This window comes from Heterocephalus glaber, unplaced genomic scaffold (assembly GCF_053883595.1).
Source record: "Heterocephalus glaber isolate CG9 unplaced genomic scaffold, H.glaber_assembly_v1.0 deba00001561, whole genome shotgun sequence".
In the NCBI taxonomy this organism is placed as follows: domain Eukaryota; kingdom Metazoa; phylum Chordata; class Mammalia; order Rodentia; family Bathyergidae; genus Heterocephalus; species Heterocephalus glaber.
The window spans coordinates 14,561,434-14,626,339 of record NW_028258349.1 but is presented as its reverse complement, the minus strand read 5'-3'; the positions used below and the strand labels follow the sequence as shown (position 1 = coordinate 14,626,339).

Here is a 64,906-nt window from a genome sequence, read left to right as displayed (position 1 = left end):
GCCCCTAGAACTTGTATTTGAATTTAGCAGGATTAGAAAACACAAGGTATATACAAAAATTCAGGTCTGTGTATACTTGCTATAAATGAAGAATTGGATATTGAAATTTAAAGGTTATGTAGGAGTACAAAGGACCTAGAAAAGCTAAAAAAAAAACAGTGTTGGAAGATATTTAGTACCTAATTTTAAGACTTCTTCTAAAGCTACAGTAATCAAGGCAGTGTTGGTGTAAGGAAAAACATATAGATCATTTGAATAAAACAGAGAATCTAAAAATAGAACCACACATATATGGTCCACTGGGTTTTGAAAGATTATTTAACATTAGCATTTTATAGAATATAAATTCAATTCAAGAGCTGAAGAAGAGATAGTGTTTTCAGCAAATGGCACTAGAACACCTGGTATCTGTATATAAAAAATTAACCTCAACCCTTTATTTCCATACCTGAAAATAACTTGAAGGGATCTATGAACCTAAATATGAAAGCCTAAAAGTATAAAACTTTAAGAAGAAATTATAAGGGAAAATATTTATGAATTCAGGGTGGGCAAGAACTACCTAGGATACAAAAGACATGATGTACAAAAGAAAAAAATTGATAAATGAGATTCCATCAAAATTTAGAACTTTAAATGACATCATTAAAATGAAAAGTAGTCCTTAAACAGACCATATTTACAATGCATATAACCTATGACCAGAATATATAAAGAATTCTTAGAGCTCATTAATAGACAACCCAATTAAAAAGTAGACATATGGCCAGGGATTTAGCCCAATGGTTCCATCTCCTGCCTCGCAAGCACAAGGACCTGAGTTCGATCCCCAGTACCAAAAAAAAAAAAAAAAAGTAGACATAAGAGGATGATAAATAGCCAGTATAGTGCAAGGAAAGGTATGCAGCTCTAGAATCAGAAAAATGCTAATCAGTACAATAACAAGATTGAATTATACACTCATTAGGGAGATGAAGTTAAAAGTTTTAAAAGGCTTGTCATGACTTTTTCTTTTTGCTGGATTCTCCCCCTTTGGGTTTAATTTGTCACGCCCAATGGATTCATTCTGCTGGGTTTCCTGGGGTTGTGATCCTCATTGTCTTTTCCTAGGGTATTGTCTAAAATTTTTTGGAGTGCCAGTTTGGTATTCATGAAGTTCCTGAGGTGCTCTTTATCATGAAAGTATCTTATTTCTCCATCAATTTTGAAAGATAGTTTTGCAGGGTACATCAATCTGGGTTGGAGGCTGTTTTCCTTTAGGGCTTGAAATACATCACTCCAAGCTCTTCTTGCCTTGAGGGTTTGCACTGAGAAGTCTGCTGTGATTCTGATGAGCTTTCCTTTGTATGTGATTTGTTTCTTTTCTCTAATTGCTTGTAGAATTTTGTTCTTCTGTTGGATTTCTGGAATTCTAACTATTATATGCCTGTGTGTAGATTTTTTTTGATCAAGGCTATTTGGAGTTCTATATGCCTCACTTATCTGTATGTCAAGTTCTTTTCCCCTCCTTGGGAAGTTTTCTGCCATCACTTCTGTGAACAGTTTTTTTATGTCATCTGCACACTCTCCTCTTTCTTCATTGACTCCAATCAGTCTTATGTTATTCTTCTTTGCATCATCCAGCAGCTGCTGGATTGATTTCTTGTGTTCTTTTACAATTTTAAAGCAATTTTTCTTTTCCTGGTCACTAATTGCAAACTTTTCTTCTATATCTGAAATTCTATTCTCACATTGGTTCATTCTGCTGCGCAGACTTTCGATGGAGTTTTTAATCTCCTGGAAATCTATTTGCATTTGTTTTATGGATTCCATTTGTTTCCTATGTTGGGATTCCATCATGTTCCTCAGATCCTCTATTTTTTTTATCTGAGTCCTCTCTAGATTTATTAATGATGTCTTGCACCATGAGCAAAATCTTTGCTGTTATCTGAGTAATTATTTCTGATTTCATTTTTCCCAGATCCTCTTTTGTTGCCAGTTCAGAGAATCCAGGTGGTTGAGTATCAGATTGTTCCATCTCATTTCCCTTTGGCGTTGCTGTAGGTGATCCAGAAGTCTGTTTTTGAGGCTTGTTTACATGTCTTCTCATTTCGACTGGGGGTGGGGGTGGGTGGGGTGGAGGTGGTGCTTCTGGCACCTGAGTGGCTCACCTTCTCTGCCCTAGGAGCTTGGGATGGCAGTGGGGGAGCTTCCTTCTGGGTGCTGGGACTGGCTCAGCTTCTCTCCGTGCACCTTTTATTTGGCATTTTGAATCAGGGTCTTGCCTGTGTAACCCAAACTGACCATAAATTTGTGATCTTCCTGCCTCAGCCTCCCCAGTATCTGTGATTATATCTGTGTGGCCCATGTCCAGCTTTTCCCATATCCTTTCAACAAAGGATGTACGGGTCCTCAGTGGCCAAGGCCTGGATATTGGAATGTAATAGACATGATTCCCATCCCCATTGGCTTGCACCCTGGTAGGGAGGATTGGCCTTTAGTCAACAGGTAACCAGTTAATGGGCAAACAGCACTGGGTGCTGTGAAGATGAAGAACAGGCTGTGAGGACCAAGAAGAGCAGGAGAAGCCTTCCCCACCTGGGGTGTCCAGGGAGGGTATCTTGGAGGAGGTAGCACTGGAGCAGAGACCTGAAGGGCTGGCCAGGGGATGCACCTGTCCAGGTGGAGGAAATAGCAAGGGCAAGGCCCTGAGGTAGGACCAAGCTTGGTATATTTGAGGGACAGCAGGAAGGTCAATGCGGAGCAGAGGGAATGAAGGGGGTGAGGTCACAGGCATCTGAAGGAAAGGTTCTCAGGAAATCAAATACTGCATGGCAGATGGGATTCCAGGACATTCATAGAGACAGTGCTGGGGGCAACAGTGTACAAGGTTGGAGGTCAGGGCTGAGACCCGAATCTAGGAAGCACCAGACTGTCATCAATTGAGTGACTGGATGGGAAAATACAAATGACACTGCTGGAGTGACACTTACTGTGTGCTAGGCCCTGTGCTAAGGGCTCTGCGGGTATTTCTCAGAGACACCCTCGAAGGCAGGAGTTATTATTAAACCTGCTGTACAGACGTAGAAATCAAGGCACAGAGAGGGGAGGGGAGGTGACTTGCCCAAGGTCACACAGCTTGGAAGTGGCAGAGCTAAGATTTGAGGGCCCAGTCTGTGCTTGTAGCTGAACGAGTGTCCCCTGGGAGGGTGGCTCAGGTTGGGGTTAAGTGCCTGGTGACAGTGCCTGCCACCCAGCATGATGCTCCTCACCAGCCATCAGACCGCAGCTCCCTCTCCTTCAGCTCTTCCCGCCACTGGCAGGCCGAGCTCTGGGGACAGTCAGGGAGGACCCTTCCTAGCCTCTCCCAACTTCTGTGGCTGCTCCCCCTTCAGCAGCTCCTGGCTGTGTCCCTCCCATTTGCCTCTGGTCACACTGCCTTCTCTCTCAAATTTCCCTCTGTCTCACTTGTTTTTAAATTTTGGTTCTGAGAATTGAACCCAGAGCCTTCACAATGAGTTACATCCCCACCACACCCCCTCCTTTCCATTTTTAAACATTTTTTGAGACAGGGTCTGGCTGAGTCACTAAGTTGCCCGGGTAAGCTTGAACTTTCAGTCCTCCTGCCTCAGGCTCCCAGGGTGCTGGGATCACGGCCATGTGCCACCATGCCCAGCAGTAATTACATTCCTAACAACCTCCCAGGTAGTGCCGGTGTCTGGTCTGGGACCCCACATGAACCACTGTGCTCAGAGGTCCTGAGTTCTATCCCCAGCACCACAAAACCAAACCAACCAAACAAACAAAAACTAAAGAGCGACTGGGTAGAAGCAGAAAGCTGCCTAGACTTAACAACCCTCACCCCTATCTGTGTCCTTGGCAAAGAACATTCTGTCTGCCAGCCTTAGTTTCCCTCAGGAGGGGGCCTGTTTGACCCTCACTCCTGCTCACAGTGCCCTATACACAGTGTTCTGCTGGTCCTCCAGTTCTCAACCTTCCTTCCCACTCCAGGGCCTTTGCATGTGCTGCTTTGTGTGTGCAAAAAGCCTCCCTTTCTGTGATTCCAGGGTCACCTTCAACTCCTCTCAAATGTTACCTGCTCATGATGTTCACACCCTTCTGGCTTTTTCCTACCTAACAATGCATCCTGTGTATTGTTCTCTATTGGTCCTTCCCACCCGGGTCATTTCCCACCCTGCTCTGCTGTCACCACACCCTGCTCCTGCTTTCTTGCACTTCCTGTGCTCTGAAAATATACATGAGTGTGGGAATACGTTTGCTTGGTCACCATCTGGCTCATCCTGCCAGAATGGCAGCCTCACCAGGGCAGGGTCATGGGCAGGTCTATTTCCTGTTTGTCTCCAGCTCTGGGCTGATAAAGACTGTGGCTCTGCTTGCTGGGCAGGGCCATCCCACCACTCCTGCCACAACCCCGGTGTTACTCCAGGAACCAGCGTGAGCCAGGGCCACGTCCTGCTAGAGAGGAGGTCGCACTTGACTTGGGGGAGCAGATCCTGGGGTTGCATGGGGCAACAAGTGCAACAGCTCAGGAGAAGGGTGAACTGGGTTCCCACTGTTTGGTGAGGAGGTGGGTGGCAAGCCAGCTTTGCCCTGCAGGGGGCGACAGAGAGATGGGAATGAGGTGGGGTAGGAGGAAGCCTGAGGAGGGAGGATTCAGTCAGAGCCATAGTTCAATGCAAAGACAGAGGGTAAAGAGAGAAAACATGAAGCCAGAAAACAGAAAGGTAGGGACTGAGAGGCCGAGGCATAGGAAGAGAGACTGGAGTGGAGTCGGCCAGAGCCAGAGAGGGACCTCACGTTTGGAGGTCCAGCCTCAGCAAGGGAGCAGAGCACATGCAGGTGTACTCGGTAAATTCGCCCATGTGTGAGCCCTTTGCTGTGGGACTGTTCAGAACAGCCAATGGTGCCGGGAATGGGGTTCGGTGGCAGAGTGCTCACTTTGCCTATGGGATGACATGTGGCCAGCATGGCAGAAACAAAGGCCAACAACACAAGCTCCTTGCAAGTCATTGATGGGACTGTGTCAGTCACGGTGAATCTGCTCAGTGGAATAATACATGGCCATTAACAGGAGCAAGTCACTTTTTCCTTAATAATACACTGCTGTTAACAGGGGTGGGCTGCACTTTTGGTACCAACAGGGAATGACCATCAAGGTATACTGTTAGCGAGCTGCACAAGGCTGGGTGCATTGTGCTAATTTGTGCAAGGCAGAGCATAGGTCTCCACGTGGGAGAGGGGAGATATTTGTTTATAGCAGTGGAGAACAGGGAGGCTGGGGGCAGGAAGGGAGGGACAGAGGTGGACTTTTCGATCTGTCCCCTTTGTAATCTTTTATGTCTTGCATCACAGACTGGGTTACCTGTTCAAACAATGAACCAGATTAAACCAGAATGAAAAAGTGACAGGGACAGAGAAAGTCAGAGAGGTATAGGAAAGAGGAGGGAGGGAAGGAGAGGGAGAGAGGGAGAAAGGAGTTTAACTTTTATTTTTCAGTACTGGTGATTGAACCTGGGGCCTTCGAACTGAGCTCCATCCCTGGTCCCCCTTTCTTTTTTGAGACAGGGTCTCACTAGGTCACTAAGTTCCCCAGGCTGGGCTCCGACTTGTGGTCCTCCTGCCTCAGCCTCCCAGAGTGCTGGGATTACAGAGTGCCTCCACACCCCCTGAATTTAACTTTGTTTAATGCAGCAGTCCCTAAACTTCTGAAGATGCTTCTGGTCCTCTGGGAAAAGGCTCTGAGTGGTCCCCACCTCGCAAACCTGCCCCATCTTGTCCCCCAGCCCCAAGGTCCCTCAACCCCAGTCTTCTTGTCGGGCTGCCCCGAACATCACCCCAACCCCTCTCCCCATCCTGGCTGAGGGACTGGCCTCTGGGGGAAGAGCAGGGTTGACAGTTTCCTGTCCAGATTTGACCCTTGGGTGGTATAGTGAAGGGAGCCCCCGGGCAGTTATTTAGTGTGGTATGGTGATTATGTGCAGGGACGCCCAGACCAAATGCCTGGGTTCAAATCCTGCCTCTATTGCTTTCTCGCCTCATGACATCTTGGGTTCTCAGTCTTTCATCTGTGAAATAGGACAGTGAAGGGGCTTCCTTGAAAGGCTGCTCAGAGGAAGGATTTGTTTTCTAGGGCTGCTGGAATAGCAGCAGTTTATTTTTGGTTTTGCTGCTGGGGACGTAACCCTGGGCTTCATGCATGCTAGGTAAGCACTCTACCACTCAGCTACAACCCTGGCTCTTTTTATATGTATATTGAGACAGGTCTCCCTAAGTTGCTAATTTGTCTAGGCTGACCTTGAACATGAAATCCTCTTGCTCAGCTTCCCCAGTACCTGGGATTACAGGAGGGCAACACCACATCTGGCATTATATACATATATATATCTCCATATCCCAGATGAGACTTGAACTTGTGATCCTCCTGCCTCAGCCTCCCCAATAGGTGGGACTACAGGTATGTACCCCATGCCCAGCTTTACCATCAGAGTTTTGACCCTTTTAGGGCCATGCTGTTCAGGAAAGCTGAGACCACGGGCACATGCTGTGTCTGTACTGTCGGCTGGTAGACTCTGGCTGCGGTAGAAATTGAGCTTGCAAATGTGCTAGTTCCCTTGTGGAGGTACTGCATGCTTAATTTTATTTCACTTTAAAATTAAATAGTCACACATGGCTGGTAGCTCCTGTCCTGAGCAGCACAAGCTAGGCTGGCTTTTTGTTTTATAGTATTAAGTAAAGACTCACTTTTCTTCTGTCCATAAAATGGGCCAGTTTCCCCAGCACTATTATTTACCAGCCATTTACCTGTGCTGACTTGTGGGGCCAGATATTTTGCACACGAAGCTCCTGCACACACCTGCTTGGCCTCTGGGCCTCTGGGCCCTCCGCGGGATCATTAAACCAGATGAAGCCAGCAAATCCGCAGGGAAGGAAAATCATGATTTCATTAGTGATGGCATTTTCCTGAGACCCATGGCTGCTCAGAATAAAGACTACATTTCCCAACCTGCCTTGCCTCTGGGCAGCTGTTTGCTGAAGCTAGCTGAGGAATGGTTGTCATCTCTCCCACAGTCCTAGGATGAAGGAACAAGGTGGAAGGACACTGGGGTCCTGAGAACTCAAATCCCGCTTGGCCTGGGTGTTTACACAGAGCCCTTGTGGACTCCACAGGTTCCCACCCTGGAGCGGGCATCAGAATTCCCTGCAGGTGCTAGGTGTGGTGGTGGATGGTGTAGCTCAGCACTCAGAAGGCTAAGAGGATAGTGAGTTCACAGCCAGCCTGGATGATATAGACTGTGAACAAAGAAAAGAAAAGAAAAGAAAAGAAGAGAGAGGAGGGGAGGGGAGGGGAGGGGAGGGGGGAGAGAAAAGAAGAGAAGAGAGAAAAGGAAAAGAAAAACGAAAAGAAAAGGAGGAAGAGAGAGGAGAGAGAGAGTGCTCGAGCGCCGGGGATTTAGCTCAGTGGTTCTGCCACCTGCCTTGGAAGCGCAAGGTCCCGAGTTCGATACCTGGTATCAAAAAAAAAAAAAGAGAGAGAGAGAGAATGAAAGACAGACCCCACCCCCAAGGTTTGCTAAAATGCAGGTTGCTGGGCCTTACCTGGTGTCTGATTCAGCCTGGGGCGGGGCCCAGGAATTTGTATTTCCAGCAAGTTCCCAGAGCAGCGGCTGGTTGGGAACCACTGGTCTGACCTGTTTACATCGATTGTTTTGGTTCTCCATAAACAGCCCTGTGGCCTACAAGATAGCACACCCAACTCCCCTGCCCAGACTTGAGCCTCGGGAAAGCCCGGTCTGGCCCTCACATCTGCATAGAGCGAGTCCCGGGTTCCAGGTGGTGGCCATGGCAGTTAGGCTGCAGCACAGCCCACTCCGCCCTGCAAAATGACCCATTCTGCTCAGCCAGGAAGACTGAGAGGTTACTTTTCAGGGCCTCCCTGGCAGCTGGGTCAGGAAGGCTCTGCCAGGAGACACCAAAGGGGGTGGGGCTGTGCTGCTCCGGCTCTGCAGGGGCAAGGGGGGTTTTCCTGGGTCTGGGCAGTGCCACTGACCCCTTGTCCCCCAGCCACGTGGGTGACCACAGCCTCCTGCCTCCACTGACTGCTGGGTAACTGGCCCTGCTTGGCTCCCCCAGCCTTGCTGCCACTGTGAAACTAACGAAGCCCTGCAGTTTTACCTCCCCTGCCCCCACCAAAACAGTCAGAGGGCTGTGTGTCCATTTCGGTGACCCTTCTGCACAGGTGACAGCAGCCGGAAGCAGTGCTAAGGGACAGCCCTGGAGCGCTCCCACCACACCACTTAGAACCACTCCTTCCAGTCGCAGTGTCAGTGACTGAAGGCTCCCAAACCAGCAGTCACCATGGAGTCAGACATGTGACTGGCAGGTGACTTCCTGTCCCGGAACTCGGGCACCACCCAGTGCCCAGCAGGACCAGAGGGCACTGGGGCTTCAGCTGCAGGGTGCTACACTGTCCTGCTGCTCAGTGGCCCTAGCAGCCTGGGGACAACTTGTACAGTGTAGGAATTACCTGTTCATGTTTGGTTGATCTCTTTATAAAAGTAATCAAACCGGGGGCTTTTTGTATTTATTTGGAGAGTATGTGTGGGGCATTTCTATTCTGCCTATATTGGCATATATGTATCTTTAGCTGGGGATGGAACCCGCGTCCTTACACATTAGGCAAGTGCTCTACTACAGAGGTACATCCCAGCCCTTTTTTATTTTTTATTTTGTATCAGTGTCTTGCTAAACTGCCCAGTCTGGGCTCAAACTTGAGGTCCTCTGTCCTCAGCATCCTGAGTAGCTAGGACTACAGGCGCGGGCCACCACAGCCAGCGATTTAGTCATATTTCTTTGCAGAAATGTATTCACTTGACCTGTGCATCAGACACAGTCTCCGAAATGCTGGGTTTGACCGTGTGTATCTGTCCCATCCTGGACACACCTGGCAGAGTGCTACCAGACAGCTCTGGCTCTGGGTGACACCAGGACCTGCAAAGGTGGGCTCTGTGGCAGTGGACAAGCGAGGGCTGGACCTCTCACTGCTCAGCAACGGCCAGACTGAGGTCCCAGTGCCAGGGTGTGCGGTGGGCCCTGGAGGAGGTTTGCTTCTCATCCTCTCACCTAACTCCGGGCTGCCGCCTCTGCCCACCTTCTGGGTGCCAAGGAGGATTCCAGGCAAATGTGGCCGCCTCCAAGCCAACCCACTCCTGCCTCGGCTTAGAGGGACATCTTCTGTGGACAGAGTGGCCTGAGCTGGCAGCTCCAGTCCTTCTGCCTCAGTCCCCCAAGAACCATCTATCTGTCCACTGACCAATCTGCTAAGTGGCCAATTTACCAATGCCAACTCATCAAGGGTCTGCTCTGACCAGTGAACAGGCTCAAGACAAGCTACCTTCCAGGAAATTGTAATCGGCAACTGTGGCTGTGGACTCTGGCAGGCTGGCTGCTCCCAGGCTGGGATCAGGCTGGCTGCATCCGAAGAGGAGTGGAATGGGGTAAATTCCCACCCCAAGATGGCCAGGCAGAGGCCTTTACGAAACACACGCACGCACGCGCCAAAAACAAGAAAATGTTTTAATTGTAAAACTAACTTGAGGGAGGGTTGGGTGGGGCAGGGATGTGCTGCCAGGGCAGAACCTGAGTTTTCAAGCAGTGGCTCTGCCCTGAGCCACCCCATAGGACAGGGGTTCCCTATCCCCAGGTGGGGGCAGGGCTAGTGTTATAAAATGACAATATAAATAGACTTCTAGAAAATGGAGGCTGTCCAGGTGCAGTAGTCATTGCTGCAGAGGCTGGGGTGGGGAAGCCCAACCCAGCTCCCTCCAGCCACAGAAGGGGTGTGCAGGGCTCCAGGAAAAGGCCACTCTTCAGACATTCATGAGGGACCCCCACATTGCCTCGGGGCCAGGGGCTGGATGCCCGGCAAGGCCCCAGGGACACACACCTACCGGCTGAGGACAGAGCATTCGGGCTTTTGGTGCGTACGCACACACTGCACACACGCACACCCTTTTCATAGTGTTCTCTCCACCTGTCGACCCAATTGCAGATTTCCAGTGATGTGTGGGCCGCCCTCTTTCCCGGGGACAGGAGTACCCAGGAGGGCCTGTCCCAGGGTGGGTCCCAGGAGTCTCAGTGCTCCCGTGAGTCTGTTTGTACAGTCACAAAATCAAAGCCAGAGTTCAGTAGTAGGGACCCGAGAAGACCCTGAGAGGAGGGCGGTGCTGCACGGAGTGTCTCGAAGGCTGGGAGGAGCGCGCCACATGCCCCTACTGGCATCTGGCAGGGCAGGCGACCAGGGGCTCTTTGGTGCAGGGCCAGTGCGCTGGCCTCATCTGGTGCGGTTCTGGCGCATGAGGGGCACGATGCTGGAGGGCGGCCCCGCCTTGGCCAGGAACGGGTGCTTCAGCAGCTCGGCCGCTGTGGCACGCTGGCCCGGGTCTCGAACCAGCAGGCGGTCCAGGAAGCCCTTCAGAGATGGTGACACCTGTGGGGTCACACGGGGTGAGGAGAGGGCCCACGGCACTGCGCTCTCACTCTCCTCCTGCCTAGGGGCATCTGCTGCCTTGGGAGGGCTGACATCACTAGTGTCTTCAGCCTGCACCCAGGGGCCATTTCCTCCCCATCTGCCAAGGAGAGGGCAGCCCTTCCCCACGACATGAGTCCCCCACCAGGCAGGCCCTAGCTGTCCTCTTCCTCTGAACAGGCAGCTTTTCCTGGGACAGGCCGGGGACAGGACATGGCCGTGCTGTGCGCCCTCCTCAGCCAGGCAAGCTGAGCCCCAGCCTCTGGATGACGAAGGTGCAGGGGACCCTGGGGCTCTGCCATCTCTGGGCTCGCCCCTAACAGGCTGTGTGGGGACACACAGGGCATGGGGCAGGGAGTCTGGGACATGTGACACCATCCTAGGACCCACCAAGGATGCAGCCCCAAGTACCAGGCCCCTGTCAGCAAGGACTCACTTTGTGTAGGTTCTTCAGTCGTGGTGGGAGGTTGTCCCGAATCATCTTCATGGCTTTGAGGGGTGGCTCATTGAAGTAGGGAGGCTCCCCATCCACCATCTCGATCACCATTACCCCCAGCGACCAGATGTCCACCTGGGGTAGAGGAGGGATGGCAGGATGGCTGCAGAGGGAGAACTAGGCCTCGGCAATCCCGAGAGGCGCAGCCCCCATTCTGCCTTTGGGTCTTAGCTCCCAGAGCCCTTGGGCCCGGATCACCCTCTCGCACGCCCAGGGATGTCCAGCGGGCCATGTCCCATGTGCTCAGCCTCCAGGAAGCCCTGAGAGGGGTGCTTTTCCCCAGCACCCAGCCACTGTTCTTTGCTGCCCATGCCCAGCCTTCCTCTGGGGAAGCCCTCCAGCCTCAGCTCTTGTAGCTCACAGGGGTCCATGACCTGGCTGCCCAATCAGCAGGCAGAACTCTGGTTCAGAAAGGGGCACGTGACCCAGCTGACCCATTCAGAGCCAGTCATGAGACTGCAGCCAGAAGGCTGGGCACATAGTGCAGCTCGTAGTGCAGCGGAACAGTGTCCCCATGGCCAGGGATCCTCTCTGCTTTACAAGGGGAGCCTTTGCCTGAGTGAAGCCACCCAAGATAATGGCAGGAAGGAGCACATGGGCGGCTATTGCAGCCTGTCCACCCCACAGTGACACAGCTCCAGGGACTGACAGGCTTCCAGCTTGTACTGGTTTCTGTTGCTCACAGTCCTCTCACACTCCCACACCATCCTCCTCCCAGTGTGACCCCACTCCAGCCTGAGGCGCCCTCTCCCTGGCCAGGCACTGGGTCAAGTCCCGCAGGAACTCAGGAGGAGCCCTTAGGGCCAGGCAGGGAGCCGCAGTGAGGGAAGCAGGCCAAGGTGGGCAACTGGGATGGGTGGGGACTCAGCCAAAACACAGGTATGTGCCCTTTCCGAAAGGGGAGCCCCTCTATACCCCACTGTTTCCATGAGTGCACGTTGCCTCCATATGGCCAGATGTGGCTTTTCAACAAGAGATTCTGACCATTCATGTGCAAGGACTCATTTAAAAATGTCTGCAAAAGCATCTTCAGGCCGCCTCAGCTGGAAGCCTGCTGATCTGTGGCCTCATCACCGCACTGTCAGGCAGGGCCCATGGCCACTTCTGCTCCCACTGCAAGCACTGGGCTGGCTCAGAACTTGTATTCAATCAATAATGAATGGACTAACAAACCCATGCACACACGCTCGCATCCTACCTCCTCGTCCACGAAACCATTCCCGCAACCCACCCCTAGACTGCCTCCACCACCTCCCAGTACTCCAGCACTGTCACCGGACAGCCAGGCCACCACTGGGCTCACCTCTGGCCCATAGGGAAGACGGGAGATGAGCTCTGGGGCCATCCAGTAGGGCGTGCCCACCAGTGACTTCCTCCGTGGCACTTCCTTGCTCACCTGGGCACAAAACCCGAAGTCGGACAGCTTCACCTGGGGCAGGGCAGAGGGGGCAGGGTCAGAGGTGTGGGTGGAGAGGGCAGGCAGCAGTGCTGACCTGTTTACTTCCTGGCTCCACCTCGAAGCCGAGGCAAGAGCTGGGCTCTGGAGACTGACCACTGAGTGGCTCTTCCACCTCCTGGCAGGGAACCGTCAGGGTCTCATATCTGCTGGGGCCATGGGGCTCTTGGGAAAGTGGCTGAGTCCTGTAGATTTCGAAGGCTGGCTGGGGACTGAGGTGGGCACCGAGGCTGGCTGGCTATCAGAGCCAGCATCCCGGGCCCTTCTCCTCTGGAGGGAGCAGGTCTTCAGTTCACAGGCTGGAGGACACTGCTCCCCAGGGGGTGCACACACACACAGCCTGCCTCTGCAACAACCAGCTTCCCAGAACCAAGGAGTTACACCTTTTGTGGAGCTGTAGGCCCTTTCAGACTCCTGAGCATATCTATGGATCTGCTCGCCCCCAGAACACACACCCACACGGGGCGCGTGCAATTTCAGGAGGCTCACAGATGTTCCCTGGAGACATCTGCAGACAGCCTCAGCTTCTCATCCTCTCGTTCTCTCTCTGCCTCCACTGATGGGGCTGGACCTTCCTTGGGGAAGTGGCAGTTGTCAACTTTGCAGGAATGTGGTGGACCCAAGGGCCTCTCCCACAGAAAATCATCCTGGACTATAAATGCAAGTGCTGGGCACTGTTTGGCTCATCCATGGCCCCAGATTCAGAACCTCAGCCCAAAACAGGGAAGGCAGGCCCAGGGTCCATAGCTCACCCAGTACTTACAGGGACATCATCCATCTTTGGCAGACAGAGAAGCGTGTGGCAGAGCCACAGCTGTCACAGGGCCTGAGTGTGTCCCTTGGGCCCAGTGCTAGTGCACAGTTGTTAGTCCCGTACAGATTGGCACCCACCGACCTGGCCCCTAGACTCTGACTGTTCTATGAGGGACAGATCTGCCCACGGCTCCTCGGTCACTGAACAACAGAGGGGATCAGGTATGGTGGGAAAGCCAGCCCCTGGCCAGCCCCTCCTTACCCTGCCGTCGTGGGTCAGCAGGATGGAGTCACTCTTGATGTCCCGGTGGATGACGCCTTGGGCGTGGAGCACAGACAGGGCCTGCAGCACAGCCAGGCACACGGCAGCGATCTGCTCCTCGTTCATCCTGTGAGCAGAGGGGTGGATGGGCAGATAGGGCCAGGCCCAGATTCAACAGGTACCAGCCCTGCCTTGGGTTAGGGCAGGGGACTTGAGCAGACAGACCCTACCCTGGGGAGCCAAGGGGAGACCCAGACCCATCATGACAGGAATCTAAAACATACTCTTGTCCTGGGGCCCAGTGGCTCTGCTGGCTCTGGGGAGACCAGGCCCTGCCTGTACCTCCGGAGGGGGCTCAGTCCTGTCATGGCAGAGGTCAGGAGGGAGCTGGAGAGCCAGCAGGGGTCCCGCTGCCCCAAGTACCTGGTGTGGGTGACGATGTCAGTGAGGGCGCCACCCTCCAGAAACTCCATCACCACCCAGAGCTCATCCCCCACCAGGTAGCTGTTGTACATCTCCACCACATTCTCGTGCTGGTAGTCCCGCATGATCACCACCTGGCGGAGGCAGGGAGCATTGGCCTCAGCCTTCAGACCCAGCCACCACCAGCCACCAGCCTCCCACTTCAGCCTGGCCAGACCACCCTGGCGGCCCTGCCCCATGGACAAGGCCTAGCGGCCCTCAAAGCAGCCTGAAGCCCAATGCCTCCACTTGGGGTGTGCCCTTGCCCCAGACACCATCCTAGATCCTGGGCTAGTCTCCGTGGCCTTGACAAAGACTATGCTGGGATAGGAGGTTGGAGGAGTGCCAGGTACAAGGCTGAGCTAAGAGGGATAAGCAGACATGGGATGCATGTCAGGGAGGATGGTGAACTCCAGGCGCCATCAGGGGCTGGGGTGGGGGGCCCTGTGCTTGTGCGGGCCAGAATGACTCATGAAGCCACGGTGTAGCTGGAGCAGTGGAATGTGGGTGGGAGCCGGCTATGGAGCAGTGGAGAAAGTGCTGGAGAGCAGAGGGCAGCAGCCGCCAGGGCAGCCTCCAGGCCTGGCCTCCACTGGGTACTCCTGCACCAGAGGAGGGGAACACCTCCCATGCCCAGACTCCTCTCTGGGACCCAGGAAGCTGCCTTTGTAACAAGTCCTGGCAGAGAGGCCACCAAGATGCAGAGCCAGAAGCTGGATAAAACCAAGTGCCCAGTTGGGGACTGGATGGTGCAGGGCCTAAAATGGTGGCTAAGGGGCCTGAGCTCTACCCTGAGGCACTGGGGGCGCCTCAAGGGTCTGTTAGGCAGGGATGGGGACACAGCAGGTCTGAATGTCAAAGATCCCTTTGGCTGCAGTGTGGGGAATGTCAGGGGATGCCCAAAATGGGCAGCTGGGCAGGAGCTGAGTGGGACAGGATGGGGCTACACAGAGGTGATGGGGTCCAGGGCTCCAGCCAGGAGGAACACTGCAGGCCAGTTGGGGCTCAGAGGGTGGAGGGGCCTCAAGGACATGGACAAGGAGGGCTTCAGTAGGCCCGGGGACAGCGAGGTAGGCATGAGTACTGTTAGGACAGGGTAGGAACCCCACCCTGGAGACTGTGGGGATGGCCCAAGAGGACGTGAGGAGTGAAGAAGGGGCCCGGGCCAGTGGGCAAAAGAACATGGCAGAAAGAGAAGGGAAGCCGAGGGTCCAGCCGCGCCTCCTGCCCACCTCGTTGAAGAGCAGCTCGCGCCGCTGCTGCTTGCGCAGGTCCATCTTCTTGACGGCCACCAGCTTGCCCGAGCTGCGCACAGTGGCAATGCACACGATGCCTGTGGAGCCCTCGCCGATCTTGATGAAGTTGTCCAGGTAGGAGCGGGGGTCCCCTGGGTCCACCACCAGCTGCAGGGCAGCCCGGAACTGCTCGTGGGACACTCGCTGGGGCTCCCGCTGTGGTGAGCGGGGACCAGGGGGACCAGGGGCTGGGGGCGCAGCAGGGGCAGCAAGGGTGCGGGCTGGAGGGGCCAGCTGGGGCTCAGAGGCATGGGGGCCCAGCACTCCAGGGCTGGGGGCACCTCGGCCTCGGGCGGGAGGCCGGGAGGAAGAAGACTGTGGGGCGGCCAGGCCCCCCACGGATGGCCCATTGGGGGCCATGCTGGGAGGCTCCCCCTGAAACAGAAGAGAAAGGAGGCTGTGAGGGGCTGCTCTCCTCCTGGTGTGGGACAGACACACGAGTGGCCAGGATGAGCAATGCACGGGGCTGGGGGCAGGTTACCTGGGTGCCCCGGGACGGGTGGTCTGTATCGGCCCGTGGGTACGTGTTAAAGGGCCGGTTGGCCACCAGTTTTGCCTCTCTGGCCAGACCGGCAGGTTGGGGGGTGCTGACATCAGGCCCAGATTGGGGGCGCTTGTCTCTGGAGGACTCCAGGGGGCCTCCTGGGCCCTCCCTGGAGGACTTGGGCCTCTTCTCTGGGCCCACCCGCCGCCTGTCACCACTGCCAGCCTCACTGTGAGCGGTGACCCGGCCTCGGCCGCCGGCCTTGTCCGGGCCCACTCTGGCCGCAGCAGCCTGCTCCTCTGGCACCCCGTTCTCCTGGCGGGCACGGGCGGGGGGTGGTGGGCTGTCTCTCCGCAGGGAGTTGGAGCGTGTCACCGACATGTTCTCAAATTCATCCAGCAGCAGCGTGAGGGCCCCATCCTTGGCACCTTTGCTGCCCCGCACGATGGTCTGGGGTCCAGGGCAAAGGCCGGGTGGGGGCCGGGCAGGGAGAGGACACGGGAAGTGCACCCGAAACACAGACAGGACAACACAATACACACAGAGACAAGACAGAGACACAATGAAGAAATGCCATGGGGTGATGATGGGGTGGGTGGGTGAGGGCAGGACGGGGGGCACCCTGCAGCCACTCCCCCAACAGTGACTCAGCCACAGGAATGGAGCTGGAGGAGCAATCTCTGTGGCCAGCTGTCACCCCACAGCCCAGGCTGGTGACAACCCTTGTCCCTCTCCAGCTTTCCAGACTGGAGGAGAGAGCTGGCGGGGGGTTGGGGGGGCTGAGAGGGAGGGAGGCTGGCCCACCCTGTAATCAGCCCTTGGGACTGCAAATTACAGGCTGCTGGGGCCAGGGCCCAGCTTGGCACTTCCTCCCCTATAAGCTGCCAGGGTCACCAACCCCAAACCACACTCTCTGCTCCCCTGGAGGAGGTGGCGTGTAGGGAGTGAAAATGCCCATGGCCTAAAGCAGAGGGGCCACATGGCAAATGCAAACACATCCTGGACCCAGCTAGTCCTCAACCCTCCATGGCTACCACCGTGCCTCTCTTGGGTACTGAGTCATGGCCTTCAAGGTCCCCCTGTAGTCCTCAGCTCCAAGCACACAGGCCCCTTCATGGCTCCTCAAACACACCAGACACAGGCCTACCCCAGGGCCTTTGCACTGGGTGTCCACTCTGCCCCAAGTGTTCTTATGGTTCCTTCCCTTTCCTTCAAGGCTTCTGTTCAGAACCTAGCTTCTCAGCGAGGCTTTCAGAGCACCCAGTCTAAAACACCAGCTCCTGCCATTCCTGCCTCCTTCCCTGCTTTCTCTTTAGCCCAGGTACTCAGCACCCACTGACAGAGAGCACGCATACATCTGCCACTGCCGGGCTCTGCCCAGCTGAACATTCCCAAGGGCAGTGAGTGTTATTTCCTGTCTGCTTCCAGTCCTGCTCTACCCCAGCCCTAGAATGGCGCCTGGCACATAGAAGCTGCTCAGTGAACATTTGTTGAACCAATGAGGGAGGGAGGGAAGGAGGCAGGCTGGCAAAATCCATGGGGGGGTAGGAACATGGGCTCTGCCTGCTGCCCATCACCAGCCAGCAGGGTTATGGGCCCAGGGCTGCATCCAGGGTACCAAAGACACTCACCCCACCAACACCCCTAGGCCAGAGGCCCTGGTGGCCTGCTGCTGCCCCTGCCTCTCCTGGGCCCTGGCTACTGGATCGGGAGCCTGGCCCTGCCCAGGGACCCCAGGGAAGCAAGGAAGACACACAGCCTGGCTGTGGTATTAAACTGAGGCATCAGGAGGCCCCTGGGAGGCCCGGGAGACTCTGGGCCGAGGGTAACAAGCACGAGTGCCAGGGCGAGATACCCCTCCCGCTTGGGGACCAGTTGCACATGAGGTCTTGGCTGTGAGCAGAGCAAAGACTGAATTCTCCGAGACACCCAGGGTGGGCACACCTTGCACGTAGGTGGCCCTGGGGGCTAACAGGTATGGAGTTCAGGGAAGGGGTTGGGGGACGACATAACTGTGGGTCCAAAAGACCCTAGAGGCAGTTGTCACTGGCCACAGCGGGTTTGTCATGAGAAGCCACAAAGATTCAGATGTGAAATGTATTGCCTGTCAAGCACTTTTATTATTTTTCCTTGTTGGTACCGGGGATTGAACCCAGGGCCTCATGCATGCTAGGCAAGCACTCTACCACTCAGCTACGTCCACAGCCTTTTCTATCTTTTTTTTTTTTGGTACCGGGGATTGAACTCGTGTCCTTGCACTTACAAGGCAGGCAATGGAACCACTGAGCTAAATCCCCGGCCCTAACCTTTTCTATCTTAAGACAAGATCTTGTTAAGTTGTCCAGGCTGGGCTCAAACTCGCAACCCTCCCACCTTGGCCTCTAGAGAAGCTGGAATGATGGTGTGCACCTCTGCACCCAGCAGCAATTTTGCTTTTTAAATTAGTGTCAAAGAAATCCAAGTACACAGGGCACCTTTCAGGGGACACACACCTTGGTGGCCTCAGCCTGAGACCCAGCACCATGCCTATGGTCAACTCACTGACCTTAGGGCTCCTCCCTGCCAGGCCTGGGCTGGGTACCAAAGAGGATGAGTCAGCTGGGTCCCACCCAGGCACTCAGCCTGCTGACCGACAGCCACACCCCTCCCCGCCCACTAGGGGTACAAACCTCCCAAGCTCCTTTGGCCACACCCCTTCCAGGCCCCACCAGCTTTGGATACAGTCTGTGCTCTGAGGCTGGCTTCACGATCTGGTGTGGCCACCTCTGCACGGGCCAGCCTGGCTGCAGGCCACAAGTGTGACAATACACACAGAGGCAGGAAAGGGTGAAGAGTGTGGGCCGCAGAAACAGACCTCAGCTCCAATCCCAACCCTGCCACTTTGTTCAAGATGGCAGGAAAAAACCCACAAAACCAAATGCCTCAACGTGTCACATGAGCCACTTCCTCCACTACTCGCCCTGCTTCCCCTCACTGGCTCGGTTCCTTCTCCTCCGCCCTCAGGCACAGCTGAGGTGTTCCTTCCTCCAAGAAGCTCACTGGGAGCCCCAGCCTGGTCAGGCGCTGTATCTGGGCTCCCCTATCCCAGGCCAACTTGGGGCTGTCACTATTTGGGAATGGGCCAGTTCCCCACTGCCAGGAAGGAGGCTCTGGGAAGGCTAGGGCTTGGGTATGTGGTACTGGGAATGGGAGACAGAGCTCAAGGCATGGGGCTTTCAGAGAGGGCAGGACCTACAGGGCAGTGTGGGGGCCTATGAGGGAGGCAGTAAGGGCTTCAGGTTGGGTTAAGCATGGGGTGGGGGAAAAGCCAGTGCTGGGCTGCAGATGTGGGAAGGTCAGTGAGGAGGTGGCGGCTGCAGGGTCAAGGATGGGGTGAAGGGCTGGGGCCACTGGGGGGTGGCACAGGTAGGGGGTGGTGGCCGGCAATGGCATACCTTGGGGGCCCCAGGCTGGATGGAGGTGATGCAGGCGGGGTCCACGAGGGGCTTGGGCCGGCGAGCCGACTCCTCAATCAGGCTCTGCCATTGACGTGGCAGCCCTGTGAATTTCTGTTCGTGCTGGTCGAAGCCTGTGTGTACGCGGTGCTCAAAGTTGGAGGGCGCTGAAATCTCCACTCGCTTCTTCCTCTTCCCAAACATGGTGCCTGGGCCTCTGCACTCGAGGGCGCTGTGGGAAGGAACCATGGTGGGCAGTGGGGTCAGTGGCAGGGGAGCACTCACACCGGTCACCTCCCCTCCTCTGCCCCCACCAGCCACCTCTTCCCAACCCTGCTCCAGCCCTGCACCCCACAGGTTACTCCTGGGCAACCAGAGTCCAGGTCACAGCCCTCTCCTGCTCAGAGGCCCCTGTGGCCCAAAGGCCCACATGATCCATTTCTGACACCTGGGTTTGCCACTCGGCTCTGCTGCCAACTAGGACAAAGGGAGGTACAGAGGTACAGACGCCCAGATGCCCTCACCATGACATCCCTGGCTTTACAGTCTGGTCTTCAGCTGGGCACTGAGAATGGGCCAGGCCCAGAGTAAATTCTCTTTTCAGGAGTCCAAGGGGCCTGAAGGGAGCTAGCAGGCAAAGACAACTCTCTCCCTGCCACCTGCTACAGGGCACCCAGGGGAGTGAATGGGCCTTCTCCGTGCCTCTCCATGCCCCAACCTAGCTGCAGTGAGGAAGGAACAGGTAAACAGAGAGCCCTGCTCAGGGCCAAGCGTGACAGACAAGCCCAGTGGGTGTGCTGCCACAACCTAGGGATGGCCCCATGCCCCAAAGCCTTACCCCAGAAGTCCCATACATAGGTCCTAGGGTCACACAGACCTGCTTTGAGGCTGGCTGGGCTAGAAGTGCCCTCAGGCAGGTAATGTCTCCTCTTCAGGCTTTGAGTTACTCATCTGTAAGGTGGGGGAAAAAGATCCAGCGTGTTCATCTATTTCTTCATTTAGTACCCCACTGACCAGCCTCTTCTGTGCCCAGCCCTCTGCTGGCTGGCTCAGGGAAAAAGCTGAGACCTAGATAGCCTCTAATCTCCTGGGGGTCCCTGTGGGGCGGACAGACCTGTCCCCAGATCGTGACAGCCCAGAGTGGTCAGGACTGGCATGCCAAGGATGAAAGGCCCAGCCCGGGAGGGACAGCTGGCTGGGCTAGGGGGAGGTCCTTCCAGAAGAGGGGCCAGGTGAGTCGAGACCACAGCACAAGGAGAAACAGGCCGTGGGAACTTCTGTCTCATTCCTAGCAGTTCCCCAGGGCCTGGTACGTGTGCTGGGCACAGGGCTGGCCCCCAGTCTTGTGGACCTCAGCATGTCTGTGGCCAAGTGTCCCCTCCCCCTCCAAGCCTGGCAGTCCCATGAGGAACCCTTCCTGTGAGGATCGAGGGAGGGGAGGACCAGCCCGGCCCAGAGGAAGGACCGTCAATGGAGAGCTGTCTGGGGGAACTGGTTTAGCAGTGCAGCCCAGTGGGAGGGAAGTGGGTGGGGACCCAGCCAACCTGTCTCAGCTAGTCTCCAGGGGCCAGTGGATGGTCAGAGTCAGGACCAGCCAAGGTTCCCCCATCAGCCCAGTGTCCACTTGCCCTGGCCTAGGTACTTGGAGGTGGGACAGCCCCGGGAGGGGCAGGGGACTTTTTACCAGGTCCAGAGCCCCTCAGGCGTCTCTCCTCAGTGCCAGCTCCTGAACACTGCCTATCCCTCCTTCCAGCCTTTCATTCTCTGTCCATCCTGGTGGTCTTGACCTTTCCCTCTTCCGCACCCCTGGCTTCTCTGCCCTCAGCTCTAGGTCCTTCTAGTTCCAGCTCCACGCCCATGTCCTACAGCCTCCCTGGCTTCCAAATGCAGCAGCTTCTCTCACCTTGAACTCTTGGCTCTGCCTCAGCAGGCTCCCCCCACCCTGCCTGGGGGCACTAAGGCGGCTCTGCCTCTGCAGGAACAGGGTCAGCCCTGTGACCCCTCACTACACCCTGGGGAAGGGGGCCAGGCCCTGAAGTAGGAGGAGCTCAGGATAGAGATGAGGGACTACTGGATGGTAGCTGCTTTTCCACCTCCCACCACAAGCCCCCAATCCTCCCCTCCCTTGCTGCCACTGCATGTGACCCCTCAGGCAGAGGGGGCAGAGAGGCACACCTCCGGATATTTGCCTGGGCAATCCCTTTCCTCTGGGCACCACACAGAGGGCAGGACAGAGGAACTGGTCATGTTTATAATGGCCAAGGAGGAGCCTCACCCGGGCCCTCCCACACAGCTCCTGGCTCTGCAGGCTCCCAAGGCAGGGACAGGTCCCAGGTCAGCTCAGAACTTCACAGTCAGGCAGCCCAAGCTTTAACACTGTTTGCTGCCAGAAGCTGTGTGACCTTGCTTCACCTGTGAAGTGGAGATGAGCTGCCCCCCCTCACCGCCCCGCCCGGCCAAACCGGGAGCTTGATGCTGGCCTCTGTTAGAAGAGGGTGATGACAGTGGCTGCTTCCTGAAGGTTTTACAAGAAATCGCACAGCACACAGAAGTGCAAGGCACCGGGGGCCTGGCCCAAAGATGGCCACAGGGATCAGAGCCACAGTGCACACAGTAAATGCTCAATGTCATCACCACTACAGTGGCAGCCAGCATAGACCGAGTGCCCACTGGATGCAGCCCCTCTCAGCACTCTACCCAGCAGCCCTCATGCAACCTGTGCACCTGGCTCAGGAGGAAGAGGCCATTACCACCCCATCCAACAGACAAGGAAAACGAGGCAGAGAGAGTACCCATTAGCCCAGGTGATGCAACAAGGGTGACAGGCTGGATATCAGACTCCAGGTGCTAGGCATTGCAAGCAGCTGCCTCTATGGTTTCTACTTTTTCCTTAGGACAGTCTGCAGCAGATCAGATGTCTGGAAAAAGTCCCTGGCATCAAAGATGGCTCACTGAGGCTCAGCTCCAGTCCTGACCCCACCATCACCACCTGGAGGGGCCCAGATCTTGGGCAGATGCCAACATGGAGCTCATAGGCTCCCTGCAACCTCGGTGGAGTGGCCAATGTGAGCCTACTTTACAGATGCAGAAACTGAGGCTCCTAAAGGTGAAATCATTCTCTAAGGTCATCAGGCAGAGCAGGCCCTGGAGACAGTCTGAAGCACTTCAGAGTCACTGTCCTAAACCTTTAGTGGCTCCCAAAACTCCTCATGGCCCCGAGGGACCTCCCCACCACCTGGCCGCCCTCCTCTCCTCCCTGTACCTGCTCACCCTGTCTATGGCCTCCCTGCCAAGTCCCAGGTGCGTCCCTCAGGGCCTTGGCAGGGGCTGCCCGGCTGGAACCTCCTGCCCTGCCCACGCATGTCCTGCACTCAGACGCTCCTGCTCCTGTACTGCCACCTTGTCTCATGCTCTGCTGTCTCCCCACACTCACCACACAGACATCAGGGCTCTGTACAGTGTATGTATGTGTATGCACCCTTTTAACTGTGTCCACTTCTTCCCCAGAAGGTCAGCTCCTCCACAGCAGCATTGTCATCTTGCTCCCTGCTGGACCCCAACACCCGCGACACTGTCCAGTCACTACTGAGTCACTGAGGATCATGTGCTGAACAGGCAGACCACTGGTACTGGTGGCACTGCCCCTGCTCAGACACCTCAGACTAGCGCTGCACACTCCACACACACCGCAACACCGAAAAGTGAGGAGGAACACGAGGGACAGCACCCACAGGCTGAGGGTGACCTGCTGACCCTAGAGGGGAAAGAGGAGGTGGAATGGAGGAACATGGGAGGCAGCCCCAGCTGGGGGCACGGCTGGCTCTGAAGTACAGTATTTGATCCTCAAAATGCAGGCACATTTTGTATCCTACTTGAAAATGTTTATTTCAATTAGAAAAAAAATCTCTTGAACTTGTTAACGTGTGGAACAGGCTGTTTCTGACCCGGCCTAGCAAAAGCTTCAAAGTGCCCAGGCTCCCCCACACCCACTTCTTCTACCCTGTCCCTTCATGAGAAGAAACTGGTACCCCCACCTCCCCAGACATCAGCCCAGTGGAAGAGCAAGAGCTGCTTGTGTGACAAAGCTCTGTGTATGTATGTGTGCATGCACACAGGCACACACATATGAGCAAAACCCCTTACTTCTTGACCCCCAGTGCAGCCCTTCCCAGCTCTGAATAAGGCCACTGTCCCTGGTGTGGAGCAGGGTGGCCAGCTGGAATCAGGGCCCAGGGAAGCACAGCAGACACAGCCAGGGTCACAGCCTTGGTTTCAGTCACCAGCGTGAAACACAGCCAGGAAGGACGAATGAGGAAGCGCTCACTGTCCCCAGCCTGAGCTCCAGGCCTCCACCATGGGTCCCTGACTCCCCTCTACCATGCACGTCTTTTCCTACTCACTCCGGGAAGGCCCCTTCCTACCTCAGTTTACCCCCTGCCTTGCAGGGCTATGCTGTGACAACAGAGGGGAGTCTGGCTTGCCTACACAGCCCACAGCAGGCCCAGCAGTGCTGAGTGCCTGGCTCCATTCCCACCTCCACACATGTGTCTGCTCTCGCCACCACCTGCACACCCCCATCACGCAGTCTCTTGGCAGGCTTTGGGACTGACAATGTCCTCTCATGCCTCCTGGGCAAACCCACTCTCCACCCACAAGTGAAGCCACAAATCACAACCACCTACCCTTGAGCGATTGGCCTGTAGACAATTACTGAGGCAGGCTTGGCCAGGCCAGGGCTTCAGCAGTGGGTGAGATGGCCAGAAGTGTCCTGGCCCTGGGAGCTCATGCCAGGGAAAGAGGTAGCCAAGGCGAGCAGCATCAGGAGGTCTGCACATCAGCAGGTGGTGTGTGGAGGAAATGAAGTCTCGCTCAGGAGGTGCTGGGGCAAGGCAAGAGTGCCATTTTCAGGAAAGTAGCAGCCAGGGTGCATCAAGGGGAAGCACCTGAGCACAGACCCAAGCGGGCCACGTGGCACTGCAGGAGGAACAGCTGGGCAGTGGGAAGCGCCAGGGTGAAGGTCCCAAGATGGCCAGGTGTGAGGATGTGGCCAGAGAGGCTGCTGTAAGGTGGGTGAGGGTGAACAGACACATCTGTGAGGTAAGGGAGGGGCAGATTGTGTAGGGGCTGTGGCTGACAGGCAGGACTACATCCTTTCTTAGTGACAGCAGTGGGGAGGCTCTGAGCAGGAGGGTGTGATGTCTTGGGCCTCAAAGGTCCCTCTCAGGCTCACTCTGGCTACATGCAGGGCTTTCTGTGGGGCATGATGGGAAGAGGGGACAGGGCAGGAGAGCACTGAGAGTCTAGTGGGAGCCACGGTGGACAGAAGCCTGGGGACTGCAGAGGGGCAGAAGTGGGCAGGTGCCGGGTTCCCCTAAAGGCCAAGGTGGCAGGCCTGGCACACAGTTCATATCTCCATAGCTGACAGCTCCCAACATGGTAGAGTCATTAGTTTGTCTCCTGCTGCCTTGGCCACTCTATTGGCAGCTCATGAAGGCAGGTATAGTGACTTGGTCAGCTTTGGCTGCACACAGTGTCCAGGGCAGGGTGTGGCCCCAGAAGGTGCCCCCTTCATGGCTGCTGACTCGAGTGCAGGCCAGTGCCAGGCATGCAGATGGGCAACGCTGGGCCCTTTGAACAGTCCTGGGTGGGCAGGGAGTCCTCTTCCTTCCTGCTTCCCAACTCAGGAAACTGAGGCCCAGAGACTGGTCACCCAGTACCATGTCACGAAAGCACTAACTCTGCCCCTTGTTGGTACCCTCTCAGGTTCCTGCTTCTCAGTAGCTCCAGCTTCAGTGGAGGCTTCCACTCTGGAGAAAGAACCCCATGGGCTCACAGGACAAGAGCACGAGCAATTTTCTAACCAGAACCAGAGCTAATATCAGAAAAGCTGCCTTGGTGATGAGGGGAGCTGAAGCGGTAAGCAGATCAACAAATCCTCCCAGGTATCACCTCACAGGGCCCCACCTACCCAGCCAGCCACCTTTGCCTGTCTTCCAGCTCAGGCACACTGGCCTCCTCTTGCCTCATGTTGGTTATATCAGAGCTTGTCCTAGCCTCGGGCTTTGTACCTACTGTCCTCACTGCCCAGAATTTCACAGCTCACCCTTTCTTGATATTCAGGTCTTAGTGCCAATAAAACCTCCTTAGGAAGGCTGGTTCTGACCTGTAATGAAAGTTGGGGCCCTTCTCTGGCCTCCCAGTACAGTGGTGGCTCCCTGGCATCTGGAGCAGTGCCTGGCACACAGCAGGTCCCTAGCGAATATTTGTGGAGCGAGTGAGTGATACTGTTGCCCGTTATGATGAGTCTGCACCCTGAGGAGCAGGGAAGGGAGCAGGGCAGACGGTCTCCATGGCCCGGGTCCCATGCAACCATGTCCCAAACACTGCCAGCAAGGCCCACTGTGCGCCATCCCTCCCTCTCCACTGCAGGGAGGCCCACCCAAGGCACCAGGCCTCGGTGGCGTCAAATGGAGGAAGCAGTTGTGTATTTCAGCTACAAGCAAGAGGCAAAAACCACATAGGAGGTGACTCCAGGAACCTGCCAGTCCCCACCCTGAGAAAATCCCACAAATGACACAGCTCCTGGGGGTGCCCTGGCCTCAGGAAGTCGGTCCTCTTAGGAGCCCGGGCAGCACTGCTCACCTTGCTCCAGTAGGGGCAGCGCCATCCTCCCACCAAGCCTCTGCAGACTCTGCCTTGGCCTGGGCCCCAGAATGCCCCACCCCAGCCTTTGCCTTCTTATCCCTTCCTCTTCCTTCCAACCACCACACTGCTCACCACCTCCTTGAAGGCACCTATCACAATTTTACAATTTTACTTTTGTCTGTGTGGTCCTTTGATTACCACCTGTCTCCTCAATGGCTGGGCACCCTCAGGAAGACAGCCTGTCTTTCCTGGCCACTGCCCAGCACAGGGCTGACCCAGGACACAGCTCAGGAGGCAGCTGGCCCAAGTTCAGGTCCGGGCTCCACCATCTCAAGCTGTGTGCTCCTAGACAAGTCACGGAGCCTCTCTGGGCCTCAGTGTCTTCATCTGCAAATCAAGGGTAGTGACAGTCCTTACCTCTTGGGAAAACTTGGAGTGGATGAGATGACACAAGTAAAGCATGTAGAACAGGGTATGGGTTACAGAGTCCCTCAGTACGGCTATACACTCTTACTACTGCTGCTCATAAATGAAAAAATGAATGAATGAATGAACGAATGAAAAAAACGCAGGTATGAAAACATGAAAGGGGGTGCTGGGTGCAGTCCTCCACAGGCCAAGCCAATGTGCCCGTCTCACCTTCTCCAGGACGAGGTGAGAGGAGCATGACTGGCTGCCACTGTCTGAGGACAGCTCTGCTTCTCTCCCTGGACAGGGTGTCCCAGGAAGGCAGGGCCAGGGGCCATCTTACCCACCTGTGTCCCCAGCCCTGCCAGCACCAGGGGTGGATAAAGTGCAGAGTGGCTGAATGAGGAGACAGTGCTTACTATCCAGCCAGGCTCACCCAGCCCCTGCCCCCATCTACAGGCACACAGGGCACAGACAGAAAGGGCACTATTACCATCCATCACACCCAGAGGTGCCCAGGGGTGCAGAGTATATGGGAAATGGTATATGTAGGGTACTAGGACTGGGGACATTGGGCTAGACTTCCTCATCCATCCCTTGAGGCCACAGGGAAGAAGGTAATGAGGCAGAAAGGAGGCTCCCAGCCCCTCCCAGTCCACCTCCCCACCAGAAAATGCCCCCTCAGGGTTCCGTGCAGACACGGAGACACACTATGCAGCAACTGATGCCCCCCTTGTCCTCTATTCAGCAATCCAACACACAGGAACCCAAACAAACACAGGGATGACCTGCCCCCTCCATGTGTGCATGGGATGTCCGAGGCTAGCCACGTGATCACAGGCCCCAGCCACACAAAGGATCACACAGCTCCCTGACCAGCCAGAGATCGGAGCAACCCACCTTCTACCCACATCCTAGGCACCAAGGCAGTAGCCATCACAGGACTGGGTAGGTGCCTTCCTTGCTGAGGCATGGGGAAGGGACAAGTGCCCTGAGCCAAAGTCCTTGCTCTGATTAGCAGGAGATGCCCTGGGGGGAGCTACAGAGGCCCCAGTGGGAAAGGCAGGGGGCTCAGAGTGAGCACAAGGTAAGTGGAGGGGCTGGGACCTCCAGGCAGCCCAGAGCAGGCATCTGCTAATATGTTAACAACCACACACCCCAGAGATGCAGGGACTCCCACCAGAGACCACGGGCAAGTCCCAGGGACCACACGAAGCTGAAGGACAAACATGCTACAAACCCCAGCCACCTTCTACAAACACACAGACATGCTTCTTGAGTGCCAGCCTTGCTAAGAAAGACAAACTCTCAGATATTCACCTGCCCAGGGACTACCTGAGACACAAAGCTAGACCATGAGACCTGAGCAAGGTCAGATCCACATTAGTAGAGAACGAGACATCTCCCCCACCCTGAGGACCCCAGTTAACTCCAGGATCACCCAGAGTGACTCAGTGAGGCACAGCCCCCCAGAACCCCCATGCAAACCAGACTCCAGAAATGCTTGCAAAGAGAGGCTCAGGGAGCTGCACTCAGCACAGGTACATCCCCAGCAGGTAGGCACCTGCCACCTCACACACACAGGAACAATCATGGCCCCGCCCCTGGCCCCAGGAAAGGTATGGCCCCTCACCCAGTCCAGGCTTCTCCTCCCTCCAGCTCACCTCCACCATCCTGGGCCCCACTCTCTGGCAAGAGGGAGGTGCTAGTGGACAGAGGCTTCCAGAGGAAGGCAGGGAGTGGGGATATCGGGCCCCCACCAAGGACAGCCAGCTGGCTCCGCATCCCAGCCTCCCTGGCAGTAGTGGCAATGTGGCCCTGCCCCAGCAGCAGTGGAGCATGACTGGGGCTCCTGCCCACGGAAGGCGGGGGTGGGGGAGTGGGGGCGGGGCAAGGCAGGACCAGAGCTGGCTGGGTGGGCCTGGGCCACATGGCCTGCAGCTGCTGGACAGAGGATGGGCTGCCTGGGGACCAAAACCACAGCCCAGCTTCAGCAGGCTTGGTCTCCAGTAAAACATGCACATTCTACCTCACCCCCACGCCAGGCTAGCACTACCAGAGGTACAAGGGACAAATGGGGAGATTGCAGAGGGAGAGCAATGGGGGGACCTGGGACGCCTGAATGCCACGGTGGCTCTTTCACTAACCCTGCTGAATGCACATGGCCTCACTCTGGGTCAGCCCCTGCTCCTGGCAAGGGCACGGGCTAAGTCATTTTACTTCATCACTGCCCTAGATGGCATAGGTATTTTAGCAGGCTCATTTTACAATAGGGGAAAATGAGGCCTGGGAAGGGTGAGCAACATGTCCAAGGCACCACAGAGAGGTCAGATGCTGGGATTCTCAGGCAGGTCATCAGTCCTGGTGCCTACGGCCTCAGCCAGCTGCTCTGAGCATGAGAGTGGCTTGCTCAGAACCTCCATCCAAAACAGGAGAAAAGGCTGCTCCAGAGCAGAACCCCTTGTATGATGACCTGTCTGTCTCCCCAGGGCTGAAAAGCACCTGGTCCAGAAAGCCTTCCCTGACACCTCAGGCCAGATCAGGTGCCTCTCTGGACCCTGACCTGACCCTGCTGCCCTGTGCCTCCCAGATGTGACCACTATCTGTGTGTCACCTCTCCCATCCACTCATACATTTTTTTTTTTTTTTGGTACCGGGATGGAACTCAGGACCTTGCGCTTGGGAGGTAGGTGCCAGAACCACTGAGCTAAATCCCCAGCCCCACTCATACATTTATTAAGCTCCTGACACATGAAGCAGGCTTGTTCCGGGCCCTGAGAACATGGCAGTGAGCAAACTAGACAGAACTCCCTGACTGAGAGGCTCATAGCCTTCAGCACAAACAGCCCATGGCGGTACACTTGCCATAGGTGTACCACTGCCTAGAGGGACTCTGCGGGGGACCCTGGTCCAGGGAACAGCAGGGCCCAGGATAGGTGTCCAGTTCCTGTGAGCCAGTGGCCAGGGCCAGGGACACTGTCTTTCCTAACCCCTGTTCTGTTACTTCCCTCCTCCACAGCCAACTCCTTGAGCACTGACACAGAACTCAGCCTGAGAGATGGCCCTGCTCCAAGCACCTGGAGCCTCATCTACCCCCTTTCTGTCCATCACCTGCCCACCCAGCCAAAGGCTCTGAGCAGGGGCTGGGCCAGGCCTGGGGCACAGCAGGACAGGTCTAGGGACCCCAGTCAGCCTTAGCTCCAGCCAGCTCCTCCCCTGTGGGGGTGGGGCACTCATCAAACAGCATCCCAGAGAAGAGCCAGAAGGGCGGCCTCCCCAAACCAGACAGGCAGGTTTGGGCTCTGGTGGGGGCGGCTGATTGGGCAGCTCTGGCCAGTGGCAGGAAACTAGGTCCCAAGGAGAGGAAAGAGGGCTGAGCTTGGTGATTCTCAACTATCCACATTTTGCAACACTAGCGCTCAGCTACTCCTTTCCTTTCCATTTCTCTGCCTGCATCTATAACACAGGCATATGGTTTCAAAGCCAAAAGGTGCCACAGGATAAAGAGCAGCAAGATGACCTGTTCTGGCCCTGCCCCCACCTGAGCCTGCAGGCAACCCTACTAGTTTTTCCCAAAAGAAAATGCTTTTCTTAAAAACAACACAAATGGCAGCACATCACATACACTCTTCTGCACCCTGCTCTTCTCCCATGTGTCTGGCCCTCAGGAGGAGTTTGGTGGCACCCTGCTGAGTAGAAGATACACACTCTGGGACCTGGCAAGTGCTCTCCTGGGTACGAACACAAGCAAAACATGGGCCCCATGGGTTGACCACAGGCAGCAAAGTCTGGATATGCTGGAGACAGGAAACAAGACAGGCTCATCCACAGGAGACGGCAAGTGTGCTGTGACCCACTGGCTCCCTGGATGGCACGTGGAGTGGGGAGAGATGAACAACCTACACTGCATGTGGGTGAATGTAAAAAACGATGCTAACCAGAAGCAGCAAAACATAAAACAATGTGTCCTAAGATTCTGTTCAGACAAAGAACTGAACCAGGAAAACGGACCTAAGTGAGTTTTAAAAATTAAATTATTTTTTATTGTACTTTAGTGATGATGTAGAGGAAGGAAAGGAAGGGATGGCCTCAAGTCAGAAGACCGGCTCCTCCCCGGGGAGCAAAGAGCAGAGGACTGGGAGTTTCTGGGGTGCAGAGTGAGGTGGGTACCATCTGTTCCTTCACCTGGAAGGGGTCACATGGGTTTTTCCTTTATATTAACTGGTCATGCCATCTATTTGTGTTACTGTCGAATCCTAACAATTTGAAATCAGGACTTTAAAGGAAAGATTATGTATGCATGTATGCCTTGGCGATCTTCCTGTTCCTTGTTCTTAGCAAGGTGCTGGCTGCTGCTGTAGCCTTGCGGAAGGGCCGTGATGCCTTGAGCCCACCCCAAGGGGCCCGCTCGCTGGTGGGTCTATCTTTTGCTCTTACAAACAGTGCAGCAGTACTAACCATGCGCAGCTGTCGTTTTGTAAGCATGAAGGTGAATTCCAGGGTAAATTCCTGGAAGTGGGACTACCAAGCCCTGTGCGAGGGTTGCCCCACTCACTCAGTCCTGTGAGGACAGCCTGTCCCCTTGTCCTGCTGCCTCGAACTACAGGGTGCCACCAATTCCCCTGACCTCTGCCAGACAGGAGCAGTCTGGCCCCCCTCAGCCTAGTTTTCATTTGCATTTTCTACTTAGTAGGTTGAGGACCCCTTTCAGAGTATAAAAGCCATCAGCATGTCCTCTCCTGCTAACTGTCTATTCAAAGCCTATTTTTCTGCTAGGTCAGGGAAAGCTTTGTAAACCTAATCTGACTATGGCCCTCTCTACTGAAAACATACCTCAGGCCACACAGCTAAGGCCATTTCCTTGCCAGGATCCCCAAGCCAAGACTACCTCTGCCCTCATTTCTTCACACTCTTCTTCCCTCACTCACCTGCTCTAGCCACGTGCAACTTCCTCCGATGCCCATGAATCCCCCCAAAAATCCAATGGATGTCCACCACATGCTGCCCAGGCTGGCCAAAGCACAGCACGGTCCCTGCTCCACAGGGCTTATGCTCAAGTATCAACAAATGAGATGTGAAATTCTGGCTGACACAGGCTTGCTGCAGGACAGCCAAGGACAGGGTTGGAATCGAGGATGGTTTGGTGGAAGCAGGCCACAGGAGGGCCAGGGGCCCGTGGTGGACACTGCTGAGACTTTGGCTGCCCGCTAGAGGATGGGACCAAGGGGTCCTGAGTGGGTGTGGGGATGAGAGGTAAGGTTGCAGCACTGGCCCTGGCAACTGCGGGTGGTGGTCAGGACAGGAGAAGCAGAGATGGGGACGGCCATACATTATGTGTCCAAGAAAGGAGCATGGGTCAGAAACTGGGGCTGAGGACAGGGGACAGGGAAAAGATGGAACTGCTCAAACCACAGTGCCATCCTGCACATAAGGGGGTTCCGGGAGGGTTCCAGAAATGGCAGGCCCAGGCCCAAGAAGAGCCCATCTCGGCGGGGGGGATAAAGTAGGAGGAATCTCTCCACCCAACACTAAGGCCTGCACATAACTGCAGTCATCCTGACGGTGAGGGACAAGCACAGACCAGCAGAACAGCACAGAGAACCCAGAAACCGATGCACACCAATGCACCTCACTGGGTTTTTAAAATTCAATTATTTTTTATTGTGGTAAAATATACACAACCGTTATCATTTCAACCATTTGTATTTTAGTGGCTTTAAATACATTCACCATGTTGTATAACCATCACCACCATCTATAGCCAAACCTTTTTATCATTCCCAACAAAAACTCTGTACCCAGCAAAAAACAATTGCTTCTTCCTTTGTCCCCTGAGCCCTAGGGAACCTTTCTTCTACTTTTTGTCCCTTTGAATCTGTCTATTTTAGGCCCCTCACACAAGTAGAATCATACAATATTTGTCCCCCATGTCTAGCTTATTTCACTAAGCATAATGTTTTCAAGGTCTAGCTGTTACATGACAGCACCTTTCAAAATACCATTCCTTTTTATGGCTGAGTAATACTCCACTGTGCCTATGTGCCACATTTTGTCTCTCCTTTCATCTACTGATGGATTCTGGGTCATTTTCACCTTCTGGCCATTGTGAATAATGCTACTTTGAACTTGAGTGTATGGAAACCTATCCAAGTCTCTGTTTTCACTCTTTTGGACATACACCTGCAAGTGAAATTGCTGGGTCACATGGTAATTCTATGCTTAGCCTTTTGAGAAACTGTCACACTGTTTCCCACCAGCTATACCATTTTACAATCCCACCAGAGATGTACAGGGCTACCCACAGCCTCCCAATGCTTAATTCTGTTTTGGTTTGGTTTTTGACAGTAGCCACCCCAGTAGATGTGAAGTGGCATCTCCTTGTAGTGACTAATTCTTTTTTTTTGGTACCGGGGATCGAACTCGGGTCCTTCCGCTTGCGCAGCAGGTGGCGAAACCACTGAGCTAAATCCCTGGCCAATAGTGACTAATTCTTGGTAAAGAAACACAGGAAAATCAGTGGGAAAAGAACACATTTTCAACACATGGTGCTGGACTACCTGGACATCCATATGTAACAACACAAAAAAGAACCTGGATCTAAACCTTCACACTTAGCACAAAAATTAACTCATAATGGATCATAGCCTTAAATATAAAATGTAAAACTTTAAACATTTTAGAAAAATAATGTCAGGAGCTAGCAAAAGACACAGGGTTATTATACTTGACATTAAACCATGATCCATAAAAGGAAAGATTAATAAAGTGACTAATCAAAATTAAAAACTTTTGCTCTGCAAAAGTCTATGTGAAGAAGTTTGTAATAGACAAGTCACAGACTAGGAGAAACATTTGCAAAGCACATATCTGACCAAGGACTACCATCTAGGATAGATAAAGCACTCTCAGAACTCAACAGTACAAAACCAAATAATCCAGTAAGAAAATGAGCAGAAGACATGAGACATTCCACCAAGGAGACACAGATGGCAGTTAAGCACATGACAGGATGTTCGACATCATTAGCCATTAAAGAGATGCACATAAAAGCCACGATGAAATATCACCGCACACTTATTAGAAGAGTTAAAATAAAAAATAGTGACGATACCAAATGCTGGTGAGGCTGCAGAGAAACAGGATCGCTCACACACTGCTGGTGGGAATCTGAAGTGGTACAGGCACTCTGGAAAACAGTCTGGAAATGTTCTTAAAACATGCAACTACCATCCTGCCCTGCAACTGCACTTCTGAGTATTTGTCCCAGAGAAACAAAATTTATGTTCCACACAAAAATCTGTGTGTGAATGTTTGTACCAGCTTTTTTCATAATAGCCAAAAGCTAGAAACAAGCAGATGTCCTTCACTGGGTGGATGATTAAACACACTGTGGAGCACCACCCAGCCATAAAGGGAGTGAACTCCTGATACACACAGCTATCTGCCTGAGTCTCCAGAGACTCGTGCTGCATGAGCACAGCCAACACCAAAAGCCTGCATATGGTATGACTCCACTTCCACAACACTATTAAAACAACAGAAGTATAAACCTGGGGAAAGGCTAGGCAGTCTCTGCCAAGGGTAGGGGCCAGGAAGCAGGCTTATGATGGATGGTTCTGTGTCTTGATCACAGGGAGGTCAACATCTTGGCTGTGCTCTTGGACACATAGTTTTGCATGATGTTGCCACTGAGGGAAACTGGGTAAATGATGCACCAGATATCTCTTATGTATTTCTTATGACTGCATATGAATCTATAATTATCTTAAAATAAAACTTTTACTTACAGTATTAATAATTTAAAAGCTGGGCATAGTGGCACACACCTGTAATCCCACACTCGGGAGGCTGAGGCAGGAGGATTCCATCCAGTTCAAGGTGAGCCTGGACTACATAACGAGGTCAAGGCCAGCCTGAACTATGTAGTGAAACCCTGTCTCAAAAAACAAAAAACAAACAAAAATTGTTAACAATGCCAGACCCTTTCCCACATGATAACCTTTGAATGTGCTGTTCGCTCTCCTTGGACCATCCTTCCAGAAACTATCTCCTGCTCCTCTATCAGTCCTTTCCTCTTCAAGGAAGCTTTACCTGATTTTCTACACTGGAGCCAGGGCCTCCCACACTCCCCTAGGCTTCCCTCAACACAGCTGTGACTCTGGGCTGTCACTGCCTGGTGCAGTGTCTGCCTCCCACCCTGGACTACAATTTCTATGACAGCAGGACCTTGGCTTGACAGGGCACCACCAAATTGTTAGGGTGGGGGCTGCCAGGGTTGGTTTCACAGGAGATACAGTGAATAGCCACTGGATGAATGAATGGCAATAATAATACTACTACTGGCAGCTAACACTGACAGATTTACACGCCAGCTCTTATGAGTACTTTGTTTTTTGGTACTGGGAACTGAACTCGGGTCCTTGTGCTTGCAAGGCAGGCTGAGGAACCACTGAGCTAAATCCCCAGCCCCGTTTGTTTGTTTTTTGAGACAAGGTCTTGCTATGTAGTTCAGACTGGCCTCGAAGTCACAGTGATCTTCCTGCCTCAGCCTCCTGAGCGCTGGGATTACAGGTATGCACCACCACGCCTGGCCTCTTATGAGTACTTTACATGAATCAAATAACCCTATACCACTAGTTTCCAAAGTGGAGAAACTGAGGTCAACAGAAGTGGGGTGGGGGTTGGTACATATTCAAGGTCACCCAGCTCTGTAATCTGTACCTACCCTTGTACCTAGTAGGTAGCAGAGCCAGGTGGCAAAGCCAAGCCAGCTGACACAGAGCTTTTGACAGTAATCTCCACCCAGAGGGTCTCTCCTTAAAAGGTGGCATGTGCCCAGGGAAGAGACAAAGACACTCCTGCCCCTAGCTCCCAATCCGTTCCCCTACAGGCCGACCTGGCGGCACCAAAGCCCTGTATGCTGTACAGCTACTCAGTCCCATCTGCCCACCTGGAGCCTATATGCTCTCTGTGGACGGGAAGAGCCCACCTCCATCCCTCTGCACAGCTGCTTTCATCGGGCTGGGGGCACCTCGGAGCCCTGCTGTGAAGCACTCTTCTTGGCACAGGGCTTCCTTTAGCCACCCAGAAAAATCGCAAGAGGAAAATATTGAGAGCAAGCTGCAGCCCAGTACTACCAACCTCATACTTTTTCCATGTAGTTTTAAACCTGGACAATGATACTGGTGCTGCTCAGGGAACAGGCAGGGACCAGGAAGGCTTAGGCACCTGGGGACAGTCCCTGGGGACTGTAAGCTCGAGCCTGGTTTGACTCTTAGCTTGGCAGTGGGCCGGGCCCAAGGGGCTTCAGCCAATGATTCTCTGTTCCCTTAGGATGTCTGAAATCTTTCCTAATTCACCAAAAAAGAATCAAGGATGAAAAGGAGGGAAAGAGGCCGAATATATTTAATAGTACTGCAAAAACCTCATGGAGGAAGGGCTTTCAGGGTTGCTAATGCCTGTCTTCTCACTCTGGGTGGCAGCTTCAGGGGCACTTGCTTGATAATTATTCACGAAACTGAACATGGAGGTTTCCTGCACTTTTCATACACGTCAGGTTTTATACTACCGCGCAAGAAAACCAGGGAGCAGGAGCCCCACCCCTGGGAGCTTTCTCTGTGTCTGCACATGCCTGCCAACACTCTCTGTGTCTTGCTCTCAGTTTCTGTCCCCTCCCTTCCCAAGGCTGTAACTGCTACCACAATCACGGCAGTCACCTTGGCCCCTTGCAACTCTTGGCCCGTTTCCTGCAAGGAAGACAAAGGCCTGGACACAGTCAGCCCCTGAATCCTCAGGTTGTGGCCACAACACCCAGGCCTCTCTGCATACTGGGCACCCTTGGTCCTGGCTGCTATCACATACCCAGGAAGCCTCTCTAGCCTCCCAAACAAAGTGTCCTGGCCCTGCCCTGCCCAGGCCACACAGCTGGCCACACAGGGTAGAAGGAAAGTGTTCCCACAGCAGAGACAGCCCTGCCTGGCTCATCTGTGCCCCATGCTGGAGACTGCAGCACAGCTGTGAGGCCAGTCACAGTGTTATGTGCAGGTGCCATGCTGGGAAGAGTGTTGGCAAGGTGCTGTTAATGCTCCATTTTGCAGAGGAGGACAGTGAGGTGCCAAGCCAAGGCACACAGTGTTTGTCTGAGCCAGGATCCCGTGCAGATCTAACACTGGCCGATGTCTGCTCAGATAGCCATGATCATTCTCTCACTCACCAAAACATCAAAACCCTTTATCATGCACTTACTGGGTGACAAGCGCTGTTCTACACAGTGGGGATGTGACAGCAAGACAGAGGCCCTGCCCTCCTGCAGCTGACACTAGTAGGGAACACAAGACCACACACACATAAATAAGTGGGAGAGTGGACAGAGAATGACAGGTACTCTATCAGAGGGCAGAGGCTAGGAGGTTCCTGAAGGGGTGGCTAATACGTGGAGATCAGAGAGAGCAAGGAACCCATGTGGGGGTTGGGACAAGCATTCAGAGTGGAGGCAACAGTCACTGAGAAGGCCTAGGGGAGGACTGCGCCTGTGAGGCTAAGGGGGAGGAAAGGGGATCAGCTGAGGTCAAAGGGATCTGCCCCCAAACCCAGAACAGTAACAGCCACTCCCTAAGCACAACAATCCTCACCACAGCCCTCCAAGGGACGTGCAGTCACCAGCCTGCTACAGAGGAGGAAGAGGCGGAGAGACTGGGAACGCTGCCCGGTGGCACAGCTGGCCAGGGGTGGGGCTCGGCAGAAACCTACTCTGCCCCAAAAGCTGACCACCAGGCCACATGGAGGGTGGCTCTCCACTGGGGACTGCAGCTCTAACAAAGCAAGGGACCCAAGGCCACTCACCAGCGACAACTATCTCCAGTAGGCTGGGGCTGGCACACTCAGGCCCCAGGGTAGTTCCAGGCCTTGGTCCTTCAGTTCCTCCTGTCCCACTTCTCCTGTATCCTGGTACTAGTTTTCCTGGGAGGGACGCTAAAGTTTGTTTTTCTTAATCCACCCACATTTGCTTATTTATTTATTTGCAGTACTGGGAATGGAACCCAGGGCTTTGTGCATGCTAGGCAAGTGCTCTTCCACTGAGCTACTACATCCCCAGCACTTTATAAAAATTTTTATTCTAAGACAGGGTCTCTCTAAGTAGTTGTCCAGGCTGGCCTTAAACTGGTGATGTTTCTGCCTCAGCCTCCTGGACTGCTGGCGTTATAGGTGTGTACCACCAGATCCAGCTTACTTTATTTTTTCTAATTTTAATTTTATTTTTTAAATTTAAATTTTCAAAGCTAATGTGATAGTCACATAATTATTAAGTATACCCTAATGTTCCTTTGCAGCACCACCTTTGAAAGTGTTTTTCTCTGGAGAAACTGAGTCTGTATCAGATGGACCCTCTGGACCTAAATCCCAGCCTATAGGCAGCACAGAGGACAGAGGAACTCAGAAAATGACACCATGGAGACAGAGGGGCAGGATCCAGACTGTGAGAAACTGTCTGGGACAAAGGGTCCGGCTCCTCCATGGATAAAACACAGAAATACGATCTCAGAGATGGAAGACGTAAGAGGCCTTTCAACCATGTGTCAAGTGCACACCTTGTCTGAACCCATATCAAACAAAAAGATAAAAGGACTTTAAAACAATCATGAAATATGAGGACATTAAGGAATTCTTGTTTATAGACCAATCTGAAATATTTCTGGCTAAAGCACATGATGTTTGGTAATTGCTTGGAAGTAATTAGGGAGGAGGGGGCTGGGGGAACAGATGACAAAGCCTGATTGGGACTAGGACCTGCTAAGCTGGTGACAAGGACCTGGGGAGGAACGGAGACCATTCTTTTGAGTCTGTGTGACTACTGCCATGAACAAAGGTGTTCCCAGCTACTGGGGAAGCTGAGGCAGGAGGACTGTAAGTTCAAGGCCAGACTGGCAAATTAGCAAAACCTTGTCTCAAAATAAAATCAACCCCTAGTACCGTGCACATGCGCGCGCGCACACACACACACACACAAAAGTTTTTAAAAATGTGACCTTAATCATAGAGTAAGGAATGCTGGATCACTCACACCATGAATCCTAACTACCAGATCCAAGCCTGCACCCTGCCTCTCTAATAACTGTAATGGTAATAACAGTAATAGTGGACCATAATGATGTGATGACAGTAGCCTGTCCTGAGCTTCGAGCACACACTGACTCACTTCATCTTCCAGCAACCCGGCAGGCAGCGAGTCATTACCCTCCTGCTCCAGATGTGGGAACTTGAGGACATCTGAGGCTCAGGGCTTTCTTTGCCTGAGGTCAGGGAGGAAGCTGTATTGGAGCTGGACCCCAGCTTCCCCCAGAGAGGGCCCGGGAGAGAGAAGGCAAACACAACCCTCAGCCCTCAGCCCTAGGTGAGCTGGGATGCACAGGAGCACTAGCTATCACTCCTCTTATCCCCATAAAACAATAAAGGCTCTTGCAATGCAATATTCACATCTTTAGCATAAGCCGGAAATGATAACCAGCAGCAGATGACCAGATTCTGGGGCCCATGAGGGGGGTGGTGTCCTCCCTGTTAGGTTGCACAACTGCCCCAGGGACCCCCTCAACCATCAGCCCCATGTGTGCTCTCCCCTCCTGCTCCCCCAAACTCCAGGTGTCAGGAACAACAAGGGAAGTCAGCTTAGTGACATCAGCATCCTTCCCATCAGAAGTATGCCGCGGGCCTGCAGAAGCCATCTTCCCCCTGGCCAGCTTCCCCTGGATCCTGTCTCCAAACACAGAAGCCTGCAAAGCTTTGGCCAGGTGAGGAGGAAAACAAATGCAGGTCGGATGCCAGGTGTGATGGCACACACTTGTAATCCCAGCACTCTAGGAGGCTGAGGCAAGAGAATCATGAATTTGAGCTCAGCCTGGACCACTCAGTGACTTGGCAAGATCTTGTCTTAATGTAAAAAATAAAACAGGGAGGAGGCTGGGATTGGGTATGTAGTTCAGTGCAAAGATCCTCAGTTCAATCTCTAGCACCAAAAGAGGAAAGGGAGACAAGAGGCAGAGAAACAGGGTGGGAGTAGGGGGTTGCAGACAGCTGCCCAAACATCTGGCCACCCCATGGATGGAAACAAAAGGCAATGCCAACAGCCACCCCAGCAAGCATATAAGCTTTGCTCTGGGCCCCAGCTGCCTTATCTCTAACTTGGGGGTGGGGCGGTAACAGTCCTATTTCCCTAGAGTATACCATGACTTAATTGCTCCATTATCAAAAGCCTCGAAAAGTGCCAGGAAGGTCACAAAAGCTAATACAAGTCTGCCATCATTCCTTCAGGCCAGCAGCTCTCATCCCACTTGCTCAGAGAAGCTTTAAGAACCCCATGTCCAGAGACTGGGATTCAGATGGCCTGGACTTGGGCCCAGCGCCCACTCACCATGCCCCATGTGGCTCCCTAAGCAGCTCTGACTGCAGAGGATGGGGAGGGGCAGAGGACGTGTCCAGAGGCCCACCCTCCCAGAGCCACCTGGAGACTAGCGCCTGTTGGAATGCAAGGAATGAAGCCAAGCCTGGTACAGCAATCTCCAGCCCCGCCCCCCTCACAGCCCCTCAGGAGCCTATACCAGGTCAGCCCACCATCTCCCCTGGGAAGGCCTTGCCCCTGCTCAGGCCCATCCTCCCATCTGCATCCCCTTGCTCCCAGCCTTCTCCTTGGAGCACTGCTCTGGAACCCCTTATTCCCTCAGGGGCCCTCAACACCTGGCATCCCCAAGTGCACTTGTCAGTGTGGGCAGAATGACAGCAGCAGTGCAACTATGACTGCCAACCAGCCAGCAGAGAGCAGCAGTGCTGATCCCCAGCCAGGCAGGAGGGCACCTGAGAGGGCTTCCTAGAAGACCCACGAGGAAATGCCACAAGAGTGCTAAACAGCAGCCAGCCAGGCTGAGGAGCTGCAGGCCAGTGCAAAGAGGTCTGGGGGGGGGGGGTCCCCGGCCATGGGAGGCCTGAGACCTGTCCCCCTTCCCTGGCAGTGGGAGCCAGGGAAACATCTGTAGCAGGAAGGGTCCTACTCTAACCTCAAATGCATCTTCTGTTCTCCACCTCTGTCTCTCACAAGGATGGTGACTTTGCTGACCTGCTAGGGGGTGCTAGGTATCCCCAGCTCCTGCCACCCCTATGAGGTAGGGCTGGGCCTTGGCTCCTTCCCACCACACTTCAGGGAGACCCCAGCAGGGCTGCTTCCCACATCCCTGAGCCTGTTCCTTGATAATTAAACCATAAGCTGATTAGTCAAAGAAAACCTTTAATTAGCCCTTGAAATCATTCAGGAAAATTACAGCCTCCTCTCTGGGCACCCTGCCCACCCTCTGCCAGGGCCTAAGGGCGATGCCAGGAAAAAGGTAGGGAATGGGGGGGGGTGCGCCCCCACCCCTGCTGTGCAGTCCTCTCTCTACAAGACTAAATCTAGGGAGCCAGATGCCTGGTAGCAGAGGAAGGCACAGACCCCTGCCATGTAATGAAGCACCCCAGAATAAATCCAATGGGAGTAGGGTGGAAGACACTTCACTGAAGGACACTGAGGAAGACAAGTCAGTAGGGAGGCATACCACGTTCATGGACTGGGAGCCTTAGGGTGTGTGTGTGTGTGTGTGTAGAGACACTGACTGACAAGCTACTCCTCAAGAACAGCCAAGACACTCTGTAAGGAGAACAGCAGGAGGGCTAGCGCTCTCTGTAATCAAGACTTAGAGACTAAAGAAATAGAACACCGTGGTACTGATGGGAACAAACAGCCCAAGAAACGAAGAGGGTACCCAGAGACAGCCCTGCTTAGGCAGAGATGTGCTGCGTGGTACGGGCAGGGTGGGGAAGGTCAGCCTGTTTCTCATCACTGGTGCCTGGGTGATGGGGTGCATGTGGGAAATATGCTACAGATGCAACCTCATCCACAGACCCACACATACCAACAATAAGAGTTAAATGGGAAAAGCAGAGCTGTAACCAAAATGAATGACAAATGGGTAAAATTAAGCTCTTCTGTCCATCAAAGGACATAATATAGAAGTGAAAAGACAAGCCACCTTGGAAAGTAAGTGTACTGCCTTAGAAGCAAAGGCTTTCCTCTGGAATCCAGGATTTAACTCAGAAATTTTCTAAGAAATAAAAAAAGGCCAGACAGCATAAAGGAAACTCAGGCAAGTGACCTGACTCAACCCTTTGGGTGAGGAGTTTCGAAGAACCCAGAGAAGCTGCTCGCCCGCCCAGGGAAATGCCCTTCCATGTGAGGAGACCACAGAGCTGCTCAGCACCAGCCTGCAGGACATATGGAGGACACCCTCATGCCACGTTCACCTCCGCATCTGGGAAATGGGTCAGATGAGGCTCCAGGAAGGGCTGGGCTGCAGCCTGGGAGCACTGCACAGGGCACAGGGCGGCAGCACACATCTCAACTAGCCCTCCCTACTAATCAGCCTCAAGAGGACAGCCCGCGCCTGGCGTCATGTCAGGCCTTTGGCCTCCAAGTAGGTGAGCCCCAGACAGCGAAGGCCAGGAGACAGGCTCCACTGGACAGCACCCAGGTCTGTTTATCCACTCGTGTCCTTCTGGAGGTCACAACAGGCCAGCGTGTCTTTGTTGGAAAAAAAAATAAACAATCTCCTTTATATTTATATCCCAGGCGCCATGAATAAACAGAGGAACAGAACTCCAGGGCCGCCCTAGACCACCTGACAAGCCTCAGTCTAGACAGGAAGATACTGAGGCACGTGGAGCCTGGAGTGGCTGTCAAGATTCAAACCCAGACCAACTGAGACCTGACCCTCGGTGTTCTTTCAGTTACTCAAAGGCCCCTATCCTCTCCTACCTGAGAACTTCCACATGAGCAGATGCTTTGGCCCTTAAGTACCTATATCATCTATCTCCTCCCTCCACCTTAGCTAGCTAGGCCAGCTCGTCCTTCACATTTCCTCCTCAGGAAAGCCTGCCTGCCTGCCTCTGCCCACCATGGGTTCCCCATCTGGCACTATGGCAATGACCCTCAGCTGTCATAGGTGGTGAATGATGAAGAAACTATGGCCCACCAAGCCTTGGGAACAGAGCAAGGGACAGGGTGACCACCATTTCCTTCCACTCCTACCCTCACCTCTATGAAGGTATGCTGCAGGAGGGAAGCACCATAAACCAACTGTAAGTAGCTCTATTATCATAGGGAAGGTGTGGCCAGAGAAAGACAGCTGTGGGTAGGAGGGGTAGGGACCAGCAGGGTGGGGGACAATCAACAGTGACTTCCCTGAAGGGATGGATGGGCAGTGATGCCAACAGAGGAAGCAGCAACAACAAAGGCCCTGAGGCAGGACCCAGCCTGGAATGTCCCAGGAAATGTGAGATAGATAGATAGACCACATATGTGACAGGAGAGGAAGGTGGCCTGACTAAGGAGTTACAACAAAAAGTGCTAGGTACCAAGTATTCAGAAGGGACAGCAACAGGTGTTTGAGGTTTGCACTATAGAGGAACGCACAGGAAGAGTCAGGACAAGGGCAAGTTTGGGGGTCAAGCAAGAGGAAGGGATGCCTGGTATTGAGACAGGATCCCTGGGGAAAGACAGGGGCTTGGGAGTCAACAGTCTTGTTTCCTTTCCTTGTCTCTGTGTCACTCCTCAGTTAAGGTCTGTGTCCCCTACTGGGTGGAGCTCAGAATAGACTGCTGGTGTCTGGGTCTCCGACCCCAGCCCAGACCCCAGCACAGGCCCAGCAAGGATTAAGCACAACTCCTCATCACCCAAGGGGTGAGAGCTGGAATGCACAGGGACAGAGAAGACAACGGGAGGGATCTGTCCCAGCGATAACCAACATAATGCTTTTGCAGGGGAAGAGAACAGAAATGAGCCTACGATCCCAGCACTCAGGAGGCTGACAGCACCGAGTGCTGCTGAGGATGCAGACTTAGCCATGGCTACTGGATGCACATGGCTCTGTCACTTTGGGAATGTGCTCAGCGGGTCCACTCTGCCCCTGCTCGGCAATGCACTCCTGGACAAATGGGGACACAGAAAGGGACATGGGAGATGCCTACACAGACCAGAGTCACATCAGCGCAGCAGAAGTTGGAGAAACAGATGCTACACAGCACCAAAGATGCAGGAACTGCGTACACCTGCAGCCACCTGGAGGGGTGGCACAAACCCAGGATGAAAGATGCTAGATACAGACACAGACTGATTCCTGGAAGACTCCATTATGTGAAGTTCAAAGGCAGGCAAATGGCATTCTGTAGTTCTGAGAAGCACAATGAATGCTAAAAGCTATCAGGAAGCAAGGAGCCCATGGCCACCAAGGTCAGAGTGGTCATCACAGAGGTCATAATTGGGAGGGATCAAGGGAGGATGGAGGGCTCCAGGGTATTGTGTTCTGTCTTCCTCTAGGTGGGGATGAAGTGTTTGTCTACTTTACAATCCTTTGCTAAACTCATGTGTGCAGTAGGCATATTATATTTGACAGCTATTAGAAGTTCTTGTAAAGAAACAGAATCATTAGGGCTGGGGATTTAGCTCAGTGGTTCCGGCGCCTGCCATGAAAGCACAAGGTCCTGAGTTCGATCCTCAGTACCAAAAAAAAAAAAAAGAAAAGAAATAGAATTGTAAATATACGATATATACACACATACATACACATAGCAGGGCCAGGGAATTAGCTCAGTGGTTCCACTGCCTGCCTCGCAAGCACAAGGTCCCGAGTTCAATCCCCGGTACCAAAAAAAAAAAAAAGAAATTTGGGCCGGGGATTTAGCTCAGTGGTTTCGTTGCCTGCTGCGCAAGCACAAGGACCCGAGTTCGATCTCCAGTACCAAAAAAAAAAAAAAATATATATATATATATATATATATATATATACATACACACACACATACACACACACACACACACACACACACACACATATAGCATTTTGGAATCAACCCAGGCCAGGCTACTGTGGAAGACTGGGGAAGGGCTGACAGGGCTACAGAGGCCCTGTGGGCAGCAGGAAGGAGGGGTCCCTCAGGACAGAGGGACAAGGACTGCCTACAGGTGGCTGCAGGGGTCCTCACCTGGGGGATGAGTCTGCAGAGGATCCAGCAGCCCACAGGGTCCTATTTTCTCCCCATTTCCAGCCGTGACTGCTGACTCGGGGGACAGGAGAAGGAGGCCCTGGCATCTCCCTCTGCTCAGAATGGCAGGCCACTTTCTCTTGCATGGGAGTGCTGAAAGCACCTTCCAACTGAGGAAGCAAACACGAAACCACACACAATGCTGCTTTATCAGGAATTGCCAGGGCTGGGCAAAGGGAGGGACTGGCGGGGAGGCTCTCTGTGTGAGGACCTTGCCCATGCCTCCACCTGCCAAGGTGTCCCTCACAGGTCCACTGCAGGCTTCCTGGAATGAAGATTGGAGAGGGGGCGTGGCCTGACAGGGAGGGAGGAAGGGCCTTCCCAGTGATAGGAGTAGCAGAGGGAGGGGCCACAGGGATTAGGAGCCAAGACCTCCTGAGTCCAAATCCAAACCCTGCTTGCTCTGTGACCAGGCAGGTGAGTCTCCCAGGTTCTGAATTTCCTCCTCTATTAAAAGGAGATAATAATGATACCTATGTCCCAGGGGCTGATGGGAGGGGCTCGTAAATTAGTTCAAGGAAAGCACTTAGGACAGTGCCTGCCAATATTAATAACTGAGAGTAATAAATAACACTTTGAGTACTGAGGCCAGCAACTAATGATCTCTGACATTGTATTCTGCCTACTGCATATGAATTTATATCCTCAAAACAACCCTACAAGGAGGCACCATTATTATTCCCATTGGACAGATAAGGTCTTCAAGGCACAGACAGGCACAGTGACTTGACTGGGGTCACACAACTGCTAGTAAGTGACAAAGCTGGCTCCACAGTCTATATCTTCCACCTCTACACCATACAGGTTAAGAGCTCCAGAATGGAACCAGAAAGGCCTGGGTTCAAAGCTTAGATCTGTTACTTGCTCGCTGTGAGCTTATAGTCTGTGCCTCAGTTTCCCCTACTCAGAGAAATGAAAATGATCAGGTATAGACAACTCTCAGAAAAGATCACTCAGATGGCTTTCAACAACCCAAATATGCTCCACTTTACTCAATGAAATCAGAACAATGATGACTGGCAAAGCTCACAATGTCACATTCTACCCTGTCCACATTGGTGAGGGTATGGTGGCATCTGACACTGGAGTGGGAGTGTAAACTGGCACCATGTGGGGCAGTTTGGAACGTGCTGGCAGAGCTAAGGGGCACCCATCTCGGACCCATGAGCCCACTTTCATAGGTGTCCCCAGCTGCGCTCACACCTGGTGCAGCCCTGTTCACAACAGGGAAAGACTGGCTCGGACTGCAGTAAAGAGGGTTAGCAGGGCACATACACACACCACGGGACACGGGAGGATGAGGACACGCTCTGTCCTGACCCAGAACTTTGATGTGAAAATGCAAAGGGCAGGATGGACACAACCAAGGAAGTTGGCCCCACTTTAGCAAAAACAAAGGGGCAGGGAGTGCACCTGCAGGCACAAACACAGCAAGAGAGAAAGAAAAGAAACAGGGACCACCGAGGACCACTGCTTTGTCTCTGGGAAGGGCACCGGCAGCCAGAGGAAGGACTGGCTCACCGCTCTAGATCCTTTTAGGCTGTGTGCGGTTTTTCAGTGATTATGTAGGGGACTAGGTAATCCACCCACATGCAGCAAAATGTGCCTTCTTAAAATGAAAACGCAGGAGAAGAGAAATGAGGTCAATAGCACCGGGTCCTCAGGGTCTGTGTGCAGAGCCTGGCAACAGTGCTCGTAAGGCACACTGAGCAGGAAATGTCGGAAGCCTGTCACTGCAGCTCCACTACTGGCCTAGGAGCCCGAGGGACAGGGTGCCAGGGGATGGCAACTGTTAAGCCATTAAGTTCAATGCTTACCAAGAGCTCTCCCAAAGCTTACCATACCCAGCACCAGGCTGAGTGCTTTACATGCGTGATCCCTTTAAATCCTCCCTCAGCACCCAGGGGAGCTGCAAACACCCCATCTGCCAGTGGATGAGCCTTGTGCTCTCTCCAGGGGGATCCCGGGGTGGGGTGGGGGGTGGGGGTGTAAGGGATCTGTGTAGCCCAACTGGCAGGAAGTTTTCATTGTCCCTCTGGTCCCTGGGGAGGAGCAGGCTAGGACCAGAGGGCCCGGAGACAGGGTGCAATGAATGAAGGTTTCTGTCGCTTTTGCCACAGCTGGCTCCCCTGAGGCCTGGGAGAGTTCCCCTTCTGGCCTCCCTTGGGCCCCTTCAACCCTCTGGTGGGCCAAGGCATTTGGAAGACAATGAGGCCTGGCCCTGGATGAGTGGCTGGGGTGGGAAAGGTCTCATTTCCCTAGCCATGACTTGGAAGGAGACAGTTTCCTGCTGGCAGCATCTGTGGGAGATGGGAGAAACAGCTGCTGGGGATACCCCTGACCGGCGTCTGGCCAGGAAGTCTAGCTCGGCCTGGGCCAACAGGCCAAGGAGGGGTGAGGCCACACACAGGAAAGGCCAGAGGGTATGGGGCGGGGGGAGGGGGGGTGCCCAGAGGCTGCCCTAGTCAACAGGTGCCCAGGGAGTTTCTATCTAAAAAGGAGCCTGGGTAAAAACCAAGTCACTGCTTCCAAGTCACTAGAGGGCGGCTGTGATGAGCAGGGACTCTGGAGCCCTAGGTCCAGGTTCAAATCCTACTTCTGTCATTTGCTTCCTGTGTGCCCTTACGCAAGTCACATAACTCTGGGTCTCCCTCTTCTCACCTCCAAAGTAGGCTCAGTAATAAGTACCTAATTCATAGGCTGTCATGAAGATCATGGCAGTTAAATATAGGTAAAATACAACCTCGGCAGCACATCAAACCTTCCCCGGCCATCACTGGCATCCTACCCATGACCTGCTCCTCCCACAGCAGCCAGAGCAACCTTCACAAAGGGAAACCAGATGTTGCTCAAGGCCTACAATGATTTCCTGTTATACACAGACCAAAACCCACACTCTTTACCTCTGTCCATTAGCCTTGCTTCGTCTTTTCCATCCTCCCCTCGAGACTGCAAGCCCCACTCAGCCACACTAGTTGCTAAGATGGTCTTGGAACACCCAAGCTCACGTGGATCTCAAGGCACTTGCCCTACCTGTTTTATTTTTTTACCTCCTTTCTAGGCCTGGCTAGAGCGTCTTTCTCATCAAGTGGATGTCCCTTTCCCCAGAAAGCCCTTGTTGACGACCCAGCCTGAGTAAGGAGCTTCCCATGGATTCCTGCAGGCCCTGGCTTCCCCCTTGCCCTGATCTCTCTGGGCTGTTGTCTGGAGACAGCAGATCTGTGGCCTGCTAGGGTCTGTGTTGGTCACCACTAGGACCAACAAGCACAGGCAGAGTGTAACAGGGCCATGCTCAACCCTCTCCTGCCTTCTCCTCCTTCCTCCTTCCTCCTTCCTCCTTCCCAAGTTCAAGTCAGTCCAGGCCCTTTCCAAATGTCAGACCTGCATCCATGAAACAAGGAGAGCTGAGTCAAGGCTGTGGTCACTGTCCTACATGCCTAGAGGATAAAGGTCAAAGCCTTTGCCAGCTGAGTCCTCTGATAATGTGGGTCTTGGTGGGTGTCAGGCCCCAGTGAGAGTAGTCATGTGAATGTCTACACTGCTGGTGTGGGGTGGGGTCCCTAAAGCCACCTCAAGGCAGAATAAATCCCTTCAGCCAGGGCCACACACTGCCCAAAGCAGGTTAAGAAATGAGGGAAACTTTAAGCACTGCTGAGAAGCACAGGAGAACAACCACTTTGGAGACCAGCTTTGTAGCATCTGGGAAAGCTTTGAGGCCCAGCACGGCTACTGGGAGGCAGCTGCCCAAGACAGACTCTGGCCATAGTATACAAGGCCATATACAAGTATACAAGGAAGAACATTCTAGAATGTTCATCACAGCACCATTATAGGGCCAACAGGAAACCACCCAAATGACAACCAAAAGGGGAATAGACAACTCCTGTGTGACACAATCTCAAAAAAGAAAATCTCAACAAGGAAAGCAAATGACCTGTCCTAGACCTAAACACATTCACGTGGAGTAATAACCAAACTTTAATGAGAGCAAAAGAAGCAAGCTACAGAAACCCATGTTTATGGTGACATCGTTTCCACGCACTGTGACAGGGCAGTGGTTGGCCCTGGTTGGCTGTGAGTCTCCCAGGGGCTTCCAAAGTTCGAAGGCTGGCCCCACCTGGACCATGGGAGTTTACCTCCCAATCCCTGCGGGAGGCCTGGGCCCAGCAGACTCTAGTGCTCTCCAGGTGACTGCAGTGTGGAGCCAGCGTGGAGAACTGTTGCTTTATTGTTTGTGAATACATTCAAGGGGAAAAAAGCTGTAGCAATGCTGACCACCAAATCCAGCCAAATCCAGGCTGCCAGGGGAAAGAGGAGGGAAGGCAGGAGAGAAGGAAGAATGGAGAAGCCCCTGGGCCTTTATTTAACCAAATCCATAATGGGTTCTGTCCCAGGCCCCTCGCAGGATGTCTCACTGTTATGATATTGAAAGTTCTATTTTTTTTGCTTTGTTCATAAGGAACAAAACTGGCAAATAAGAAAGCACCTGACCAAGGTCCCAACCTGGTAAGTGACAAGGCAGGGATCTGAACATGGGTTTGCAGTGGCAAAGTCCTAAACCTCCATATCGGAGCCAAGCTGGCACTGTGAAACTCAGCCTGGGCGGCCTCACAGGGTTCCCTGGCAGTGTGCCGACTCCCAGACCCTGCCAGGGCCAGTTGGGGGCGGGGCAGCTGTGGAGAAGCCAGGAGGCAAGTGGAGAGAGGCCCTTCCTGCTGGGGTGGCAGCTGCAGTGGCAGCGAGACTAATGTTTACACAGTGCCTTTACATGCCAGGCCTTGGACCAAGCACTCTGTACTGTCCTCATGGTGATTCTACAGGGCAGCCTCTGTCACTATGCCCATTCCGCAGAGGAGGAAACCAAGGCTCACACAAGCAATTCATCATCCCTCCCTTTCTTCTACTGCCCCCAGGCTGAGCCTCTCAGGGTGTCACCATGAGCACACAGGTGACATGCTGCCTCCAGGTCCCACCTCTGCACAAGTTCCTCGCCTCCCGGCACACCCAGGGGCTCTGCACACACAGCTCCTTCCACCTGGCTGCCCCTTCCAGTCCTTCCTACTCACCCTTGAGGGCTTCCTCAAGGGGTTTTCCCAGCCACAGAGGCCTCAGGCCAGGCCCAAGGTACTGAGCTCTCCCAGCAGCACTGGCTGAGGATCTACGGGTCTCATCCCTTGCTGCAGTCCCAGCACCCAGCACAGTCCCTGACAGTCACACACGATCAACACAGCATTCTCTGCAGCAGGGCAGCACTCCGAGGGCACCCACATTACAGCAGAGGAGGCAGACAATAGCAAACATGCACCCCAGGACAGAGTGCAGGGCTGGGAAGCCAAGAGAGGGACACAGGGGACCCGATCGCAGTGAGAGCCAGGGTGGCCCAGGTCTGGCTGTGAGAGTGACACTTGAGAGAGAGGGGGCAGAGGGATAGGAAGGTCAAAGCCCTGGAAGGAGGCTTAAGTCTAAAGGTGGAAGAGTTTGGGAAGCACAGGGAGAGCAGCAGGAAAGGAGTTAGGAGCCACTGGAGATCAAAGTGGGAACTTGAGGCTGTTAAGAACAGAGCACACCCAAGTCTGCTCAGGGACGGCCTCCCCTGCCAGAAGCCCATCAGACTCACTGGACTCTGGGCCACCCACGGACATCCCACTCCCAGTGGCCCATGGGAACCACCCCTCCCAGGTCACACCCTTCCATGGAGGCCAAACAGACACTCTGTTCCGGCCCAGGGAGCGGCTGGGGCTGGCGCTGCTTCCAGTAACAGACCCACTGGGAAGCAGACAATGTGGCAGCTGGGGGCAGGAGCTCTGGAATCATCCAGACCCAGTTTTGAATTTGCCTCTGTTCTCAGCAGAAGGTCTCCTCTGAGCCTTGCTTTTTCTGTCTGCGGAGTGGGTTTACCTCTAGTACTCACTTTACAAGATTGGGGCAGAGTGAAACAAGACCAGGCACAGAGGGCACAGAGCATCGTGAACCCTCATTAAACATTAAACAACATTAAGATTCTTTGAGAGGCAGGAAGTGGAAGAAAGACTCTGGACCAGAGCTCCAGAGTGGGAATCCCTGCCCCACAATTTACTCATTAGCTGAACTTGGGCAAATCACTTAACTTCTTAATAACAGGTTAAGACCCTACAAGGTTGTAGGGAGGACTAAATGAGTATATATTAAAGCGGTGACGCCTTGAGCACAAGGTCTAGCACAAGGTCAGTGCTTTATGAGTGTTTGCTATTTCATCACTATTTGTGGAAGGGGGCTCCTCTTCTACCGCCACCAGGCAGCACATTCTTCTAGACGCCCCTGCCCCTCCTCCCCAACAATTTGGCCCCTTCGGGTTTTAGCTATGGACCCACCAGAACATCGAGATGTCGGATTTTGACTTCAATCTCCTCTTGCCACGCCCCACCTTTGATCGCTTAAAAGACGCCCCCCAACCTAAAACTCATTCATCTGTTCCTCTGGTTGCCTCCTTTAAACTTCCAATCCACCGCCCCCGTGGTAGTGACCTCTGACCCTTCCAGGAGCACCCTTCCCACAAATTACTAACTTTGAGTCCTTTCTACTTTGAGACCCGTTCCGATCCCCTCCAAACGTGCCCCTACTTCAATTTTCAAACTTTGCACTCCCCTTCGCCATGCCCCCTTCCCTAGTTTAAACGCAGATCTCGTCTACGCCTCGCTCCCCTCACGGTTGACCCCCGACCCTACCGACACGACCCTTCCCTCCCAGACTAAACTTTGACCCTTGCGGCCCCGCCCCCTTTCGCGTGAACACTCTCCCACTGCCAGAGCCCAGACTACCCGAAACCCCTGTCCAGACCGCCTAACCTACCAGCTCGGCACCACAGTCGCTCACAGCGTAGCTATCCGGCCGGGAATTCCGCGCCCTCGAGCCGGGTTCAGCTCTCTGGCGCCGCCGCCACCGCGGTTACCGCGGCTGCCATGTTGAATCTCCAACGAACATCCGGGGCTTTCCCCCCCTCACCGCCCACCAGTCCCCATAGCAACGGCGCTGACCAGGCCGGGTGGGTGGGGGGGGCAGGGTTCGTGCAGGGGAGGAGCTGCGCTCCAGGCAGCGCCAGCTTCAGCCTCCGATTAGTGCAGATTGTCCAATCAGAGACCTTGGGCATAAAATGACAAGCGGGGATTGGAAAATTTGGAAAAGGTATGGGGCGCTGACTCTTGATCCACTAGAATTTTTAAAGAGAAATTGACCATTTTCTTATCTCACAGACTCCCTTCTCCCGAAAGGAGTTGAGGGGTGGAAAACAGTAATAGGTTATAATGGCCCAAACAGTTCTTAAGCACCTTCAGGCACATGGCTAAGCGCTTTACTTGGGTTAGCTGGATACTACAATTGATATCCATTTTGGAGATGAACTGAGGCTCAAGCAGAGAAATTAGCTAGTTTATGATCACAAGAAGTAGCTAATAAGTTTGGAATGATGATTGGTTTGAGCCTGGAAGCCTGGCACTATTGTACCTTAATCTTTTTAGTAGGTTTTAAAGAAAGTAATTAGTCAAACAATTGAAAAATAAAAATACACATAAACTAATAAACCCAGGGGACGGGGATTTAGCTCAGTGGTTCCGCTGCCTGCCTCACAAGCGCAAGGTCCTGAGTTCCATCCCCGGTACCAAAAATAAGTAAATAAACTCAGACATCTATGATCTTACTCCCTGGACTCCAGCTTTCTTATTCTTCCTAAAAAAAAAAAAAAAAAAAAAAAAAAAATCAGATGTAGTGGGCACTTCATTAATCTCTATGGAAACCATGAATGAGTGACTGATGATGAGGTATTTTCTTTTTACATTTACCTATTTTTTTCTATTATGAGAACCAGAAGCACACATTTCTAAAGAACGTTGTATCTTGTAAAAACAAGATGATACATATCATCAGTATCTTTCTATGTCATTAAATATTCTTCAAGAAAATTATTATTATTATTTGGCTGTATTGGAAATTGAACCCAGGAATTTGTACATACATAGTAGCACCTAGCTGCATCCCCAGCCCTTTTGTTTTTTGAGATAGGCTTTTGCTAATTTGCTGGGGCTGGCCTCAAACTTGGAATCCTCCTGCATCAGTCTTTTGAATAGCTGGTACTACAGATGCCATTACATGTAGCTAAGATTATTTTAAAGGGGTATGTAAGAAATTATCCTATCAGTGAACTCTAATTTATTTAGCCACTCTTTCTTGATGATTATTTATGCTACATTTTGCTACTGTAGTCATTTTCCTCAACAACAAAAAAAGTCCAAGCAGCTAAATATTTGTACACATCTTCAATTGCTTCCTTCGAATAAATTCCCATGAATGGAACTGACCGTTGGGTCAAAGAGAATGTACTTAAACAAGAAACCTACAAAGAAAAGTGGGGCTTTTTGTGCATGCCAAGCTCTGCCACTGAGCTACATCCTCAGCCTCTGTGTTGGCATTTTGAAGGCTTCATAGCCCCAGCTCCCATGTTTCAAACATGTCTAAGCATCAAGAGGCATGGCTATTTAATTTTAACAACAGGGCCATGATGATCCACGCCTGTTTCACCCAGGAGGAAATTCACACTGAAAGAAGTTCACTTGCTTGAAATCACACACTCCTTCCTGGGTCCAATCCAGCGTTGACCCACACTGTCCTCACCAGCTGCCCTCTGCTGCCTCCCCATGGCCAGCGGCACACATTACAAAACTGTGCAACCGGGATCTGATTCAGGCTCCCACCCGCATCCAGAGGATCCACACCAGTATTAAACATTCCTGTTTTTGTGCTCCTTTGAAATCTTTACGTCTTACAGAACTGCTGTTTTTTAAAAATACAAGACTAGTAGCTGAGATGACGGTAGCTTATTTAGGTCATGGTGATTGGAGGAGGACCAGGTTCCATTTTTGTCTCTTTCAGGTCCTGCACAAATTTCTGGGTATTAGGTTCTAGAACTTGTGTTTGGGGCAGTCCTTTGTAACCTAGCTGGGGATCTCCACCAGAGGTCAGACCCCTAAAATAACTCAAGTGACAAACCTGTCTCAAGAGCAGGGTGGAGCAATCAGACCCTCCTACTTCAGGGCTCCCAGAGAGGAAAATCAGCCCCCAAAGAGCATCCTACCCAGGACTCCATGGAGGAGGTGATGAGGAAGGGACCCTTAAAGGATGGAAAGTGAGGATGATGAAGATTGGCCTCATAAAAAATTATGAAGTTCAATACATCAAGGAAAAAGATGTGTGGCAATATATGAATGGCTTTCTTTCAGATGTAAAAAGCACTTACAAATCAATAAGAAAGGAAAGGTATTATGCAAAAGAAAATAGGCAAAAGGCATAAACAAGCCAAGTGCAGCGGGGGTCACCAGAAATCCTATTTAGGAGGCTGGGGAAGGAGGATCACAAGTTGAAGCCAGCAACTTAGCAAAACTGTGTCTTAAAAAAAAACCTAGAGTCCAATGATGAATGTCATTATATTGTATACCTAAAATGTACCAATAAAATAAAAATTTTTTTAAAACCTAGAGTTCAGTGGCAGAGCACTAGCCTAGCACACTCAAGGCCCTGAGTTCAATTCCCAACACACCTCCAAAAAAGAATGTGAACAAAACCAGACAATAAATAAGAAAAAATGCAAAAATGGAATTGATGAGAAATAATTGATGAAATATTAAATCGAGGGGTTTTGGGATCTTTCAGAACAAAATTGAATACTGTATTATAATCAAGTGTTGATAAGAATACTAAATAAAAGCCACTCTTATTCTCCACTTACCCACTTGCTGAGCCACCTGGCCACACCATAATCTCCTGCCTCATTTCTCCTTGAGAGACATAAGTCCGCAGGGTGCAGTGGTCTCTGTCTTCATATAGATATTTCCAGACAAAAGGAACTGTCAGTCCTGCCTAGTGGGGTTTATGTGTGCTCCAAGTACCTTGTAATGTTGTGGCTTACCACCTGGGTTAAAAAAAACCATCAGAAGACAATAAGAAAAGAGCTGGAGTCTATATGTGGAGAACGGTTGAGATGTCTGTTCAATGGGAAAAGGCTGGAACCCAAATATGAGAAGGAACATGTCAGATTTCCACACTTCCTGTGGAAGAGAAAGTATGGCAAAGAGGGATATTACATAAATTACCAAGAGCATAAGAGCCATAGCCCTAGCAAGGTTACTCACATTATGTATCCAATTAAAAACAAGAGTCTCGGTCTGTGCACGCCCTACCGAGGTCCTGAGTCGTGCGGAAGATACCGAATCACCCCGCTAAAGACAGGCAGCCACCTGATTCCACACTACAAAGACGCAGAGGATACCAGACCACCAGACCAAGGTACTGAGTCCCACTGTTCCCGGCCCAGAGGTAGGGGCTTCTGAGCCATCGTCCCACTGCTCCTGGTCCAGAGGAAGGGGCTTCCCAGTCACCATCCCTCCCGCTGCTCCCAGCCCAGAGGAAAGGGCTTTTGGGCCACCTTCTGTCCCACTGCTCCTGGCCCAGAGGAAGGGGCTTCCGGGCCACCATCCCTCCCACCGCTCCCGGCCCAGAGGGAGGGGCTTCTGAGCCACCATCCCACTGCTCCTGGTCCAGAGGAAGGGGTTTCCCGGCCACCATCCCTCCGGCTGCTCCCAGCCCACAGGAAAGGGCTTTTGAGCCACCATCCCTACCGCTGCTCCTGGCCCCTGTCCCATCTCACCCAGCTCAGAGGAGGTAATCTGTACAGGCGCTAACAGCCCCCCGCCAAAGTTGAAATGAGAAAACACATAAATAAGTCTCAAAACCAGACTTCCAGATCACCTACAGCAACCCCAAAGAGAAATGAGATGGAACCCTCTGATACTCAACCACCTGGACCCACTGAACTGGCAACAAAAGGGGATCTGGAAAAAATGAAATCAGAAATAATTTCTCAGATAACAGGAGAAATTGTGCTCCTAGTGCAAGACATGATTAATAAATCTAGAGAGGAGCTGAGGAACATGATGGAATCCCAACATAAGAAACAAATGGAATCCATAAAACAGATGCAAATAGACTTCCAGGACATGAAAAACTCCATTGAAAGTCTACAGAGCAGAATGAGCCAATGTGAGGACAGAATTTCAGATACAGAAGATAAGATTGCAATTAGTGACCAGGAAAAGAAAAATTGCTTCAAAATTTTAAGGGAACATGAGAAATCAATCCAGCAGCTGCTAAATGATGCAAAGAAGAATAACATAAGACTGATAGGGCTCAATGAAGAAACAGGAGATAGTGCAGATGACATAAAAAAATCTCTTCACAGAAATAATGGCAGAAAACTTCCCAAGCAGGGGAAAAGAGCTTGACATACAGATAAGTGAGGCATATAGGACTCCAAATAGCCTTGATCAAAAAAAAATCTACACATAGGCATATAATTGTTAAGATTCCAGAAACTCAACAGAAGAACAAAGTTCTCCAAGCAGTCAGAGAAAAGAAACAAATCACATACAAAGGAAAGCCCATCAGAATCACAGCAGACTTCTCAACACAAACCATCAAGGCAAGAAGAGCTTGGAGTGACATATTCCAAGTCCTAAAAGAACATAGCCTCCAACCCAGATTGATGTACCCTGCAAAACTATTTTTCAAAATTGATAGAGAAATAAGATACTTTCATGACAAAGAGCACCTTAGGAACTTTGTGAATACCAAACCTGCACTCCAAAGAATTTTACACAATATCCTAGGAACAGACATTGAGGATCACAACCCCAGGAAGCAAAGCAGAATGAACCCATCTGGCATGACAAGAAATTAAACGTAAAGGGGGAGAACCCAACAAAAAGAAAAAGTCATGGCAATGACAAGTCAATACATTTCAGTTATAACCATCAATGTTAATGGTCTCAATTCACCAATCAGAAGAAATAGACTGGCAGAATGGGTCAAGAAGCAAAATCCAACAATATGCTGCATACAAGAAACACACTTAATTCAAAAGGAAATTCATAGACTGCATGCGACAGGAACCCGAAAAAAAAGCAGGAGTAGCTATCCTCTTTGCAGATCAAGTAGATTTCAAACCAACACTGATTAAAAGAGACAAAGAAGGACACTACATCCTTGTAAAGGGAAGGATCCAAGAGGAAGAGATGACAATCATAAATATCTATGCACCAAACACTAGTGCACCCAACTATATAAAACAAATACTAATGGACATGAAAAGTCATATATGCACTAATACAATTGTAATGGGGGACCTCAACACCCCACTGTCACAAATAGATCAACTAGACTGAAAATAAGTAATGAAATACCAGAACTCAATCAAACTCTTGAACAAATGAACTTAACAGATGTTTACAGAGTCTTCCACCCCACAAAATCAGAATACACATTCTTCTCAGCTGCACATGGGTCATTCTCCAAAATAGACCACATACTCACACATAGAACATGTTTAAGTAAGTGCAAAGGAATTGAAGTTATCCCCTGTATATTATCAGACCATAGTGTGATGAAATTGGAGATCCATAGCAAAAGAAACAAAAAATTTCATAAACACGTGGAAATTGAACAACACACTTCTGAATAACCAATGGGTCACAGAGGAAATTAAAGAAGAAATCAGACAGTTCCTTCAATTAAATGACAATGGCAATACAACATATTGGAATCTATGGGACACAATGAAAGCAGTTTTACGAGGGAAATTCATAGCAGTGAATACGCATATTAGGAAAACAGAACGAGCCCAATTAAACAACCTGATGCTGCACCTCAAGCTTCTAGAAAAAGAAGAGCAGGAAAACCCCAGAGCTCATACAAGGGAGGAAATTATAAAGATCAGAGGAGAAATCAATTCAATGGAGACTAAGAGAATGATACAAAAAATCAATGAAGCCAATCAATGAGTTGGTTCTTCGAAAGAATCAACAAAATTGACAAACCTTTAGCCAACCTTGTCAGAAAAAGGAAAGAAAAGGCCAAAATCCATGCAATGAGGAATGAAAAGGGTGAAATTACAACAGACCCAGCAGAAATCCAGATGATCATCAATACCTACTTCTAGAACCTATACGCCAATAAGATGAAAAACACAGAAGAAATGGACAGATTCCTAGATACATATGAATTACCAAAGTTGAATGAAGAAGATCTAAAAATTCTGAACAACCCAATATCAACCAATGAAATTGAAAATGCAATTAAAAACTTATCAACTAAGAAAAGCCCGGGCCCTGATGGCTTCACTGCTGAATTCTACAAGACATTTAGAGAGGAACTGCTGCCACTACTGTTTAAACTCTTCAGTGAAATTGAAAGGGAAGCAATACTCCCAAATTCATTCCTGGAAGCAAGCATCACCTTGATCCCCAAAGCAGAGAAAGACCCAACTGAAAAAGAGAACTATAGGCCAATCTCACTAATGAACATAGATGCAAAAATCCTTAATAAGATAATGGCAAACAGAATGCAGAAGATCATCAAGAAGATCATACACCCTGATCAAGTGGGATTCATCCCAGGGATGCAGGGATGGTTCAATATACGAAAATCAATTAATGTAATACACTATTTCAATAGAGCCAAGGAGAAAAACCATATGATTATCTCCATAGATGCAGAAAAAGCATTTGACAAAATCCAACATGCATTTATGATAAAAACCCTACAAAAAATTGGAATAGATGGTCTCTACCTCAAACTGATAGAAGCCATCTATGAAAAACCAACAGCCAATATCATACTAAATGGTCAAAAACTGAAATCCTTCACACTAAAATCAGGAACAAGACAAGGATGTTCACTATCACCACTCTTGTTCAATATAGTTCTGGAAACATTAGCCACAGCAATTAGACAAGAGAAAGAAATAAAAGGAATAAAGATAGGAAATGAAGAAGTCAAATTGTCATTATTTGTCGATGACATGATACTCTATATAGAAGACCCCAAGAACTCCACCAAAAGTCTTCTAGACTTAATAACCAAATTCAGTCAAGTAGCTGGTTACAAGGTCAACATACAAAAATCAATAGCTTTCCTCTACACGAATGACAGACTCACTGAAAGAGAAATAGGGCAAATAATTCCTCTCACAATAGCATCCAAAAAACTGAAATACCTAGGAATCATCCTAACGAAAGAAATCAAAGACCTCTTCTCTGAAAACTATGGCACTCTGAAAAGAGAGATTGAAGATAATATCAGAAAATGGACAGACATCCCCTGCTCCTGGGTAGGAAGGAAATATAGTGAAAATATAGTGAAAATGGCCATACTTCCAAAACTGCTATATAGATTTAATGCAATTCCAATTGAGATCCCAGCAGCATACTTCATAGACCTCGAGAAAACAATCCAGAAATTCATTTGGAGCAAGAAGAGACCCAGAATAGCAAAAGCAATTCTAGGTAACAGAGACATGGCAGGGGGTATCACAATCCCCAACCTGCAACTATACTACAAAGCTATTGTGATAAAAACAGCATGGTACTGGCAAAGAAACAGACTTGAGGACCAGTGGAACAGATTAGAAGATGCAGAAACAACACCAGACACACTCAGCCATCTCATCTTTGACAAAGGAGCCAAACACCCTCACTGGAGGAAAGATAGCCTCTTTAATAAATGGTGCTGGAGAAATTGGGCTTCAACTTGCCAAAGATTAAAACTAGACCTATATCTCTCACCATGGACTAAACTAAAATTAAAATGGATTAAAGATCTAAATATTAAAATAGAAACTCTGAACCAGTTGGAACAGAGGTTAGGTAGAACCCTTGAAGACATAGGTGTAGAAAAGATTTTATGAACAAAACCTCAGTTGCCCATGAACTAGCACAAACAATCAACAAATGGGATCTCTTCTTATTAAAAAGCTTCTGCACAGCAAGAGAAACCACCAGCAGTGTGAAGAGACAACCCACAATGTGGGAAAAAATCTTCACCTGCTCTTCCTCAGACAAAGGTCTACTATCTCGAATCTATAAAGAACTTAAAAAGATCAGACCTCCCAAATTTAAAGACCCAGTCCAAAAATGGGCATCTGAAATGAACAGACATTTCTCACACAAAGAAGTAGAAATAGCAAATAAATACATGAAAGAGTGTTCAACATCACTGGTCATTCGAGAGATGCAAATGAAAACAATGCTGAGATTCCACTTCACTCCAGAAAGAATGGCTGCTATCATGAAATCAACCAATAACAAATGCTGGCAGGGCTGTGGGGAAAGAGGAACCCTGCTCCACTGCTGGTGGGAGTGTAGACTGGTGCAACCACTGTGGAAATCAGTATGGAGATACCTCAAAGAACTAGGACTGGAAGTCCCATTTGACCGTGCTATTCCAGTGCTGGGGATCTTCCCCAAAGATTTAAAAGAATCATACCACAGTGATATATGTGCACCCATGTTCATAGCAGCGCCATTTGTAATAGCTAAAACTTGGAAACAGCCCAAATGCCCATCAACTGGAGACTGGATAAAGAAAATGTGGTTTTTTAATAAAATGGAGTACTACTTAGCCATAAAAAATGAGAAATTAGAGACATTTATAGCTAAGTGGATGCACATTGAGGTGATACTCTTAAGTGAAATAAATAGGACACACATGTGTAAATACCGAATAGTTTCTCTGGTGTGAGAAACTGAAAGTGTAAATAAGGACTAAATGTATAATAGGTCATGTGAAATAGGAAGAAAAGGGGCAAAGGGGAAGGAAGTGGGAGGGCTAGGGGAAAGGATAGAAGGGAATGGGATTAATATGAGAAAATGGAAAAATAGGAACAAAATCTTTGTAAATAGGGAGGACTGGAGGGGTTGAAGGGAGGGCTGGGCAAGGGTGAAAAATAAGAACCAAGAGAGACTATGTAGAGGTGCAAATTTCCAATGATGAATGTCATTGTATTGTATACCTAAAATGCACCAATTATTAGAATGAATAATCGATAATGTAAAATAGGAAGAAAAGGTCCAAAGGGGTAGGGGTAGTGGGAGGGGCAGGGGAAAGGAAAGAAGGGAAAGGAAAAAATGATGAGAAATGGAAAAAATGGAAATAAAGTCTTTGTAAATAGGGAAGGGTGGAGGGTGTGAAGGGAGGGCTAGGAATGGGGAAAAAATAAGAACCAAGATGCATTATATACAGGTACAATTCCCAATGAAAAAAAAAAAAACAACAAGAGTCTCAACACAGGTGCCCATTTACCCTGTAGTGAATTAGGGGTCATTAGTGACTCTAGCAGAGTCTTGTTTTTTAAAGAAGAACCTCAGATCTTCTAGAGATTTATAGGAATAGCTTTATTTTTCATTTGGGTGGTCTTTTTCTTCAGACAGTTAAAGTGGAGCTGGCTTCATAACTGGCAGTCCTCCCCAGAGTATGTTTCTCTCCTGTGTGCAGGTTTTTACAAAGGTAGTGGACTGAACTTGCCAGGGTTATTGTAAGCACCTGTGGGCAAGCCTTTTGGACCTATTAGATGGTAACTGCTAGTCCTAGTCCTGTGAAAATTTAAGTGACCACTTTCTATGTAGGGTTTTTATAGCTTTCCACTGCATCCCTTGAGGAAGAGCCAGTCTAATGATTCCTCAGGGAACTAGGAATAAGGCAAGGATCTTGAGGGGCTGTAAGGCTGCCTTTCTTGCCTCTCTACTAGCCTTTTGAGTTTTCAAGGAGACTTTAGACATGTCTCTTTAGAGTCCCTTGCAATAAATGACAGCAATCTACTTGGGAAGATAGACTGCCTCTAGGACTTGCAGAATTTCCTGTTTGTGTTCTATAGATGATTGCTTATTAGTCAGCAAGCCCCTTTCTTTTCAGATTGGTGCATGGACATGTAGCACCAGAAAGGCATATTTGGCTTACTATCAATGATTGAATAAGGACTATGAGTTCTGGGGTTTTTGGGGGGGGATTGTTTTTGTTTTTCTTGAATAGAGGTCCCTGGGGGAAGAGGTTTGGCCTCAACAACCTATTGTGAACTGGCAACTGCATAACCTGCCTTTTAATGTTCTTCTTGGACAAAGGAACTTCCATCAGTGACCTATACCTCCTCAGGGTTTTGGAGAGGCAGATCACTGATTTCCTACCTGTTTGCATAAGTCTGGGAAATCACCTGTTTATAAGAGTGGAGTATAAGCCTTTATGGTAACCTCAGGGTGTCTAGAAGCATGGCCTGGCATAATCTCAACAGGTAAAACCTGCTTTGACCTTTGCCAGAATTAGAGAATTGCTCCCAATTTTGCTAGTAAATCTCTTCCTAATAAGAGAGTAGGACACTGTTGCACAATTAAAACTTCATGGTTGAACATTTGACCTTCAAATGGACATGTTAAAGAAGGAGTAAAGAAGCTCTGAGTAAGGCTCTCTATCAGCGCAATTATGGCTATAGATCTAGAGGAGGATTTTCTAGAGAAGGAAGTTAAAATCAAAGCCAAAGGAATTGAAATTACTTACCCATGACATCCAGGATTCCTCACAGAAGATACAGATATTCATGAACAGGGGCATTGTAGATTGCTCTGGACCCCTTTAGTTCTCTTTATCAGAGCAGGAAATGAGGGTTTTGGCTGCCCTAGCCCCTTTCTGGGAGTGGGGATGGCCAATCCTCCCATGCTATGAGTCAGGCACATCAGCCACCTGACACATGGAGCAGGACCCGGGCAGTGGCTTGGTATAGTCACATACCCAGTGTCCAGTTTTCTTGCAGGCTTTGATTGGTCCCAGGTTTTCCCTTGGATGACTTGGTTGTGCATAAAGCATTGCCAGTGGAGACAACAATAATTTTGGTCAGTCTTTTTTTTTTTTTTTTTAATCTGAGCCCTTCTCCTTTCATCCTCATCTAGATTCTGATTTTAGTATATGTGCTTCCAAAGCAAGCACATCTAGATCCTGATTGTTGCACACAGAAAAAGCCTTGTCCAGCAATTAGGTCATATTTGAAAATACTGGATCTCTCTTTGGTGGAAACAGGTGAGAGAGACCCATATGAGAGACAGGTGTCTGAGGACAGGATCATCAATGATTTTTTCTTTACTTTGGAGGCCTCTTTAAGAACCATTCTTGGGCTTTACAGAGGTAGAGAACCATAGAAGCATGAACACAAGGGATTTCATACCCTTTTCCTTGGTTTTTTTAGAAAAAAATCTGACTGAAAAATAGTATACAGCCTAATGGCAAGGTCACTGGGATCTGCAGGGTGTTTCCCATGGTCTGGTAGCCCACTGGCTCCTTAGAGAGGAGAAAAAGTAAACTCCTAAGAGATCAGGGTGCAGTGCCCCAGGGGGGCTCCCTTAGAAACAATCTCACCAGATCAGATAAAAAAGCCAGTTAGGGTATTTAAGCCATCAGCAAACTTTTCAGAGTCCTGGACAAATTTACCCAGTTTGTCTTTGCATTGCTGAATATCCACCTGAGAAGACAATCAAACAGGGAGTCAGGTGGGATGAATGAGGCATAGCCCAAAATGGGTTTGTGGGCAGGAGGAGTTGTGGAAAACCTAACAGGCCTATCCCTTGGTCAATCCCCAGCCCATTTGTGGGGACCTTACAAGGCATCTCCTGGTGGTTCCTGAGCCTTTCATCCCCAGGATGTGATCTTATAAGACTGAATTCCTTGGGATTAAGTCATAGAAACATTATAGACCCTTTCATTGGGTCAATTACCCATGGGAACCTTACAGGGAATCCTCTAGGTCAGTCTCAGACCTGTGTAGTTATCATCAGGGCATCCCCCAATAAAGCTGGATTTCTTGGGGGCCAGAAATATCTGGCATTTGTGAGCACCAGTGCCACTTTCTTTTGAACCTTTGGATTTCCCCCTAATCCTAACCCTAATGCTAACCCTTATGGTCACAACCCAACTTCTGGACAGAGTCTGGGGTTGAGGTGCTGTACTAGCTGGACACCTTTCAGCCAATTATAAAACCACCTAACCTTACAGCATGCCTGTCTAAGAAGGAGTAGTTTCCTCAATAAAACCCCCAAGCCCTGATAATTGTCTGCATTTTTGTTAGATCAAGCCATAAAAGGATATGCATCTGGTGACACAAGGAAAACTGCACAATGCAACAATCACAGGTTATACATCCTATTAGGGACATAAACTTGAAGCTACAGTTATCACAACAAAAGCAAAACCAAATAGAATGGAGAAAATAAACTACTACTCTACTTTGCATATTCACAGCTGCTTGGGTTGACCTTTACTGGCTGCTCCTTTGTTCTACTCAGGTCTCCAGGCACATGTTTCTAAATTACCTGAATTACTGTTAGAAAAACAGGGAAGGGAGTCTAACTCAATTTAGAAAAGAAGCAAGGAGGAGGCCCATAAGATCCCAGAAATTGGAGGCTTTATTAGCTCTTATCTACAAGGATGAGATTTCCAGGTGTTCAGGAAGTAAGTTAAAAAAAAGAAAATGGCAAACAAATATGCCAGAGCCACGTGACTAACATACATGACCAACCAAAATGTCTGAAAAATACGGTAGATCTATGTGACTGATCTATACAACCAGAATGGCCACGAGACATGGCAGAACCATGTGACTAACTGACATGAGGAACAGAAAGGGCTGCCAAACATGGCAAAAAGTGGAGTGGGATGAAATAAGGCTCTGAGAAAGCGACTAAGGATAGCAAGAGATAAAAGGCCATCTATGGGAGCAGCACAGATGAGACTTGGAGCACAAAAAAGGGTAAACTAGGGTAGGCGGCTACTCAAGCAGGAGACCAAGTTACCAAATAGCTATTTTTCCCCGAAAGAGTGAGAAAACTGAGCAAAGTATCAAGGAGAACAGAAATGTGAGGACAAAAAGGCATACTAAACTAGCTCGCACACGTGGAACTTGAATGATCTATTCTGCAACTGGTCAGTAACAGGCTCTCTGGCAGCTCTTAACCAACTCGTACCAGCAATGAGTGACCAAAATGGGAAAGAGAAGAAAGAAAAGGAGAGATAAACTTGAGGCAGACCTGTGGGCCTCTCTTATCAACTTGGAAAAACACAGAGGCCATGAACTTCCCCTCTCCAGTCCCACATGGAGGGATACACTAGAAAACTGTCCCTTGAGCCACGAAAAAATTTCCTGAGTTCCCCAGCTTCCATTAATTTTTATCATCCTCTAGCTCCCATCCTCTCTCTGACAGCCAACATCTGAAAAAGAAGTTAAAAGATTTGAGCCTCTGACAGAGGAAAGACTGTCTTGGGAGAGAAGGGACAAGAATGGAGTTGGGACTTTCCTAAGGGAGTAAAAGAGGGGGGAACAAAATTAAACCAGTCCTTCTTAGCTTGAGTCCACAGATTTCAGAGAACATAAACAATTCTTTGCCCAAAGGCCTTACCTCCTAGCTGGCTGCACCAAAATATGTTACCAGGTTTTGGAGTTCTGGATTCTAGAGGTGTTTTCTAAGTTCTTTCAAAGAATTAGTCAAAATAGGTGGAAAACGTAGAGGTTTTACATTTACTAAAGGTAGGAAAAGAAACATGTTCTGCAGAGCAAGTGTGGACCAAAAAACGTAGGAAAAGAAGTACACTCTGCAGAGTGAGAGGAGACCGCTGTGAAAGAGAGAGCACAGTGGCCAAGAGTTCAAAGGTGGCCATCTTTTGTATCCTCCACTCCTTA

General features: G+C 51.2%; 1 protein-coding gene across 7 annotated transcripts; it reads right to left on the bottom strand.

Moving 5' to 3' along the window:
* Nucleotides 1-9,563: 9,563 nt before the first annotated feature.
* On the bottom strand, nucleotides 9,564-51,376 carry Pak4 (p21 (RAC1) activated kinase 4). 7 transcript variants are annotated; one of them, XM_087191156.1, is made up of 11 exons: nucleotides 51,166-51,333; nucleotides 34,047-34,153; nucleotides 20,045-20,118; nucleotides 19,168-19,399; nucleotides 15,731-16,183; nucleotides 15,187-15,624; nucleotides 13,916-14,049; nucleotides 13,493-13,619; nucleotides 12,325-12,450; nucleotides 10,962-11,096; nucleotides 9,565-10,486 (listed from the first exon to the last, which is right to left on the bottom strand). In XM_087191156.1, the coding sequence occupies exons 4-11, from the start codon at nucleotides 19,369-19,371 to the stop codon at nucleotides 10,331-10,333; spliced, it is 1,773 nt and encodes a 590-aa protein (XP_087047282.1). In that variant the 5' UTR covers nucleotides 19,372-19,399; nucleotides 20,045-20,118; nucleotides 34,047-34,153; nucleotides 51,166-51,333; the 3' UTR covers nucleotides 9,565-10,330. The 7 variants fall into 7 exon arrangements, with proteins under 7 accessions (XP_004859151.1, XP_087047282.1, XP_004859150.1 ...); XM_004859093.3 differs by lacking the exon at nucleotides 34,047-34,153 and having other exon boundaries at nucleotides 51,166-51,376; XM_087191157.1 differs by lacking the exons at nucleotides 34,047-34,153; nucleotides 51,166-51,333 and adding an exon at nucleotides 44,278-46,244.
* Between the last annotated feature and the right edge of the window lie 13,530 nt (nucleotides 51,377-64,906).

Excerpts from the sequence above, each read along its gene's own strand:
- Pak4 (XM_004859093.3), bottom strand. The coding sequence starts at position 19,371 with ATGTTTGGGAAGAGGAAGAAGCGAGTGGAGATTTCAGCGCCCTCCAAC. Across the intron at positions 12,451-13,492 it reads TGCTGACCCACGACGGCAGG|GTGAAGCTGTCCGACTTCGG; the intron begins GTAAGGAGGGGC and ends GCCCTGCCCCAG. Across the intron at positions 11,097-12,324 it reads GTCTTCCCTATGGGCCAGAG|GTGGACATCTGGTCGCTGGG; the intron begins GTGAGCCCAGTG and ends CCTCTACCCCAG.